The sequence below is a fragment of the Mus musculus genome, chromosome 14 (genome assembly GCF_000001635.26).
Source record: "Mus musculus strain C57BL/6J chromosome 14, GRCm38.p6 C57BL/6J".
NCBI classification, from domain to species: Eukaryota; Metazoa; Chordata; class Mammalia; order Rodentia; family Muridae; genus Mus; species Mus musculus.
The window spans coordinates 79,988,720-80,060,808 of record NC_000080.6 but is presented as its reverse complement, the minus strand read 5'-3'; the positions used below and the strand labels follow the sequence as shown (position 1 = coordinate 80,060,808).

Here is a 72,089-nt window from a genome sequence, read left to right as displayed (position 1 = left end):
TTCAGAGTCATCTCAGGTCCCTCTGTTTCCTGACCCCCCTGTCCATGGACACTATGGGTCATACTCTGATGATGATTCTTTATAACCAAGATATTAATACATTTTCATAATTACTCGTCAAAGATATTTATCACCGAATGCCAGAAGAATGCTTTTCAAGCCTCCTGCCGTTAAGCATGCTAAAGGTTAAGGTCTCCAGTAAACTGTGATTAGGAAAAAAAAATCAACGAAATAACTGTATAATCACGAGCTATATTTAGCAAGCTAGATTTGCACAGTCACCTGGCATTTCTGCCCTGCAGCCTTCTTCAACACCTCAGGAAGTCTCCTGGCCAGGACAGGATACTTTGCCAGCCCAGCACCTGGAGTACAGCTACAAGCCCAAAATATCTCACCATTTCCCACAATAAAAGGGAATCCAATGAGGAGGAAGGGAGAGGGAGAGACAGAGGTGGGAGGGGGAGGGGAGACGTAGAGAGGAAGAGGGAGGGGGAGGGGAGATCAGAGAGGGGGTGGGGAGGCAGAGGGAGGGGAGAGGGGGAGGGAGAGAAGAAAGAAATAAAGAAAAAATGTACTATAAAATGGTTTAGATGACATAGTACGAGTTCATAAAGCAAAACTGTTATTATATAAACTTGAAGCCAGTCTTGTTTGTCCCTTCCAATTGGTGTGAGATACAGACCGGCTCTTTCCATTATGCAGGACCCAGTACCAAGCACTTGAGGATGGCAGAGAAGTTGTGGCCTTTTCTCTCTCTTGTTTGTCTGTCTCCATTAGTTCCCTTTTTTAAACTTCTAATGTCACTCTGTTCTTTGCCCCCACAAATAGGATACTTGTTAGGAAGACTGCCATTCATAACTTAGGGTACTCTGACAAAATAATAGCTAATGCTGATTGCAAAAGATGGAGTAGGAACTGTATACAGTGCACCGTGTGTATTAATTCAAGTCTCAAAAGAAAATCTGAGGTGGAGAGAGGGGAAGAAAGGTCCATGCCTATCACACAGCCAGTAAGAACCCATTACTCTGAACCATTTTCAGGAGTCTGGAGTAGTGTGAATGTTGAGTCCAGCCCTTTAGAAGCATCTATAGATTCTGTCTATACTTCAACTGCCCCTCTGCAACTAGCAGAAGAAAGAAAGAAAAATGGACCAACTGGTCTTCAGAGAGAGGGAAGCTGAGAGAGAAACTCACTAGAATTGTCAACCTCTTTTCTACACTTTTTTCAATTACACCCTGAGAGAGGAGTGAGGGCTGTAGACAGAGCTGATTTCCATTACGTCAGCACTAGCTACCCTCAGTCTCGTGAGTAGAATGTCTTGGTGGGAACGTCACTGAATATAGAGGTTCAGAGCTCAGACAGAACTGGGACAACTGAAAATAGAGCAACAGCCCAGGTATCAGTTTCCCTAATCGCCAAAGCCCTTCTCACATCTAATTTACACAGTGCAGTATTCCCTGGAAAGAAAGGGTGGACAGGGGAAGACTTATAGCACAACCTGAAGTAATCTGGCAGCCTATTACCATCTCTGACTGTCAGCTCTTTTTGCCCAAAGCAGAGAGAGGTCCCCCAAGGGAAGCAGACACGCTATGGAGGACTGGGACTCGTATCTTCAGCTCCGTCAGGCAAGCCTAAAATATGTTTAAGGGTAAATGGAAAAAAGATGAATCTGTGAAAACGTCCTTCCAGCAAGCACAAACCATTTGGATATCCATTTCCTCGCTTGTCTTCAAAATCCCTTAATTTAGTTGTGCATTGTACGCCTTCGGTCTGTGTGCCTATCTAATCGAGTGGAAGGCTTAAGAAGGTCTACAAACTGGGGTACGTGTGTGTGTGTGTGTGTGTGTGTGTGTGTGTGTGTGTGTGTATGAGACAGAGAGAGAGAGAGAGAAAGAGAGAGAGAGAGAGAGAATATGATTCATGCTAGAAGCCAGTTGGAGAGTTCATTCATATATATATACATGTGTGTGTGTCTAAGTAACAGGGTTTCTTTCTCTTTTCTTCCTCCCTCCCCCTTTCCCTCTCTAGCTCCTTTTTCTTCCTTCCTTCCTCCCTCCCTCCCTCCCTTTCTCCTCCCCCTTCCTTCCTGTCCTTGACAGGGTCTCATTCAAACTCACAATGCTCTTCCCTCTGCTGGGATTGCATCACACTCAGCTCTGAACTGTTTTCCATAGAGCAGAGGATCAATGCCCTCCTCACAGTTTGCATCCTGACTCAGCATAATCTTATTTGGGGCAGCCTCAGACTCTTGACAGAGCACAGTGGTCAATAGGAAAATCCTGGAGCTTATCTGTCACACTGGGCTTTCAACCCAGTTCTCTAAGTAACAAGCTGTGGGGTTTCTGGGGGCATCCTAGGCAACCTCTACCTGGTGTAACATCTGTAAAGTGTAACATCTGTAACCTGGTGTAACATCTGTAAAGTGTGAATGATCGTACTTGTGCCTACAGATTGGGGTTCTTCTAAGTGTGAAGTGCCAGCAAAAGTTCCATGACTCAGGTGACAGCAGATGCTGGCGAGGATGTGGAGAAAGAGGAACACTCCTCCATTGCTGGTGGGACTGCAAGCTTGTACAACCACTCTGGTAATCAGTTTGGTGGTTCCTCAGAAAATTGGACATAGTTCTACCAGAAGATCTAGCAATACCTCTACTGGGCAAATACCCAGAAGATGCTCCAACATGTAATTAGGACACATGCTCCACTATGTTCATAGCAGCCTTATTTATAATAGCCAGAAGCTGGAAAGAACCCAGATATCCCTCAACAGAGGAATAGACACAGAAAATGTGGTACATTTACACAATGGAGTACTACTCAGCTATTAAAAACAATGAGTCTATGAAATTCTTGGGCAAATGGATGGATCTGGAGGGTATCATCTTGAGTGAGGTAACCCAATTACAAAAGAACACACATGATATGTACTCACTGATAAGTGGATATTAGCCCAGAATCTCAGAATCCTTCTTAGAAGGGGGAACAAAATACCCATGGAAGGAGTTATAGAAACAAAGTTCAGAGCAGAGTCTGAAAGAATGACCATCCAGAGACTGCCCCACTTGGGGATCCACCCCATAAGCAACCACCAAACCCAGACACTATGGCAGATGCCAACAAGAGCTTGCTGACAGGAGCCTGATATAGCTGTCTTCTGAAGGCCTTTGCCAGTGTGTCGCGCCCGCTCTCGACCAGCAAGAACGACGCGACCACCAGTCCTTCTAACAGCAGTTTATTCAGTCCTGATTCTTCTTGTTTATATCTCCCCCGAACCCTGAGCCTCTCACTCCTTTTATACTCTCTCTCATCCACGCACCGCAGGCCACGCCCCCTCGCCAGTCACGAGGCTTTAGCTAATCAGGGCAGCAGGGGCAAATCTCCACCAAATTGGATTCACCTGTATCCTGGTACACCTGCGCAGCACTCAAGATGTTTGTGTCTTATATGAGGAAGTCAGGTGCAAGTCATATGACTTAGCTGCAGTCCCTGGCGCCTTTGGGACTGCCGCCACACCCGCTCCCCACACCAGTGCCTGGCAAATACAGAAGTGGATGCTCACAATCATCCACTGGACAGAGCACAAGGTTCCCAATGAAGGAGCTAGAGAAAATACCCAAGGAGCTGAAGGGGTCTGAAGCCCCATAGGAGGAACATCAATGAGAACTAACCAGTACTCCCAGAGATCCTTGGAACTAAACCACCAACCAAAGAAAACACATGGTGGAACATGTGGCTCTAGCTGTATATGTAGCTAAGGATGGCCTAGTAGGTCATAAATGGGAGGCGAGGCCCTAGGTCCTGGGAAGGTTCTATGCCCCAGTATAGGGGAAGGCCAGGACTGGGAATGGGAGTAGGTGGGTTGGGGAGCAGGGCAAGGGGGGAGGGTTAGGGGTTTTTCGGAGAGAAAACTAGGAAAGGGGATAACATTTGAAATGTAAATAAAGAAAATATCTAATAAAAAAAAATCAACTAACCAAAGACTGGTGCTATTAGCAGTTGATGGCTAACAATAAAAGAAAAGTTCCATGAATGCTAGCTGTTAGCTTTCTATAGCTACAGAGGGGCCTACCAAGCTGTTCCTACCCCCAGCTCAGTCCTAATTCTGCTTCTTCTTGGGTTCCCACAAGAGGCCCCAAATGCTGGCATTGCAGAATGCAGACACCCAGTTAAAATGGAAGACTTGCAGGCATCCTAGCTGCTGACAGTCAGAAGTTACAAGGTCCCTGGGAGAGACTGGCACTTCGTTAGGCTTTCTTGCTGGTATAACTGAAAATGGAAAAAGTTGCCCGGAGCATCTTGTGATCAGAACACATATTCTTCATTCATTCGCCACACATTCATTAAGCACATTTTAAAAATAATAGCCAACATTGCATAAACATTTCCCGAGTAAATGCTGTGCTAAGTGCTTTCCATTCCCCCTTCATTCACATCAGCGCTGGAAGGCAGGTAATGCCATTCTTTAGGTTTGTGCACAAGAAGGAAGGGGAACACGCCTTGGGTCATACAATAAACAGCACAGCTACAATTCAACCCTGGCGAAACTCAGCTTTTCAATACTCTGCCATTTTCCTGTGTCAAAGAACTTAGCCTCCAGATCCATGCAGACAGAAGAGTCAAGGTAGCCTGTGGCATCGTGCCCTCTCCCTTATCTGTGAAGCTGGAGGATCTCCATCTCATCTGCTTTCTCACTGACTCATGGGAAAATCCCCAGGCTTTAGTCCACACATTGAATCCAGAAGAGAATAACGTTGGTAAAGCATTGCTATTTAAATACACAAACTCTAGCGTGCATCATAGACTCTGCATGCAACCCCCCTGTTTGCTCTCAGCCACCACAGTCAGACAGAAGGTAGAAAGAGAGAGTACCTTGTTTTCAAGCTATTCAGATGTAATTGTGCTAAAGATTGTCTGGGGCGTGCCTGTCTCAGGCATTTGTAACATTTTGGGCTGTTTCAAGGAAAGACTTTTTTTTTTTCTTTTAAGAGATGAATTAAATCATTTGTTTGTTATTATTAGCAGTGAGCATTTTATCAATTGAATAATAAAGCTACACAAGAAGTAAAGATAATGTAATTACAGAATATTCAGGAGGTCTCTAAAATTATTCATATTGACACCACATTAAATATGTAGCTCCTTAGCACCCCTCACCACTAAACACACAAAGACACACACACACACACACACACACACACAGAGAGAGAGAGAGAGAGAGAGAGAGAGAGAGAGAGAGAGAGAGAGAAACACAAGGATACCTTGCTTGGTGATTTATCTATATATTCTCATTCAAACTCAATGAAAGTTATGTTGCTAGTACTCCATGCAGTGCTTTGAAAACTTGTATTAAAGACAAAACAACAAACAAACAAAGAAAAACAAAGAAACAAGCCATAGAGCAAATCTTCTGCTTAAAAGCATTTTTAATGCAGAGGGTCCCCTGAACCCAATGTTGGTCAGTCTCTTAACCTCCTAAGGATAGCATGGAAGGTGCAGTAGGCACTATGACTCACAGTGTCCATGCTGGAGAATGAAACTGCTCCCTGCCCTTCTCAGAGAGCACAAGGCATCTCTGCCCTCTCCCAGGCTGCTGGGATGTGAGTAGGCAGTATCTGCCCAGGCTCTGCCCTCTGGAGCCCACTCCTTACCAGCAGCTCTGTCAAAACCACTCTTCACCAGTGGTTAAACAGCAGTGTTGGCAGTAGCAGCATCCTGGAGAAGAGCAACTGTAGCTCTGTTGGTAAAGTGCTTACTATGAAAAGCATGAAGACCTGAGATCAATTCCAGAAACCATGTAAAAAAAAAAGTTAGGCATGACTACACACTTTAATCACAGTGTTGCTATAGTGGAAATAGATTTAGCCTTGTGGCTCATTGGCCTGCCAGACTAGCCTACTCAATATGCTTCAGGACCAGGAAGGAGGAGGAGGAGGAGGAGGAGGAGGAGGAAGAAGAGAGAGAGAGAGAGAGAGAGAGAGAGAGAGAGAGAGAGAGAGAGAGAGAGAACATGAGTGCAAACTACAAATGGCACCTGAGGAATGACACCTGAACTTCTCCTCTGGCCTCCATACATGGCACATATAAGGGCATACACACTCATACACAAATGTACACACATCCCTTACCCACTACACCACTGACAGGTGGCAAGCTGAGAGCATAAAATATGCCAGTTGCTGTATTAGGGCCACTTTTGAGACTTTGTTTTTTACAATTTTGCATCTACCAGATGGTGGAAAGAGAACTAACATATTAGGACTATTGCGAGATGAAAGGCACAGAGGTCTTTGGTAAATACTCAGTGTAAGACTCAGCTCACATTGACTACATATTCTGTATTTCGTCTTCTTTTCCTAGTGGAGTTAAGCTTTGAAATGACCAGCGGAAGAGCATAGGCAGTAGCAGCTGTCTGGAAAGGGTGGAACTGAAGGAAGAGTGAGATGTGACCCGGAGGATCAGCACGTGGCTCACCCAAAGCTAGCAATAGGAAGGAAAATTTGTGCAAGCTAAGTGGGTGTTGGTCTTCCTTGTGAGACTGTTGTCCCTACTGTTCATAGGGCCTCCTCTCTATCAGGTCCTTGTAACAAAGCAGAGACCTAGCCATGATGTCTCTTGACAATTATACTAATAAGTCAGAAGTCAAAAAATAAATAACATAAGGGCTGAAAAGGTGTCTGAGCATTTAATAGCACTTCCTGCTCTTCCAGAAGACGGAATTTGGTTCCCAGCACCCACACTGGGCAGTTCATAACTGCCTGTAACTCCAGCTCCAGAGAATCTAGAACTTTCTTCTGAAAACATTGCACTCATGTACACAAACTCATGCACAGACAACACACAGACACAATTTTTTTAGTTAAATAAAATAGTGAAAAATCAAGACACCTGATTTACACAATGCATTTTCTCCATCTTCAGAAGGTGGTACCCTAGGAGAGTATTGTCCTCACTTGCTGCCCTTGAGCCTCCAGATGGATATACCATTAAGCCCCTGCCAACTCAGAGAACTCTCCTGAATCTCCATACCAGAGATGGTCAAGCCCGCCAGCTCGCAGCACATATCATCCATCACTGTTCCTCCTCAGTGAGGGGAGACTTAGTTTCCATACAGATATCAACTACTAGTCAATCAAAGTTGAAACAGTGTGGGATTCAAGATCTGGATTCCTCATTTAGTCCTGACAACTCAGGAAACTTTCCTGAATCTACATAATAAAGATGGTCAAGCCTAGTCTATATGCTGCCATACTTCCCTGCTCTATTTACAGCAGACAGCATTAGCCACCCAAACTTCCCCTCCCCAGTGAGGAAAGACCTAGTTTCCTACTCAGATATCAACTACCAATCAGTCAAAGTTGAACCATCGTGTGATTCATGATCTGGATTATTCAGTCATTATCCAAGAAGCTGAAGTGCACAGAAGGGCAGACATTCCTTTGCCTGCCTGCCAAGAACCCAACCTCTGAGCTTTGATTTATCCCCAGAGCCACTTGTGTCAAGAGAGATGGCATGTGCCACAGAGGTGTTTTTCTATACTTATCAACTCAAGATTACACATTTATGTGAAAGCCAATAAGAGATGGACCCTCATCTCCAGGCTCTCCAGGAGTTACCATGGCACAAGTTAAAGATGGGTGTCTTCTTCATGCTGACATAATTCTACTCTGACGTCATCCTCACTAGAAACATAGAAAAAAATGCAAACCACTAGCTGAGTTATTTGTAAGACTGGGATGTCACTAAGTTAGCAGAGTGCTTACCCAGCATGCAAAAAGCCCTGGACTAGATCCTCAACACTACATAAACCAGATGCTAACACATGCCTATAACCCCAGCACTCTAGAGGTAGAAGCAGAGAGATCAGAAGTTCAAGATCATAATTGATTATGGATCAAGTTCAAGACCAGCCTAGGATACCTGAGACCCTATCTTTAACAGAAAACAAAAAAATAAGGCTTATGTTGTGCTTCTTACTTTTTTTCCACAAAGTTCCACAAAGAGAAACATTTTTGTCCCTCAAACTAACCAACTCCTGTCTATGAATATGAAGATTTTTCTGGTTGGGATACAGTCCTATCAAGGTCCAGAAGATAGAGGAAAGAGTTCTTTCTGACTTTGTTCCCCACTTTCCGCTAGAAGGGAAACACTAATTAGTAATAATTCATGTCACTAAGATTGACACCAGCTCTGAGATGTGTGTATCCTTTTACAAATAACAGGACTAGGCTTCAGAGAGATTAAAATCCTTTGCCGAAGTCACACAGTTAGTAATGGACTTGAATCAAAGGGTAGAATGTTATCGCTTTTAATTCCAAACTCTTGTTGTCCATGTGACAAATCCTGCAAAGTCATGTTCAAAGCTAGGCTGGCCTAAACCAAGACTGTATTGTCCCATTCTTGCCCTTAGGACATACAAGTAAATGTTTGATCCCTAAAAGGCAACAATCACATTGCTTATATAATAAAGTTTTGTGGAACAGAAACAACTGAGTGTTGGGTTCTCAATGACCCAGGAAGATGAGCTTGATATAGTATCAATATATATTCATATATATTCTCTCAGACCCCAAATTGATGCTGAAAAACAGACAAATGACAGCAATGGCTTTGGCCCATTTCTCCAAGGTAGTTAAATCTAACTACAACAAATCCATCAGTATGTTTGTGAATACCACCTCTTCCTTTCACTTGCATGTGTCTCAGCCACTGTCAAAAATCTCTAGACGTGCTGCAGTAGCGTAACTTAGGCCCCTCCTTCACTGTGTTCCAGAATCTGCTCCATATAGCCACCCAACTCCCTCTGTGAAAGGTACAATAACTTTTCATCGCTCGTTGGAATAAAGTCTGGCTGCTGCTGCTGCTTATAGAATTCTACCCTGTGGGCTTCTGACTTCTCTCCTCATCTTTAATTTACCCATTTTTAAAATCCATTTTATGTATGTTTATTCATACCGAACATTTACTTGGAGAAGCGCATATTTTTCTTGTGTTATTTTTATAACCTAGCATCTATAGAACTGCCTGGTTTATACTCACTGCTCAAAACTGTCTGTTGACTTTATAAATGAACATTATCTGTAACACGTAAATGAACATAAACTCCCTCCCAACATTGCTTTCTGGATGGCTTGGTTTGAAGAACGTGAGGGGTGTAATAGCCTAGAAACAAGTCTTGGATCAGGCATTCCATTGCTGTTTCCATTAACAGCATGAGCCTAGAAAGATCCTCAGTCTCAGGTTCCTTATGTATGAGTGTTGACTGCATCATGGACAGATAAGTTGATGCCATTCACACATCAAATGGCATTGGATGACTATTGTATACCAGGCACTGTCCTTGGCACTGATTGTGACAACCTCAATGAGATACATTCCCTGCCTAGGGCTTAACTCAGGATGAAAAGAGTATATAAATAAGTCACAACTGTCTACTGTGTGGTCCAAAAGAAAGCCAACGGAAAGACAAGATGACACAATGGAGCAAGAAGTCAGCTCATCTGAGGTATGGAATGGACACTATTCTTGAACTAGTTGTGATGATCAATAGGCTATCCCCGCACAGTAGGGTCATGCTAGTGTGTGGACCATGCAAAAGTGTGGCAGTGAATATGCATGGAATAGGAAGTTGTTCAACATCACTGGTTATAAAGTATGAAGTGGAAATGGGGTTGGACAGGCATCCTTGTCCATGAAGTGTAAAACTTTATGCTAGGCTAAGGAGTCCCGTAAGAAAAGGGCTTTAACCAGTAGCCAACATCAAAGTAAATGGTGAGAAGCTGGAAGCAATCCCACTAAAATCAGGGACTAGACAAGGCTGTCCACTTTCTCCCTACCTATTCAACATTGTACTTGAAGTCCTAGCCAGAGCAATTACACAACAAAAGGAGATCAAGGGGATAAAAATTGGAAAGGAAGAAGTCAAAATATCACTTTTTGCAGATGATATGATAGTATATATATAAGTGACCCTAAAAATTCCACCAGAGAACTCCTAAGCCTGATAAACAGCTTCAGTGAAGTAGCTGGATATAAAATTAACTCACACAAGTCAATAGCCTTTCTGTACACAAAGGATAAACAGGCTGAGAAAGAAATTAGGGAAACAACACCTTTCTCAATAGTCACAAATAATATAAAATATCTTGGCGTGACTCTAACTAAGGAAGTGAAAGATCTGTATAATAAGAACTTCAAGTCTCTGAAGAAAGAAATTAAAGAAGATCTCAGAAGATGGAAAAATCTCCCATGCTCATGGATTGGCAGGATCAACAATGTAAAAATGGCTATCTTGCCAAAAGCAATCTACAGATTCAATGCAATCCCCATCAAAATTCCAACTCAATTCTTCAACAAATTAGAAAGAGCAATCTGCAAATTCATTTGGAATAACAAAAAACCTAGGATAGCAAAAACTCTTCTCAAAGATAAAAGAACCTCTGGTGGAATCACCATGCCTGACCTAAAGCTTTACTACAGAGCAATTGTGATAAAAACTGCATGGTACTGGTATAATGACAGACAAGTAGACCAATGGAATAGAATTGAAGACCCAGAAATGAACCCACACACCTATGGTCACTTGATCTTTGACAAGGGAGCTAAAACCATCCAGTGGAAAAAAGACAGCATTTTCAAAAAATGGTGCTGGCACAACTGGTGGTTATCATGTAGAAAAATGCGAATTGATCCATTCCTATCTCCTTGTACTAAGGTCAAATCTAAGTGTATTAAGGAACTCCACATAAAACCAGAGACACTGGAATTTATAGAGGAGAAAGTGGGGAAAAGCCTCGAAGATATGGGTACAGGGAAAAAATTCCTGAATAGAACAGCAATAGCTTGTGCTGTAAGATCGAGAATCGATAAATGGGACCTCATAACGTTGCAAAGCTTCTGCAAGGCAAAAGACACCGTCAATAGGACAAAAAGACCACCAACAGATTGGGAAAGGATCTTTACCTATCCTAAATCAGGGGACTAATATCTAATATATATAAGGAACTCAAGAAGGTGGACTCCAGAAAATCAAATAACCCCATTAAAAATGGGGCTCAGAGCTGAACAAAGAATTCTCACCTAAGGATTACCGAATGGCAGAGAAGCACCTGAAAAAAATGTTCAACATCCTTAATCATCAGGGAAATGCAAATCAAAACAACCCTGAGATTCTACCTCACACCAGTCAGAATGGCTAAGATGAAAATTTCAGGTGACAGCAAATGCTGGCGAGGATGTGGAGAAAGAGGAACACTCCTCCATTGTTGGTGGGATTGCAAGCTTTTACAACCACTCTGGAAATCAGTCTGGCGGTTCCTCAGAAAATTGGACATAGTACTACCGGAGGATCCAGCAATACCTCTCCTGGGCATATATCCAGAAGATGCCCCAACGGGTAAGAAGGACACATGCTCCACTATGTTCATAGCAGCCTTATTTATAATAGCCAGAAGCTAGAAAGAACCCAGATGCCCCTCAACAGAGGAATGGATACAAAAAAATGTGGTACATTTACACAATGGAGTACTACTCAGCTATTAAAAAGAATGAATTTATGAAATTCCTAGGCAAATGGATGGACCTGGAGGGCATCATCCTGAGTGATGTAACACATTCACAAAGGAACTCACACAATATGTACTCATTGATAAGTGGATATTAGCCCAGAAACTTAGGATACCCAAAATATAAGATACAATTTGCTAAACGCATGAAACTCAGAAGAACGAAGACCAAAGTGTGGACACTTTGCCCCTTCTTAGAATTGGGAACAAAACACCCATGGAAGGAGTTACAGAGACAAAGTTTGGAGCTGTGACAAAAGGATGGACCATCTAGAGACTGCCATATCTGGGGATCCATCCCATAATCAGCTTCCAAACGCTGACACCATTGCATACACTAACAAGATTTTGCTGAAAGGACCCTGATATAGCTGTCTCTTGTGAGACTATGCCGGGGCCTAGCAAACAGAAGTGGATGCTCACAGTCAGCTATTGGATGGATAACATGGCCCCCAATGGAGGAGCTAGAGAAAGTACCCAAGGAGCTAAAGGGATCTGCAACCCTATAGGGGGAACAACATTATGAACTAACCAGTACCCCGGAGCTCTTGACTCTAGCTGCATATGTATCCTAGTCGGCCATCAATGGAAAGAGAGGCCCATTGGACTTGCAAACTTTATATGTCCCAGTACAGGGGAATGCCAGGGCCAAAAAGTGGGAGTAGGTGGTTAGGGTAATGGGGGGGAGGGTATGGGGGACTTTTGGGATAGCATTGGAAATGTAAATGAGGAAAATACCTAAAAAAAATATTAAAAAAAAAAAAAGAAAAGGGCTTTAAATGAAGTCAAACCAAAGAGTGTCCTTCAGGGAAAAAAAAAAATCATTCTAAGAGTTGCCTGGAGGGTGGCATAGGAGAAAACAGCAGAAATAATCAGAGAGTAAACTGTGACAATAATATGGACAAGCAGGCTTCATTTAGTCTCTGAGAGATGGCAACATAGAGCTCGTAGGACCATTGAGGACTGTGGGGTGCCTTCATTTCAAAACAGCTGGACATTCCAGGCATAGGTCACTAAAAAATAACATTTTCTATGTTGTTTATTCACCTTGTCACTGATAAATAACAGCATATTGAAAGAGGTATTTAGGAACAAATATTCAAAATCTGCTTCTAAACCCTAGAGTCTATTCCCTGTGCGAACATCTAAGTGTGATAGATTGTGGTCCCCGTCTTTTTTTGTTTTTGCATGGTCACAGAAGCTGTGACCCCTACAATGGATCTATCATTCCTCTATCTCCTCTCAGGTGTGAGGAAAGCCAGTTATGATGGCTTCCTTCCTCATGGGGGTGTAGTGGGGCTTTCTTAGCTGTTGAAAGAGCTATGTCACATGCAGACAAAAAGGGATCTGTTTGTGAGGAGCATAAGGAGACCAAGCATAAAGAAGCATTTAAAAGGCCGCCTGAAGGGTAGGAGACAGGCTTGCAGGGGGCTCATTCTGGCTTCATAATGAGATTTAAAGATTCAGAGATGAAAAACAGAAGATACAGGCAGCAGAAGATGTGGATGAGTTCTCTCTCCAGATGGATTAACATTTGGATTGTGTTTCCCAGATGTGAGTGCCCAGGATTAAAAACCTACCATATTTCTTCTGCAGGGGGATACTCACACAGAGGCAGTTGAGATCCCCTGGGGGTGGCGTAAAGACACAGCTGTCATCAACTCACTATGGGGACATCACTACAAAGGTGCAGAAGCTGGGGGCCATGCAGTTTCAAGCATGAGTTACAACTTGTCACAGGCCAGGGAGCTACCACCAGTCAAGCTCACAAAGCCCATGGGGAATGGACATCAGACAACTGCGCCCAGAAGCCTGGAAAAGATAGAAAACAGTTTGCTTAGTCCTAAACGCCAGATGGTTTCCTTTCAGTTAAGACTTCCCAAGTGTCCCCAGCAACCTTTCCTCTCAGCTAACCTTTGAGGCAAGCCCCCTTTCCCTTCCCTGAATGCAACTGCCTCCTGCCAGCTGTTCTCCCCCACCCCCAAGGGCTCTGAGAAAATGAGGCTCTGTAAGTTCTGGAGGTGAATAATGTCTCCCCTAAGAAACAAGTCTCCAGAAGCAAGAGTAGCGTCTTCTGCCTGCATGGCATGACTCCTTCACACATGTTCCTCTCTCCCACTCCCATTCCTCCCACCATGACCAGTACAGGGTGCTTGCTTGTGCTTCCTCTTCAACCTGAAAAAAAAATCACATTTCCTCCAAGCTTCCAGCCAAAGCTGGATTCTAGCTCTTCCTTGCTCTCCCAGCTCATTTGTCATGTTTTGTTGTCCACAACCCTAAGTCTATTTGAACTATACTTGCTGTATATCTAAGTTTCTCTCCTATTCTCACTTTTCAGCCTTGGAGGGAGCTATCTCGGACTCACTGTGTTAGCTTCCAGGTCCTGCCACACTGAAGCCATTTAGACAGTGTTTGTGGAACTCATCAGAATAGGTGAGGAGAAGCCACACAAGGTGCACTGCTGCAGCGAGGAAAGGCAGGTGTTCTCAAAATGAGTGTGTTTATATGAGCTGCCTGGATTTCATAACCCAATGTTATTGCAGGGGGATTTAGGGATATCTGGTCTGGCAAGAGCCGTGGTTATAAGCTTGACTAGTCTCTGGCCAGAGCTGCCAGCAGTTCACAGGGACAGAGGCTTCATGGCTCTGCGAAGCATCCTGGCTTAGACATGGATTGGTGGAATGCTGGCATTGGCTCCTTGAAATAGCAAGACAGTGTCTGGTCCTCTGGGTTTCTCAATCCCTTCTTCTGCAAAGCGATGAGTATCATTCCTGTGCTTACCAACTGTTATATGAACAATGGAATCTGTGGTACAGGTGGGCGCTTTTCAGTGTCTCTCCAAACTGGCATGCAACCAATTTGTTTAATAATTCATTCATTGGTGGAGAATATTAACTAAGAAGTACACAGCCTAGAGATAGAGACCCCTCAGACTTTAAACAAGGTTCAAAGATGAGGTGCAGGTTAGCAGAAATGTCTCTATGTTAATACCCTGGGAACCCACAGACTATGCCAACCAGAGAGGCAGGTAGGCTAACTACAGATCTTCATCTCTCCTTCCTCTTGCCCAAATCCAGTCCTCCAGTCTCATCATCGGCTCTGTGGCAGATGACCTGCTGCAGCCTTCCCTTTCTCTATGCGATGATCTCCAATGGATCACACAAATGGGCTCCTTCAATCTGCCTTCTCCCTCTACTGATTCCATTTCTCACTCCAAGCAGGCACCTGAGAACCTACCAGACAAGCCTGTCAGAGAAACAAGTAGGCAAGCTAGGCAGGTACACTAGGTTCAGGTCTTTACTCTTCCTCCTCTTCTCCAAACACAACCCTCATCCCAAGCAATACTGAAGACTCCCTACTACAGCTTCTCCTCATTCTCTGCCCTCTTCCCATAGGACTAAGCATTTGGTGACACACCCAAATCCCTCCCTCATGTAGACCCTCAGCAACTACTCCCAGCCCATCCCCATTCCCAGCTTTTGGTACACATCCAACCTGGAACCCCCAGTGGCCACACATGGATCACTGAAGACTTGCCTTCCAGGAAACACACAGCCACCACAGCCTCCTAAGAACAGGAGTAGGTAACAGAAACCAAGGAACAAGACAACAACCCAACAAAAAGCCGACCAGGTATCAGCACTTAGAATTGCAATCATCCCAAGCCCAGATGTCTAGATTCTAACATAAAAACACAATCAACAATAGGCAGGACAATATGTCTCCACTCAAGCCCAGCAACCTTACTACAGTAGGCCCTGAGATATACAACATAACTGAAGCACAAGACAAGGGTATTATAGTGCTTATAAATATGATAGAGGTACTTAAAGAAGAAATGAGTTAGTCAATCCCTTAAAGATATCAATCCATTAGGTTAAATTCCTTAAACAAATCAATCCCTCTGTGTGTGTGTGTGTGTGTGTGTGTGTGTGTGTGTGTGTGTGTGTGTAAACATGACTACTGAAAGGAAATAAATAAAACAGTTCAAGATCTGAAAGTGGAAATAGAATTAATAAAGAAAACCCAAACTGAGAGAAATAAAGAAACAAAAGATTTAGAAGCTCAAACAGAACCTTAGAGGCAAGCCTTACCAACAGAATACAAGAGATAGAAGGGAGAATCTCAGGCATTGGAAACATAACTGTAAAAATGCATACCTCAGCCAAAAAATAAGTTAAATCTAAAAAAAAAAAAAAAAATCTGGCACAAAACATCCAGGAAATCTGGGACACTGTGAAAAGACCAGATCTAAGAAAAATAGGAATAGATGAAGGAAAAGAAGCCCAAGTCAAAGTCCCAGAAAAAAAAATTCCCTAACTTAAAAAAAGGAGATGCCTATCAAGGTAAAAGAAGCATTCAGAACATCACATAGACTAGACTGGAAAAGAAATTTCCCTCAGCATAATAATCAACATACAAAATGTACAGAAAAAGACAGAATACTAAATGCTACAAGGAAAAATGACCAAGTAACATATAAAGGCAGACCTATTGAAATAATAACTGAAATACCTGACCTCTCATTGGAGACTCTAAAAGTCTAAAGGGCCTGAACAGATGTTCTACAAACTCTAAGAAACCACAGATGCCAGACCAAATTACTATACCCAACAGAACTTTCAATCACCACAGATAGAGAAAATAAGACATTCTGCAATAAAGCCAAATTTAAGCAGTATCTATCTATAAATACAGCCCTAAATAAGACTCTAGAAAGAAAACTTTAACATGAAGAGATTAACCACACAAGGAAAGCACAAGGAATGAATTATTGCAGACCAACAAATCAGAAAACGGAACACACCACCACCACCACCACCACCACCACCACCACCACCACCAACAACAACAACAACAACAACAAAATGGTTGGAGTCAATCATTGATCTCTTTCAACATCAATTGTCTTAATTCCCCAGTAGGAAGACATAGACAAAGAGAACAGGTGTGAAAACAGAATCCATTGTTTAGTTGCATCCAAGAAACACAACATAACATCAAGGATAGACACCACCTAAGTGTATAAGGATAAAAAGGATATTCTAAGTAAATGGAGTTAAGAAGGGAGCTGGTATAGCTATTTCAATATCTGATAAAATAGACTTCAACTAAACTGATCAGAAGAGATAGGGAAGGACACTACATATGCATCAAATGAAAAATCCACCAAGAGAACTTTGCAGTTCTTAACATCTATGTACCAAAAATAAGGCCACCCAAGTTCCTAAAAGAAACACTACTGCAGCTTAAATCACCTAATGACCCTCACACAATCATAGTAGGAGACTTCAAAACCCAGCTCTCACTAGTAGACAGGTGATCTATAATAGACAAAAGTTAAACAGAGAAATACAGGAGCTAACTAAATTTGTAAACCAAGTGAACCCAACATATATTTACAGAGCATTTCACCTAAACACAGAAGAATATGCCTTCTTCTCATAACATTTCTTCTCATGTAACTTTCTCCAAAATTGACCACATCCTCAAACATAAAGCTAGTCTCAACAAATAAAAGAAAATTGAAATAAAGCACTGCCTCCTCTCTGACCACCACAGATTAAAGCTGGGATATCGACAACAACAGAAAAAAATAGAAAAATTTAAGACATGTGGAAAATGGGAAGAGTAGAGGGAGGAGAAACTTTAATTAGGATACAGTATGTGGAAAAAAAACTGTTTTCAATAAAAGAAAATGTCTATATATTAATAAACCTATAAAATGGGTACAGAACCTGAGTTCTAACCTAGCTTCTCTGCCACTCAATAATGCACTGGATGATCTTCTGAATCTTGCCCACAAAGGACCAAAGCCATGGTTCTCGTCACTATCTTCATGGGTTAGTAGGAGAAAAATAAGTCACAGAATGTAGACATCTTACACAACTATGCCTTCAGCCTTCAGGGAGCAAGCCACGAATAAGGGGTTGCTTTTGTTTGTACTGTTATATAGTTTAAATCGGCTAGATTCTAAGTGTCTTGGAGCCAGCAACTGCGTCAGTTTTACTTCAAACTTTGTACTCAAATTCTCAATACAGTATCTGGCAAGTGGGGTGGGGATGAGAGAGAGAGAGAGAGAGAGAGAGAGAGAGAGATTAGTAAACTGTCCAGCCTTTGTAAAACTGAGACTCAGAAAGCCTGTGATAGTCTAATCAGATGATGACCAGTGCAAGGCAGGAAACATTTCAGCTATTGAATCTGTGACTGCATTGTATCGTGAATAAAAATAAATCAACATCTTTCTCAATCTACTGATTATCTCCCGGCAGTAATTATGGATTGGGAGAAACTCTATGTTCCTTCTTTTTCTAAATGTTGACCCACAAGTTTACAATCTTGAATATGTAGTAACAATTAGTATTGATTAACTTAATTTGCAAACGTGGACACATTGCTATGGGATTGGAATTCTGAAGATCTTCTTGACACTGACAGACAACAATCAGCATCCATAACCACCATGAGACACCTCTAGACCAAAGACCCAGACAGACTTCCCATTCTATCCAAAGGCTCTAGGAGTAGAATGGAAAAGGCCATTTTAATGTGCTAGCCCTATGTAGGTACTTTGTATTCATGTGACAGTAATTAAAGATACCTGCCATCCAAACACCCCAAGCTTTTCTTCTAGCCCTAGACTTGATCTGAACTATGAAATGTAAGCAGCATTTTGAAGAGCCAGCATCATAGTTTGCACATCCACAGACTCTCTGCCATGGCAATGAATCATATAGTGATGCCTCCTCCTCCAGCCTGAAGTCCAGAGAGAAGATGATCTGGACCAGAGTCCTCAACTTATTCCACATGAATATGTGTCATTATCAACAAATCAGTTCTCAGGTATAAGGCACTGAGAACTGTCAGCCACTGTTGCTAAAGGGTAGCATTTACTAACCCAACTGATAAAATGTGTTAGAGTCCCCAATGTTCTTTTTCTCCTCCTTTCTTTCTTTCTCTCTCTCTTTCTTTTTCTTTCTTTCTTTCTTTCTTTCTTTCTTCCTTCCTTCCTTCCTTCCTTCCTTTCCTTCTTCCTCCCTCCCTCTCTTTCTTTCTTTCTTTCTTTCTTTCTTTCTTTCCTTCTTTCTTTATTTGTCTATGAGGTGGTATTGAAAGACAATTCTTAAGGGCTCTCATGAATCCCATGGTGTCTTTCGAGCAAGACACTAGCTTTCTTTGTTTCAGAGTATCTTCTCAAGGACATCAATAGAACTAACAGCCTGGAAAAATAGCATAAGTGGCTTCTTGCAGAGGAAATTCTAAGCATACTTACTGTCCATTTTAAATTCAGGTACTCTAAAGCTTGGAATCCCTCTCATTTAGTATAGCTCATTGTGCATGCAGGCATCCCTCTGGCTATTTGCAAGGGAAATATATGTAAATATGTTGTCTTCTATACTCTGCCTTGTCGTAATAAAGTCCTTGTATCTGACCCAAACCTTTTATATCTTCTGCCAGCATCTTTGAGATTGTAACAAGCAAGATTTTAGATATGGTGGTTAGTAAAATCTTAGACTTACCACAATTCTCAACAGTAGCTGTTTGCACTGATGAAACAGAGCCCTGGAGAAAGCAATGCTCAAGGTGACTCCACTAGTAATTTCTTTTTAAAATCCCATTTACCCTATTATTCCACAGTGGTTGCCATGGCTGAAAATCAAAAGCATCACTTATTCAATATTCTACTCCTGAATTCATTCATTCTTTTATTCAGTTGATGTTTATTAACTATTTTTCTTCAGGCACTATGCTAAAGTGATGTTTTCTAGGGTTCATCAAAAATATCACTAAAGTAAGGAAAAACACATTTTTATTTAGACACAAAGGGGGGAATGTAGGAGGATGTTCTGTATTCAAATGCTAAATACTGGCCCCCAAGATCTGGTTGCCTCTGACAAGGAGACCCTCATATATATACCAAGTGATGCTATGTAACCTTACTCCCCAAGTTAATTTGTCAATAAAAGGTTAAACCCTGTGGTTGGATAATAGGTAGGTAGGTGGGTTTTCTGTTACCTGGTTGGGGGTCAGAGAAAAGGAGAAAAGAAAGGACACCAAACTAGAGGAAGAAGCTGCCATGAGACGAGATGGACCATGGGCATGTGGCCAGGAGAAACAGCAAATAACAAGGGACACAGCTGGGGTATAAGCTAGAATAACTCCAAAACCTGCCCAGTCTAGGCTTACAGCTTGGAAATAAATTACCTGGTTTGTGTGTCTTTTATATGGGATAGCTTGAGTTTATATCTCCTACATATCACAATGGAGTCTCCTCCTAATATAACTGGTTTGGATTCCTACTGAGATTGTCTTAATCTTGACAGATATTATACTTACTTTTACTGGCCTTTACCCAGCAAGTAGATGACCTGTGTAGTATAGCAGAGAATCAGATGTCCTACAAATTAATATCCAGGGCACACTTTGGCTACTGGTACAGTAATAGGTCTGGCAGCTTGGAGACTTCAGAAGCAAGCATAGTGTCTGTGCAGAATCAACAGTATTTGGAGTCTTAAAAGCTACTTATTACAAAGAGTACTGAAACTCAAACAGAGTATTCAATTTCTCTGAGTTCTCCTAGGCACTGCCACAATTAAAAGGGAACAAGAGGCTAAGAATAGCTAAACTGCAACTGAGGCATGCATCTCCCCATATTGCAAAAGTCTGGGCATCTGGGACCCCAAGAAAACTACCAGTCTCCTAGCATCCTGACTTGAAGTCCTCATTTGCAGCATGGTCCAGAGGACTTAGGCTGACTGATGAAGACTTAACTCTCAATTCTACTTCTAACGAACTATTTCCATGACTCTGGTATAGGTTGTTTTAATCTTTTCTGGACTCTCATCTTCTCTCCCATAAAAGTTACCATCCTGTTTTATAAAATTCTCATGCAGTCTAACAAATAAGACCCTGTTGGTAAAGTGTAGTACCTAGCACATAGTAGGCTTTCAATATGTGGTCGCAACTTACACTATTACTGTCATCATGTTTCTTTGGCTTGGTAAAATGAACATCCCTTTAAACAGAAAGAAAATTAGAGATTAGGTGCAGAGCCACTGGCTGAAAGCCAAGGGGGGAGATAAAGCTTTTAATTGCCTCTCCTGGGAAAAGCAATAAATCCAGGCAGCTGTGCTCCTCCCACACTTGGGCTGCCAGAGGAGAGCTGTGTCTGTGGACTTAGACACTGTCTTGGAACGCGTGAACATCATCTTGGAACATGTGAACAGCTTTATACTGTGCATAAAGCACTCTGTGCCTGGTATGATAGACACATGTGGGCAAGCCTCAGTCCTGCCCTGTGGAAACATGTTATCTGTACAGACTAGACAAAAGGAGTGATACACCACCAAAGAAGTCGTTTTAGTCTGAGGCAAGCATTCTTAAAGAGAAGAACATGCATGAGGTAGTCATCAAGGGTGAGATTTCAGTGTGGCCAGCAGGGGCAGGGCGGCATTATTACAGGCCTTAATAGGAATATAAGGGATATTAGGGATAAGAATTGATATGTAAGCTTCAGTAGAGAGACCCAGAGAAGCAACAAATGAATGAGTATGGCAAGGAGTAGGTTCACTGGGCTAACAGCAAGTAAGTCTGTTTGACTGCAAGTCGGATGTTATAACCAGTGTCAATACTGTGGATGGTCATTAGGGCTGCCTGGTGTGCTTGTCAGTGGGAGTGGCAGCCTTTGGACACTAAGAAGGAAGGGTGTGTTGGGCGCTACATGGTCAATAGGCTAGAGGAAGAAGTCAGAACCAGAAAGGTCAACTAGGGGAATGGGCTATACATGGTGCATTCAGAATGGAAGCCAATGGGTGGAGGAGATGCCCTCCAGGCCCTATGCTTTAAGTCAGAGCTTCTGTCTATAGGCAGCTGCTGGGTGAGAGAGAATCATTCTTTTTGAGGATATTCTCACTGATATGTGTGTATGCTTCATGCCCATGTATATGTAGACTAAACTAATTGGTTTTAGTGGGTTGCCTCTGTGTGTGTGTGTGTGTGTGTGTGTGTGTGTGTGTGTTGGGGAGATATAGAGGCAGTTGGAAGAGGAGCATGGGGGCTGTGTGTTATCATGTGTCATTGAATGTACATGTACAGAATTCTCAAGATCAAGAAAACTTATAATTAAAAAATCTTACATCTAGGAATCCATCATAAAAGATGATTAAAGGCTTAGACAGGATTCATATACCAACAAGTTTAAAAAGGCACAAAAGTTTTTTTTTTTTTTTAAGCATAGTAAAGGAAGGAAAGAAAAACAAATTAAATCCCAGCACTAGGGAAGAGGTTAGATTATTTTATGTGTATGGGATACTTTCATATATTAAAAATCCCATTTCTTCAGATATTTCATCAATTTGAAGATATGAGAACAACATATTCTTTAGCTCTAGGTACCATAAGGTTATACAACACTCCCCCCAAGACACATTTTTGAAAAGTGGGGGGAACTTGTTTACAAAAGAGTGCTGAATTAAACAACAAATAGCTTACTGAACTGCATATACTTTAGGACAGTGTATTGTCTGGTTTTGTGACTTGACACAAGCTGGAGTCATCAGAGAGGAAGGAGCCTAATTGAGAAAGTGACTCCATAAGATCCAACTATAAGACATTTTTCAGCTAGTGATTGTGATGGTTGTATATGCTTGGCCGAGGGAGTGGCACTGTTAGGAGGTGTGGCCTTGTTGGAGTAGGTGTGACCTTGTAGGTGTGGGCTTTAATACCCTTGCCCTAGCTGCCTGGAAGCCTGTAGCAGCCTTCAGATAAAGATGTAGAACTTTCAGCTCCTTCTGCACTGTGTCTGCCTGGATGCTGCCATGCTCCCACCTTGATGATAATGGACTGAACCTCTGATCCTGTAAGCCACCCCCAGTTAAATGTTGTCCTTTATAAGACTTGCCATGGTCATGGTGTCTGTTCACACCAGTAAAGCCCTAACTAGGACAGTCATCAATGAGGGAGGGCCCACATTGGACACGCAAACTTTATATGCCCCAGTACAGGGGAACGCCAGGGCCAAAAAGGGGGAGTGGGTGGGTAGGGGAGTGGGGGTGGGTGGGTATGGGGGACTTTTGGTATAGCATTGGAAATGTAAATGAGCTAAATACCTAATAAAAAATGGAAAAAAAAATGAGGGAGGGCCCAGCCCATTGGTGGATAGTACCATCCCTGTCCTGGCAGTCCTGAATTCTGTATGAAAGCAAGCTGAGCAAGCCAGAGAAAGCAATTCAGTAAGCAACACCCCTTCATGGCTTCTGTATCATCTCCTGTCTCCAGGATCCTGCCCTGTTTGAGTTCCTGCCCTGACTTCCTTCAGTGATGAATAGCAATGTAGAAGTGTAAGCCAAATAACCCTTTTCCCCTCAATTTTCATTTTTGGTCATAGTGTTTATTCACAGCAATAGAAAACCTAACTAATATAAGTTGGTACAAGAAATCAGGTATTGCTGTAACAGACCTGACCATGTTTTGGGAAGGGTTGTGGAAGAGCTTTGGAATTTTAGAAGAGCCATTAAGTGTTGAGAGCTCTGAGGGATGTTCTGTGGGAGTTTGGAAGATAAGAATGTTGAGAACAGTGCAGACAATGGAGACTTGGCTTGTGAAATTCAGAGGGAAATTTAGAGACACTATCAGGGTCATTTGTTATTTTAAATTAAGGTTCTGTGGTTCTTGTCAGCTGTGGTTCTGGTCAGCTTTGACTAACAAGATACTAGAACAACTAAAGTGAATCTTTGTTTTGCTAGTATGCTTGATGCTGATCAGCTGGAGCTAAGAAGTTAGTAGTGATTAAGGAGAGAACAGCACTGGCCTAACTAGATGTTGGTATGTAGAAGCATGCAAATCGATCCATATCTATCTCCCTGAACAAAACTCAAGTTCAAGTGTATCAAAAACCTCAACATAAAACCAGATACACTAAACCTGATAGAAAAGAATGTAGGGAATAGCCTTGAATGCATGGGCACTGAAGACAGTTTTCTGAACAGAACACCAATAGCTCAGACACTAAGATCAACAATTAATAAATGAGACTACATGAAATAGAAAAGTTTTTGCAAAGCAAAGAACACTATCAGTAGGACAAAACAGCACCTCACAGAATGAGAAAATATTTCATCAACTCCACATCTGACAGAGGGCTAATATCCAAAATATATAAAAAGCTCAAGAAACTAGATATCAACAGATCAAGCAATCCAATTTTAAAAATGGGGTGCAGATCTAAACAGATAACTCTTAACAGAGGAATCTTAAAAGGTCAGAGAACCTTTAAGAAATCTTCAACATCCTTAGCCTTCAGGGAAAGGCAAATCAGAACAACTTTGAGATTCCATCTTGCACTGGTCAGAATGACTAAGATCAAAAACACAAGTGACAGTTCATGGCAAGGATGTGGAACACTCCCCCACTGCTGGTGGGAGTGTAAACTTGTACAGCCACATTAGAGAACAATATGGTGGTTTCTCAGAAGATTGAGAATCCATCTACCTCAATACCCAGCTATACCACTCCTGGGCATACTCTACCCTACCACAACAGTAATTGTTTAACTATGTTCATAGCAGATTTATTCATAATAGCCAGAAACTGGAAGCAACCTAGATTTCCTGCAACCAAATAACAGATAAAGAAAATGTTATATAGTTATACAATGGAGTACTCCTCAGCTGTTAAAAACAATGAGATTATGAAATTTGCAGGCAAATGGGAAAAAAATCCTGACTGAGGGAACTCAGACACAGAAATACAAGCATGGTATGTACTCACTTATAAACAGATACTAACTGTAGCATAAAGGATAGTTACGCTACAGTCCACAGACTCAGAGAGGCTAAGTAGCAAGGAAAGCTTAAAGGAAGACACAAGGATCCCCCTAGGAAAAGGAAACAGAATAGATTTTGAAGGTGGACTAGGGGTAGATTGGGGTTGGGAAAAGGAAGGGTCAGATGGCAGAGTGTGGGGAGGGAGGGAGAAAATCCTGGAAGAAATGACTGGAATTGGGAATGGCACTTCGGGGGCAAGGTAGAAACAGTGCAATAAAAACTCCTTGAAATCTATAAGAATAACCCTAGCAAAAACTCCTAGTAATCGGGGACGTGGGGCCTAAACATGCCATCAGAGATGGAGGGAGCTGTCTCTGACTCTTTGCCTTCTTGTGGGACCCTTCTCCACCTACTGGGTTAGCTGATCCAGCCTCAGTGTGATGTTATGTGCCTGGTCTTATTGTAGCTTGTTATGCTGTGTCTGGTTAATGTCCCTGGGAACCCTGCTTTTTTTTTTCCTGAGGGGGAGATGGAGGAAGGAGTGGATGTGGGGGAAAGAAGGTAGGGTGATGGGAAGACTGAGAGGGAGGGGAGGGAAAGAAAACTGCAGCCTGAATGCAATATATGAGAATATAAATAATTCAGCACTAAAACAATCACGGAGAGGTAGGGGATGGAGGTAAAGAAGGAGAAAGAGGAAGAGGAAGAAGAGAAGGAGGAGAAGGAGCCGGAGCAAGAGCAGGAGAAGCAGCACTGAGGGGTTCTCTAAAAATTGTTTCCTAGGATCACAGAGCAGCATTGTTCCAGAAGAGACCAACGTTGTACCTCAGGCCGGCAGTCAGACTTGAGAATGTGTAAGAGAAATTCAGGTGGTCTTGAAACCATGAAGGAATCATGGAGAGGAGCTGAGGCTTTGAACTGTGAGAGGCCAGGAGAGGCCATTGGTGAAGGTGCAGCCTCAGTGGCAGCTGAAAGCCCAGGACTGAAGGGGTCAAGCAAAGAAGCTTATGAGAGGCAATTGGTGAAAATGCAGCCCAGTTGCAGCAGATGACCATAGCATTTCAGAGATGCCAGTATCATGGGGTGACCACCAAGAAGAACAGCAGCAGTAGTGTGGATCCAGCCAGAGCCTAGAAGACAAGCCTGTGTGTGTGCTGCAGAGGGCAGAGCCCGAGAAGTAACCCGAGCCCTTTGGAGGAGACCAGAAGGTCATGAGGGAATCCCTGATAGTGGACAGTGGAAATTTAGTTTCACCTTGATTTGATTGTGACTATGCCCTAATATCCCCCACCCCTTGAAGTAAGAAAGTGTTTTACTGGAGCCCGCAATTAAAAGACTTTGAATTTTAAAAGAGATTGGCTATTTAAAGAGACTGAGATTTGAATGTGTTTGAATTTGTAAAGACTATTGGATTTTTAAAGTTATTTATGTTTTTATTGTGAGAACTTGGGGATGAATAAGAAAGGACGGGTTGTGGCTGAAATTTACTTAATTAGCTAATTGCTCACAATGGCAAGTGATGTGTTTGTGTGTCAAGTTGGTGAGGAGTCAGTTGTACTAGCTGGTTTTGTGTGTCAATTTGACACAAGCTACAGTCATCAGAGAGAAAGGAGTCTAGTTGAGTAAGTGCCTCTATAAAATCCAGCTATATGGCATTTTCTCAACTAGTGATTAATGGGGGAAGCTAGCACACGATGGGTGGTGCCATCCTTGGGTTGGTAGTCCTAGATTCCATAAGAAAGCTGGCAGAGCAAGCCATGAGGAGCAAGCCACAAAGCAGCACCTTGGCCTTTGCATCAAATTTTGCCTCCAGATTCCTGCCCTGCTTGATTATGTTCCTTTCCTGACTTCTGTCAATGATGAATGATGAACAGCGATGTGGAAGTGTAAGCCAATAAACCCTTTGCTCCCCAACTTGCTTTTTGGGCGTGGTGTATTGTTGCAGCAATAGAAACCCTAACGAAGACAGATAGCATGCTAGCACAGTAAATGGTTTTACCCTCAGTCTGAGGATTGAAACAGATTTCATTTTCTTTCTCAGAAACCTCTAAACTTTCTAATTTACATCCATAAGTTTGCCTTACAGCAATAATAGACATGCATGGAGGACTATCCAGTTCCAGGTAAGTACTATGTGCTTTCCATGTGTGTCATCCCATCCAGTCCTCGTAGTAACTACAGAACAACTGTCGAGCCAGTTTTACAGCTGAGGAAAGAGAGGCTTTAAGGAGGTTAATTGATCAATATCACGTGGGAGGGAAAGGGCAGTGCTCAAAGTCAAAGTCAAATCCAGTGGCCACAGTCTCTCTCCCCCCATCTTCACTCACAGTGTCCTTCTTTCCCCCAGCATTTACTCTTAGGAAAGCACAGGGCATTTGACAGAGGAGAATATGACCTTCAGAGCTAGACTCTCATTTGCTGCCCTGTAATTTACCTTTGGATGGCAAGGTCACTTCAAGACCAACGATAACTCCTTTGCAGTTGAAGGGATATGCTTTTCGGGCAAAGAAAACTACTTTCCATTGTGAGCTATTAGCTAATTAAGTAAATTATGTTAGATAGTCAACACTTAAAGCCAGGCATTAGAGTTTATGAGTAGATTAAGAACAAGTGAGAATGTGGCTTTGTTTTTACTGTTTTCTTTGTTTGCTTGTTTGTTTAGTTTGGAACATAATGAAATTAGAAAGATCAACCCATCCCATCCCCCAGGGAACCCCCCACCCTGACTATGTTCCAATAGGCAGAGCCATGGAGAGGCCCAAAGAAGCTCACTGGGGCTTTTGACACAGCTCAGCCACTTGAAGATGTTATAAGGGCTTTGGGAAACTATCCACCCTGTGTGTCTGTTTCATCATCTATAAAACAAAGGAATCTATATGTTTCTAGCTCTGGTGATATCTTCCCTATGACAGGCAGTATAGAAGACAAACCTCTGTATTAATATCTCGCAAGGCCAGGTGGAGAAACCCAAATTTTTATATTGCTACTTCTCCCTGAGAAAGAAGGATCTGGAAGCCACAACTATGCTCACCAAGGGCAAGGATTTCTGCAGCAAAGCAGCTAAAATGAGGATTACTAAGGAAGTCAAGTAGGACAGTACAGGAGGGAGAATATGACTCTTTTGGGGTGGCCAGATCAAATTTACCCATGATGCCCTTTGCGAACTACCACTCAGAACACTATGTACTGACTCTCTCCCTTTCCAAGGGATTCATAATCCCGAGATGAGGATAGGAAGTTACTTCCTGGGCATGTGGCATGATCTTCCCCTGACAGAGTCCTCACTGGGCTGGCAGTACCTGGCTTGATTTTCATCCTCACCAGTTGATATTCTGCTTATGACACAGAGCACAGGAAAATCAAGGCCAAACACAGATGCGGTACAACAGAAAGGGGCTGTTTAATGGGGAGAGGTCCTAGTCCCATCTTACCATTTAGGGGTAACAGGACAAAGAAAGTGAAACAGACCTCCACGGTGTCTTTGAAAGTCAAAGATCCACACTAAATATCTCCAGGACTGACTTGTAGGAACTTCAAAAATTACAACAGTCCTGAATTCCTGTGCTTTATTCTTCCAGCCATCCACAGACTGATGCGTACTAGACTCTGTGCAGATTTGAGGTCTCAGAATTAGTTGGGTCAGACCTGGATGTCACTCATAAAGAACATGAAAATGGAGATAAACTCAAAGATGGCTTCCTCACCAGAAGAGAGAACATTTCTCTCTGCACACACCTCCCTCTGCTCTGGGTTCCGAAACTTGACAACTGGGAGACAAAATAAATAACACATGGTGACTAACCAGATGGGTCACCCATGCTACCAAAATTTGGAACAGATTTTATCATATAGTCTTCACAACCACCAAACTTCATAGCGAGGGAAACTGAGACTTACAGTCTCAGTTTAGAAACCTGGTAAGATCAACACAGCTGGTAAGCTGTGGGGAAGAGGGAATTTAAATTCAGGTTCTAGTGCTCTGATGCTCCCCAGACCTAAGATACTTCTGTGAAGCTTCTCATGGTATTATATCAATGGTTTAGTGTCTATGTTATGGGGTGTGTCTCTGCATATGGATATCTTCAGAACTGAGCAAAAGTTTTGTTATCCAAGATGTCATCCAAGCATGGCAAGAGGAATCCAAGATGCAGTATCAGCCTTCAATGCCTTCTGGAGTTAAGAGCAAATGTGACTAAGTATCTCTGCCATCAGATGCCCCATCACTTACCAGCTCGGTCAACATAATGCTTTCAAGAAAAAATTCCACTCAAGCTCCTGGGCCATTTTCAAAGGCTCCACCTTGCTCCTCTGGCACAGTAGCCTCAGAGCAGTGGTCTCTGTCAGATGGCACTGGATGGCACCGGGGGCACTGGATGTCCTATTGCAGTCAACATTTTTTTGATATACCCTGGTTTCCTTGAGACCAGTCTTATTTTTTTCCAGTAGAATTGTGATTCTGCTCATCACTAAATAGCTATGTGAAAGTAGAGGCCACATGTCTCCTTGCAGCTTGCCCAAAGCAATAACAAAAAGAGTGAAGAGATAAACAAACACTAGACTTTTTCCTATGAGGTAGCTACCGTTAGGGTGAGTTTGTGAGCTATTGTTCATACTAGACCATCTCTGAGAGTGAATGTGCACAATCAATATTTACTCCAAAAGCCAGCTGTGGAGATGCATGCCTGTAAACTCAGTCAGTACTCAGGAGACTGAGGCAAACGGATTATGAGTTAGAAGCCAGCTTGGACAACATATTGAGATCGTGTCTCAAACACAAGCAAACAACCGACTTGACATTACATAAATCAAATTGTCCATTGGAGTCAAGATGTCAAACCCCTGAATAGGATGTAACTTGAGCAAGCCACTTCTATATCCCTGCTCTTGACTGTGTAGCCTGTAGCATCCTAGGACAAAGTCATGGTTGTTGTTATAGTTTTTTTTTTTTTATATCTGTACAATACAAAAAACAAGAGATTTTTATTTCCCCCAGGAAAGGAGCTGAAAGAAGGGAAAATAGTATGGAATGTGTGTGGATTTGTTGTAGTAGTAGTAGTTGTTGTTGTTGTTTTCCTTTTGTTTTGGTTTTGATTTTGGTTTTTTGTTTGTTTTTTGGTTTTTGCTCATACCACTCCCTTCCTACCCCTTGAGCCACCCCAATGTCCCTCGTCTGTATTCAGGTCCTCTTCACTCAACATATTTATCTATCCCATGACTTAAACTTTTCAGGCAAGGTTTTCAAAACCAAATCGTTATAAATACATTATCTCTCCCTAAGTTGTTTGCACTTTGACTGTGAACAGATCTCTAAATCCAAGGAGTAGTTCTTGGCACCTGATTCTATACCAGGTATGAAAGCAACCTATTCCTCCTCTCACAAGTCCCCTTCATAATGAAAAGCACCAGCCCCTTCTTAAGTTTGCCAAAAGGCATGAAGGGAATAACCTGGCCTTCATGCATATTGAGCCCCAGGATTAACCGACTCTGGGCTTTGTCAGTACAAGGTTAATGAGAGGCTCATGCTGTGGATGCATGACATGCCAGTCGTACACCTCAACATATACCACACAGATACAGGAGCCTACTCTACAGTCTCTGCCTCCTATTGACAAAAAAATGAAGTTTCTTTCCCTGCAGGCAGTGACAGTCCCGCAGACCTGAGGTCTGCTGCTGGCCAGGTCTACAGCCAAATAACAGCAGACACCACCAGGAAAGAGCTTCCAGGATACTTCTTAATTGGGTACACAGAACCCAGAGCCTACTAATGGCCATTTAAATACCAGTGCCATTAGCCATTTCACTGTTGAACAACTTACCAGATCAGATGTATAACTACCATGTTTACTGGTTTGTTTGCAGCTGGTTATACCTTCTCTGGCCTCATGCCCCATTCATTCAAATAGCTGTTTCTCCATCTGCTTAAATGAAGAAATGTGATGCAGCCAGGGATACATAGTCTCATGCATGCACAGAGTGCCTCGTACAGGATTGGCAAGGAAGACAATGTCAAGCTCAGGTGCCAGCAACAGGCTGATTTTTGTTGTTGTTGTTGTTGTTGTTGTTGTTGTTGTTACAAAACAACATTTAAGAAGAACAAATGTGTTCTTGCTACCAGAATGCTGTAGTTGCTTTTGCTGTTGGGAGAGGAAAAGCCCCTTGGATGTTTTATTCAACAAGACTAGACCACTGCTTACTAGAAATTTTCTTCCCGAATTAACTTCTCTGAGCATAGACTGCTGGAATTTCTCCTTCTCCTAGGCAGTTCTGCCTTCCTTTGCTGACCTCTCAGCTCTGGGTAGGGAACCTATCTCCTGAGTTTCAGTAAGGTTCTTTGTGAAAAGAAAGACTGAAAGGTACAGAGCTTCCACGACCCGCCTGGACTCTTCTTGTGGAGGTAGAGCTTGCTGAAAGCCTGGGTGCTCTCCAAATGTGATGCTACCTCAGGATTCTGGGAAAACCTCCCAAGAGCAGCAGCTTGTCAACCAATGATCCCATTGACCAGACAAGGGAAGAACCAAGACAATGGATTGGGATACTCCAAATTCTGGAAGATTCTGGATGATTTTAAATATAGAAAATATTGTTACCCAAAGGTAGAGGAGACTTGAAGTCTGGATACCTCCTAAGACAGGGTGGGTGACATAAGAATGACTCACTACCCAGAGAAGTTCATCTCTAGTGAAGTCTAACAGAGGGGCTGTAAAGTTGTAAAAGCTAGCTCCTCTTCCAAAGGTCACTGGGAGTCATCACTATTGAAAGAGACTCTCCTCGCTATGTTGGTATCAGACAAAGCTATCACTGGAGTGTGACGATTAAATATACAAAAACATATATTTATGTAATATATATTTAAGTCTATATTTATACACACATACACAGATGGCTTTGAGTTAAAATGTTTCAACTTCATGATGGTGCAAAAGCAATACAAATTCCTCAGAAATCATACTTCACATTTTGAATTTGGATCATTTCCCAGGCTAGCTATATTCAGCACAATACTCTCGAGGTGCTGGGCAATAACAGCCACATACAGCTAGCTCCAAGCCAGTCAGACAAACATGGGGGGGGGGGGCAGAGGACAGTATTCCATAGTGTACTATGTTGCTAAGCTCTAAGGTTGGGGAGGTTGGAGGTGTTCAATGCATTTTTTTTAACTTGATGTTTTAAAACCAACTGTAAGCCTATCTAAAACAAGCCCCAACACAAATTGAGAAGCATTTGTAGTCAGGCATGTCCAGAAGATAAATTACGGGTGCTGAGAAAAACATTCCCCTAAGACAAAATGGGAGCATCAGTAACAGCCAAAGTAGTGGCATTAACATCAATTCCCCGCCTCTCCTGTCATCTTCTCTTTATCACAAGGAAAGGGATCATTTCAAGAACACATAGGGGAAAAGGTGCAGCCACCAAAACTAAGTATGTATGACACAGCCACAGGATGCCTGTTAGCGTGTGTGCTATTTAAAAAGAAAGAAGGAAACTATTTCTGTGTGTTCTCTGGAGATCTTTTTCTGTGGATACTTTAGACTCAGTCAACAAAATCCACTTCCGTTAGATTTGGAAGGCAAAGATTTCTTCGGGAACAGGGTACGCAGTGAGCATCGCAGAGCTGACTGTCTGCAGCAGACGGACTCTCGGCTCCATTGTCTCTTACAAGTTTGGAGGGGTTCAGGGATGCCACCTAGTAGCAGATGCAGGTTCTTGGTTTCTGGATTGTAGGCACAATATGACCTTGAAGCCAAATGTTAAATGATAGTATGTGGTTGCTACGCCTCTAACCTTCCCTAGAACTTCTGGAGCAAGTCTTTGAATTATCTCCTTTCTTTGTAATACCTTCAGTGGTAAAGCAGACTGACTGGCTACTCCAAAGCCATTTTTCTTTCTGCTGTGTCCCCAGTACATTGTACATTTCCCACCCTGCTTTGCAGCTAGCTGTGGCCCCGTGCTAATGGATACAGATAGGAATGATATACATTGCTTTCAGATCAGAGCTGAGCCCACCTTTCACATAAGATGCTTCATATCACTTTCCTATCTAGCTGCTTTGTATAAATAGCCACAGTGACCTTAGAAGTTACATGGAATAAGCTTGAGTCCTAAAGTCACTGCTTAGAAGAGAATCATTTTGAATGAGAGAAAATAAGTCCTGGTGGCACCTGAAAACACACACACACACACACACACACACACACACAAGTGGGACATGAAGTAGAGAAGAAAAGGTTTGGGTCATGAGGAAGAAGTTAAAAGAAATACTAATAAGAATAAAATAGTGAAATTGGCACCACTGAACTGAGGGAGAAAAAGCATGCAGCTGTGCCAAGCCATTCGTTATGGTTTGAATGTAAAATGTTCCCTACAGGCTCGTGTGTTTGAATACTTGGTCCCCAGATACTGGCATTGTATCAGAAGGTTATGAAACCTTTGGCAAGTGGGGCATAGCGGAGAAAGTGGGTCACTATGGGGCAGGCCTTAGAGGTTCTCCTAGTTAGCTTCAGCTTTCAAATTGACACAGTCTAGAGTTATCTGAGGGAATACTAACTGGGGTATTACTTACATCAGATTGGCCTGTGGCATATCTGTGGGAGCATTTTCTTGATTGTTTATTGATGTAGGAAGGATCTGCCCACCATGGGCAACACCATCCCTAGTTAGTGAGCCCTGGCATATGTAAGAAGGCTGGGTGAGCATTAAAGTGAGAATGAGCCAGTAAGCAATGTTTCTTCATGAATTCTACCTCAAGCACCTGTCTTGCATGTCTGCTTAGGTTACCCTCAATGACTGTCTATCATCATAAGCTGAAATAAACTGAGTAAACTCAAGTTGGTTTTGGTCATAGTATGTTATCAAACAACAGAAACAGTAGTAGGGGAGGCTGGAACCCATTTTCTAAAGATTTCTCTCTGCTTCTTGGCCTAGTGAGATGCAAGATAATTATGGTCAGACACTAAGGCTATCACAGAGCCACCCCACCATGCCTTTCCTGTCATATTGGACTATATCATCTCAAACTGTGAACAAAATAACTTTTTCTCCCTTAAGCTGTCTTACCAGGTATTCAGACATAGCACCATTGAATTAATCAGGCTTGGTTAACAGAATCAGCAGAACTCCACTTAAAGAAGTTGTTTCTATCCTTAAAATAAAATGATAGCTGATAATAGTCACTCTAGTGAAAGTTAGAGTAAGTACCAATAATAGCTATATAAAAACATTATCGAAGGTTGGTGGCACATCACAATTGTAGAGGTTTTGCTGCCTAGCATGCTTAAGGCCACGAGTTTAATCTCCAGTCCTAAAAATGCATCAAGAGAATTATTGCCTACATTTCAAAAGCAATGCAGTTGGTTGACAGAAGCCAAGTAAAAGGAAATAAATTTAGTCTTTATACGGGACAATGGGCATGTTAATAAGCTTAAAAGCATTGAGCATTTCACAGTGCACCATGGACATGCAGTCAAAGTCATATGCCTAATGTTTGCTTATTATTTCCAAGAAAGTTAAAGTGGGAATTTTAAAAAGAAGGAAGGAAAGGAGAGGAGAGGAGAGGAGAGGAGAGGAGAGGAGAGGAGAGGAGAGGAGAGGAGAGGAGAGGAGAGGAGAGGAGAGGAGAGGAGAGGAGAGGAAAGGAAAGGAAAGGAAAGGAAAGGAAAGGAAAGGAAAGGAAAGGAAAGGAAAGGAAAGGAAAGGAAAGGAAAGGAAAGGAAAAAAGAAAGGAAAAGAAAGGAAAAGAGAGAGGGAGGGAGGGAGGGAGGGAGGGAGGGAGGGAGGGAGGGAGGGAGGGAGGGAGGGAGAAAACAAAGATATTTGGAGTCACCATACGTTTCCTGGGTGGACACAGGAATCTAATTCCTTTTGCCATATCCTCTGCCACCTTCACATTCGCTGAGATCCAAGCCATCTGAAACTTCTCGATCACACAGGTCTTACTTTAGTAATTCTAATGTGAGTCAAGGTCTGGGAAATCATCCTTGTAGTGGAACTCCTGACTCTAAGAAACCCTGGGGTGACAACCTATGAAAAAAAAAAAAAAAAAAAACTCTTCTGATGCACCGAAGATCATCTTTCTCCACCATGGACCTTGACTCCAAGGGTGGTTTCCCTTGAATGAGCTCCAAGAACAGATGCAAATTTCAGAGACAAACGGGTACATCCCATGCTACCAATGTGGGGCCTGGCAACGAGCTGACAACTTAAATAGCATGCCTTACCCATGAGCCAAGCCAGCTGGTCTGTTTTACTCGTTGGGACTATGCCTTAGAAATGTGCTTGCGTTTTATTTTCTGGTATGTTGCAATTCACCCCTTTGTTGCTATGGGATATTCAGGAACACAGGAGGCTAATGATGCTTCATGATATGACATCTGTTTGAGATGAGGAACGGCTCAGACTCAGACCCTAACTATGTCATCCTGGAGGGAGCTGCACACTGTCCCCTGTCTCTCTCTTGTAGAGCTTTCCCTCTGCAGAGCTCACAACTTAAAAAGACAAAGCATTCCACCATGCTTAGTAACTTAACACATTCAAACATAACTAAAAGTGACATGCAAAATAAAACCCATCCCTGTTCTGAAGACCAATGTCCCTGTTGAGTACAGAGAAGCCAGTGGAAAACAGACACATCTATTTTAAACTTATCCACAGAGCGTGATGAAGCCGGCTTCCAGCTAAGTTAAAAAGAAAATGGCAATGGGCTCAATTTCTACTTTCCTTGTTGGCTTTATTCATCCACCGAAGCACAGGAAGTATCAAGTCTAAAGACCCAATCTCGGATGCAAGGACAGAGAGAGAATGTTCTTGCAACTCTTTCAGGCCAAAATGTTCCTGCTCAAAGAGAAACTGCTTGCACCAGCTAACATCGAGAGAAATGTAACTTCCAGGGCCAGTTATCCTTTTACCTTATCAACACAATGACTACCCTCAACCTAAATCGAAAGAAACAGAGGTAACTGTTTGTGAAGGGCAGAGCGCATACCGGAGTTTATATTCTTAGCATCATTTAATTCACCCAAAAAGACTCCTATCTGGGTGGTCATGCAGAATTATCATACAGAAAATGACATTGAGTCTCAGGAGTGAAAGGCACCTGCCTACAGCCATACCGTTAGAATCATCAGAAGAGTCAAATCAGCTTTGCACGACTCTGAATCCTGTACTCAGAGGCACTCCATGTGTCATGAGTTAGCATCAAGTCTCACTTGAGTGAGAGATGCTCAAGGCACAAAGTACGGAGTTGAAGAAAAGCCTTTGCATAGCTAGGTGCCAGGAAACTTTCACACTTTGGAGGTACCTTCCCTTGATGGCAGCTCCAAGCCACAGGCCCCTTATGCAGCCCCAAGGATAGTAATAGAAAATGAAGGACACCTCCAGAGCTCTGATAAAGCCCTGGTATAATTTTAACCCACTGTCTATCCTTAAAAGGAAAATGAAGAACCCAGACTCGAAAGGCTATACTTCATGTTCTTCCATGTCAATGACTTTCTGGAAAGAATAAACGTAAGATGACAGTATAACACACCCATTGGTGGTATGGAGACTGGAAGGTGAAAGAGTAGGTGACTATAAAAGGGTTTGAGATGTATTTTCTTAAAGGTATAATGGAAATGTTTTCTTTCCTAATTATGGTAGGCATCACATTACTATCCATTTGTCAAAATTCACTGAATTATACACCAAAACTCAGCACGCTTTACGCATATAAATTATACATCAGTAACCCTTAAGTTTGTGTGCACACGGGAAGCTGAAGTGACAGCTTAATCAATAAGTGCTTACCATGCAAGTATGAGGATCCCAGCACCCATGTTAAAAGCTAAGTGTGGTGATTCACACCATCATAATCCCGGAGATCCCTAGGGCTCCCTGACCAGCCAGCCTCGCCTAGCGTGCAAACCCTCGTCCCAGTGGGAGACCCTGTCTCAAATAATAAAGTGAACAGCTCCTGCTTAACAAACCCCAAAGATCTCCAACCTCCTCATGTAAGCACATACATGTCTACACGTGTGCAAGCGCCCATGCACACAAGGACATGTAGAAAAAAAATCTACGGTTCTGCTTAGATGTACACGTATGTGTCTCAAACAGACAATAGTTGATAAATCTTGGGCTAAAATGTCTTTGTATAACTGCAGTGCATAAACCCATGAGTCCAAACACCTCCATCATTCAGCCTTCCTGGTGGGGAGATTTTTCTACAGGCAGCCACTGTAAGCTGACACACCATGGCCAGGGAGGGTCTGAAGGGACTTTTCAGGCAAATGCTTCTGTAACAGTTGGAGTGAGAAGCTGATTGTTCGGGTTCTCTTGGCTTCCTGCCTCCTTTCCAGAATTTTCAGAGGTCATTCTGTGTACTTAATAGAAACACTCATCTGGAAAATTGCCTTAAGCTAGATTACATATAATGTCACTGTTTTTTAACCTGTGTTTCGTATAGCATGTGTGTCTTTATCTTCATATCTTGTTGCAATTTGAAGGACATACCTGTCTCTAGGCTGAGCCCTGAACAGATTTGGGGGGGGGGGGGGATTTTGCTTAAAATACCAAACAGTATAGCTTCCGGTTGTCTAAAATAGCTTGGCATGGTTTTGTTTTTGTTGTTTTTGTTGTTGTTGTTTTTTTTTTTTTAGTTTTTTGAGACAGGGTTTTTCTGTGTAGCCCTGGCTGTCCTGGAACTCACTCTGTAGACCAGGCTGGCCTTGAACTCAGAAATCCGCCTGCCTCTGCCTCCCAAGTGCTGGGATTAAAGGTGTGTGTGCCAACATCACCCGCTTGGCATGTATTTTAACTGAGAATTTGGTGAAAATAAACACATTAACCCAGGTTCTCTCTTCCTCCATTTGAGTTATATGTTTCCATATACATCTTCCTTGGGGAAGGTGTTTCTCTTTTTAATTTGGCCTCCTGGTCCCTTTGTTTTCTATCCAACACATGTTATTTGAGAAGGATCTGAAGTTTTTCAGACCCATTGTTGTTAGCTTAGTTGTGAAAGGAACATAAGCCACACACATATGGACTTGCATTGAAAATAATCAGGTCAGTCATGCAAATTAATAAGCCCATGAGGTCATACCCCCAAAGAGAAAAGAGTAGACTCATACGATAAAAGCTGCCAGAAAGAGTAGGTTTCAAAGGGAAATGAACACTAAAAATCCATCCAACTTTGGGCTCTTCTAAAAGTTATTGATATTTTCTGCTAGTGTGTACACTCCTGACCTCAAATGTTTAGGTGATAGGCCTTGTTCATACCCCATAGCAGGGATATGATCACTCTATTAAGTCGGGTGTTTCTCTGTCTGTCTCCTTTTAAAATTAAAAATGGTAAATAAAATGAAAATCTTTAGTTCAGTTCACTCTTTAGTAGTTTATTTTTAAAAAATAGAAAGACAGAATTTAAAGATTAGGATTTGAACATCAATGGAAAATAACCAAGACCATGTGATAGAGCCATTCAAAGCCACCAGAGGATCTGCACCTAGCATGCTCTCAAGCGGTGCCCTGATTAAGCTGATACTACAAGGTGATTTCCTACATTATTTTTATATATAAAGTTTTACATATAAAAAATTTTCACTTTCTTGCAAATTCCAGGATTAAAGAGAGAAACTATATGAAACAACTGGTACAATTTATTTCACGATCTTTATTATATAGCTAGAAATGCAACCAGCAACATCACTAACAACTGGTATTTTTTTACAGTCTTGTAATTACATAAACCAAAATTGCAGGAAAATACAAGAGAAAGTTCATTGATTTTATATCTGACCCATAAAAAAAAAAACTAGTTAATGTCTAAGAAAAACACATAAGCAGTAAAGAAATGTGACTGGTTGTTAAGTCTGTTTCTAATCTTATGGTTGCCCTGGGACCTGAATTATGAGGTAAAGGGGTCTACTGAATTGTGTAGGTGAAGAATGAGAGAAAAGAAAACCCAAGTATATCATCTGAAAACCCTTCCAGGACATATTTGCACTGTGCAACTTAACATAAAGTAGGTCCATTCTGCAGAAAACTCAAAATGTCTGAGAGATATCATTTAAGATGCCAAATTTACCTATCTGCTATACACAGGTTTCAGGAGCCAGGAGGAAAACAAAGCTAAATATTTGCTCTCATGTCCACCTCCTGATGTTGATCTACCTAATTAAGCCCCAGCGTCCTTTCTGTCATGCACAACTCAATGGTTCTATGTGGTGGGTCACCATGCAAATTTTCTAAGAGAAAGAATTCCCAGAATTCATACTAAGTACCCCTTAAGTTCTTTATCTTCTAGACTTTACCTCACTAGAAACTTTATTAGGCTCATAGCACCCCTAGCCGCTGAGAACTTTACTTGCAAAGACCTTATTTCATTTGTTAAATCTATCCAAAGAGGATGATAATTCCCAAGAGAAATCAAACTGAGACAAATAGCCTAGGTCTCTATTGTGATAAAACTATCTCTACTAACATCATGACTAAAGAAACACACTCCTAGACTTCCCTGAAGCTGTCTAAATATGTAGAGAAGAAAATTGCCATCAAACATTTCATTCCTCCTTCACCCTAACACTTAGACAGGTTGCCTGGGCGTCTGTAAGAAGACAAGATCATAGTTCAGAAGATAACCATCATTATAGACATAAAGTTTTTGGTCAAAGGGATGGTAATTGATGCTCTGAATTCTTTCCTGCATCTTTCTCATTGTGATGCCTAGGTTGCCTTCCCTCTCTGTGTTTGTGTCATAATAGTAAAAGATCTCTTCTGTTTTGGTGTTCAAAGTGCGAGTAGCATAAAGAACTCCACATACCATGAAGGCATTCGAAACAGATGGCTTGTACTGCTTGGTAACCCAAGTGCTTATCACCTCAAGAGTGGTGTCATTGAGTTTACTAATCACTATGTTACCAGTGCTGGCCTCAGTTGCATAAATTGCCCACAGTGCTTGCTCATCCACAGCAAGGTCAATGTCTTGCCAATTCACATTAGCATATGAGAAGCGATTATTGTAGGCAGCCAGAGGGAGGGGCCGATTCACATCAACTACATTGGTAGTTAGATTAATTTTGGCAATGTTCCCCCCATTGTACCAATTCACATACAGGTTGTTGTTGAATGCTACTGTACCACCTCCTTGGCCATAGCGAATCCGATAGTCTCGGAAGTGGGAATAGATTAACAAATTGTCCAATGAGTCGTAAAGTCTGTAATACTCTAGAGCCCTTGCATCTGTATTCAAAGGTGCCACCCAGTACAGGGTTCTCTCTGGATGCTGAGGAGAGTAATCTCGGCCCCAGGCACCATATTTATAACTAAACCCCAGCCAGTTGAGCTGAATCACAGAAGGAGCGCTGATGTTCACCACGCCACCATGACTACAGCTTCCTATAAAAGAAAAAAAGAAAAGACATTCTTAGAGAAAATGGGTGATTAAACAATTTAATATCCTAAGAACCAAAATCAATCCTCAAAACTTTTCCCGCCATAGTTCAATAACAGTCATTTTCTAGAGGAGAAGAGCCACCCTTTGTTTCTGTCTCAGTGTGAGCCTACTGCCAGAGGTAGAGATCTGTGCATGTAGTATGAAAACTGCCTCATGTTTTCATCAGTAGGTTTTCAAATTGGAAAATGGATGTAATAGAATTCCATAAAGCCACATTTTAAAGTTTGATATCTCAGAAATAAGGGGGGAAAGTTGATATTGTGTACATTTTCTTCTCCCAGATCGCATTTTTCAAGTATCTTAATTTTCTGTAGCAAAATTGAGAAAGTAATATCATTCTAGGAACACATTCTTTCCTCATAAAGCCCTACTTATCAGGGTCAGCCCTAGGAAAAACTATGATTAATGAAAGATAATCCTAGGGGGAGTCTTCCTGCCTTTCCTGGGACACCGAGGAGGAGGAGGAGGAGAAGAAGGGAAGAAAGAAAGAAAGAAAGAAAGAAAGAAAGAAAGAAAGAAAAGAAAAGAAAAGAAAAGAAAAGAAGTTGTTTTTTTAAATACAGCATCTGATACGTCCAAACAGATAGTCCTATGAGAATGGGATTTCAGCCTTGAGAAGCTACAGAGTCATTTAGCAATGGACATCCCATCACCTAAGTCATTTGCTGACCATCTTTCCTCAGAGCTTTAGATGAGCCCTGCTCTTCATAACCCATGTGCTACTGCCCCCATAGAATGGCAGGCAAGTATTTCATCCTTCCCATTCTGACACAGCCATTGTACAAACATGTGTACAAACACATGGCACCAGATGCACTGATCTATTGAATCTTCATTCCATGTAACCCTTGGATAAGTTAACCCAGTGGGCAACTGGTCATTTATTTGTATACTCTCCAAAATGCCTGCCAACCAAAAGGGTTTGTGATATATATATATATGATTTCTCCAGCATCTTCATAACATCTATCCAAAGAACTGGACACACATTAACTGGTGTTATAACAAATATTGGTCTTTAAAACATAGTAAGATACTTTATTGGATAACAATGAAAATATCTAATGTTTGGTACATTTGAGGTCATTTTCCTTGTTTGCTGCTCCAATTATGGAGGGAAAAGGAAGGAAGGAAAGAAGGAAGGAAGGAAGGAAGGAAGGAAGGAAGGAAGGAAGGAAGGAAGGAGAAAGAGAGAGCAGAACATGAACGCTCTTTCTGGCTCTAAGTGCCCAGGAGGAAACACAGAGCCATGGAGGGCACAGGCATGAACTAGAGCCAAAAGCAAAGTTGCTCTGAACTGCCTGATACTAGCACCAGGAATTAAGGGGAACCAAGTGACAGCCTGGGTCCAAGAGGGAAAGACCCATTCCTCTCCTTGCTAAATGCTTTGCTCTCTCCCCCTCCCTTACTCAAGGACTGCTGGGAGGTGAAACCATTACTAGAAATCCTGCTTTTATTTTTCCAATCTGCTGGGACTTTTCAGTCTCAGAATTAAATACGTGCTCCTTAAATGCTCTCATAAATCCACAGTTGGTGGGAAAGCCAGCCAACCATACAACAGGTAGAGAAATAAAACCACACTGTACCCAACCTCAAATAATTTTGCATATCATTAAGCAGAACACAGTCACAGGTTTATTTTAATAATGCATGCACCATTTCATAAATAAAAAAGCAACGTGTGTTCAGCCAAGAGACTGTTCTCTGCTAAAGAAATAATAAATAAAATTATAAATTATTATTTCTTCCCCTAAAAGTGATCCCTCAGATGAATGCTTGTTTGCCTTTGTTTATGAAACAACGCATAAATTATTAAAATAAAGTTAGCAGTGTGTTCAGCTTAACGATAACAAAAACTGTTCCCATTTCCATAGGCTAAGGCTGGATTTTCTGCATAAAATACCTAGAAGAGAGCTTATTTATGCAACTACATTTCACAGCGAGGAAATCAAAGTCACTTCTCTTCTTTCAGGTTGGAAGACTTAAGGGTTGCTTGCTTCATTGAACCTGACTTTCCTGGAAAGAAAATATCCCAAACCAACAGTAACACAATATTTCAGAAAAGTTGATGATGCATATAACTTATCCTCATATTATTAGGGGTTTAAAGATAGACCAGCCTGTCTCCGATGTAAAATCTTTAGATATAAAGGAACCAAAATCCACTATTAATTCTGCTAAAATTACAGCAATAGTTCCATCGCTAAAACAATAATTCTACTTCAAATATAGTACTAATAGTGTTCCTACTGATAATAGGTCTATCATTTCTTAAGTTGACCAGAAATTTAAATTGTGCATGTTACAAAGATTAAACTTAAATGATGCTTCCATTTTTCCCCCTCATCTCCCAATCATTCCCAAATACTCATCTAATCTGTTTCATTACTTCCCTTCTGTCTCCTCCCCCCTTGAGATATTTTTAGTGCCCTGGATCTTGACAAAAGGAAGTAGAAATAGGAACTGAAGGGGGGCAACTGTTACTGACACAACTGCAACTGTGGCTTCAGCAGTGACAAGTCAGGGGGACAAAGGGTGGAGGGCTTCCCCAATGGCCAGAAATAAACCTTAAGGAAACTATCCAAACTGATGACCATCTTGGAGCCAACTCTCAGCAGAGTGCCACCCTCCTGTATCCTTTTTATTTGGATCTTCCACCCAAGGCTATATCCTAAGCCTATTTGCTTGGCTCAGCTTTATTTCACACCCTTCTCTACTCTTGCCTTCATGTCAAGATGCTAGATATATTCTACTCCCTTTATTGCTCATTTCCCTTCCCAACTTCATCAGGACCCTTTGGCAACAATCAAGTGTCCAGCCCATGATCCAAGAACTACCAAGGGCCAATGAAACATTTTGCGTGTGCTGGTGGAAAAGAGAAAAGCACCAAAAGTTCAGGATCCAGAGGATACTTCCAGCTGCTCTGTGAGCAAGGAAGCAAAGCTAACTAAGAGCTGATCAGGTGGATGCCTTGTTGGAACTGCCTTGTTGTTCCAGACACCACAGTGACACCCCCTTGTTAGAGCAGCTATGGACACACACCAGCCTAGCACAGAGTAGCTATTAGCAGACAGGCTCCAGTCTAAATCCTGACTCCACTCTTCAGTTGCTTAACGGTCTTAGACTCAGTTTCCTTAAGTCAAATAAGCAATGCCTACCCTGCAGGACTGTTAGGAAGAACAGGGATAAGGCTTGTAAATGCGACTCCATCCAGTATAGCCACCTTCATTATAATCACATCAGGGCATAGACTCTCGTTTACATGGCTCTTTCCTAGATAGTGGCTTCTAGGTGTTTCTTCACCCCTTCTGATAGTCCTAGCAAACATAAGAGGGCCTACCACATAAAGGAATAATCAAATCATTAAACCCAACCTCTCATTGATAAAACACTAGACATCCAGGCTGCTACACATCTGATGTATTTACAGAATGTGGAGCAATGAATTCTCTATGCAAAGGTATTCTCTTCATCATGCAATCCATTAGCGCCTGCTCTGGTCCTGAGCCTTGAAATGTGGCTAGGCAAACTTTTTAAACTAATAGAGTGGATTTTCCAAGCCAAACATGGTATGCCTACAGTGAATGCTTAATTGCAGGTCTGTCAGTGCAGAGTCTCACCCGATCAACTATGCTGTCTTATGTACTAAGACTAGAGAAAATATGGTTAGCTTGTAACAATCAGGTGATTAAGCCAGGTATAGTGGCTCACACTTTTAAGCCCCATACTTAGAAGCCTTAGAATATAGGCTTGACATGAATGTCAGGCAAACCTAGGCTACAGAGTGAAACCCTGTCTCAAAACATTTCAAAACAACCAAGGAATTAGGTGAGCAAAATGGTTATAATTGTAAGGAAAATGATAATAAACTGATTCTGAGTCACTGGATGTACTTCCAACACAACCCAGCATCTCTAAGCTTAGAAACTTAGCCTGCCTCTTTCTAGAGTCTTCTATGTCTCATCCACTCACCCACCATTTACTTATGTACCTTCTGTGGACCTACAAAGCCCAAGGTCCTCACATAACAATGTGACCCCTGAGAATTCTCACTATATATATATATATATATATATATATATATATATATATATATATGTATATATATATATTTCAAGAATATATTTCAATACGGTGCTGTCATTTAGATTCAGAGGGAAAAAAATAGAATGGAGTCAGTTGTTGGGGAAGGGGCCCATAAATATAAGAACAGTTATTTTAAGTTAGAAAGTTCTGTCAAATGATGTAGGAAAAGATGTTTTTGCAGCAACACACACATACCCACACACATGCAAATGCACACACATACCTCTCTCTCTCTCTCTCTCTCTCTCTCTCTCTCTCTCACACACACACACACATACACACACACACACGAACACATATACACAAACACACACACACTGCATACATTGCATTTTATTACAACTGACATATACCGGGTTCAAGCTGATCACTAGTTTAGCCCACTACAGCTGCAAGGGAGCCAAGAGAGTGTAAAGTTATTTTAGAGCTGAGATGCCTGCATACAGCCTTTTTTGTTGTTGTTCTATGCAACTCTGCAGGAAAAAAAAAAAAAGCAGACAGGCCAGATTTTTAAAGTCCCATAATAGTGAGGAACTTTAATTAAAGTCTCCACAGGCTCACAACTTTGTGGTGCCTGGGGATTTTCCAATTCTGCATTATCAACCAATCCAAACATGAGGAGAGCAAGTGAAAGAAATTGATTTAAAAACATGACAAAATTCAGCTTAATATAAACATCATAAATATAATATGAACAAAGCTGTAGAAGGGCCAAGTGACTTGGCAGGGGTCCAGGTGCAGCCAAGGTTGTGCAAAAGTGAGTGGAAGGCTGGGTTCACTTTGCTTAAACAACACAGCTGGGCTGAAATAGTTCACAGAAGTCTAAATGTAAAGGCCCAAGGGAAAGTTCTGGAAATATTTCTAAGGAAACTCACTCAAAAGGCCCATTTGCTTTCTTCCCTAAATGCTAAGCAATGGATTTTTCTTCGTCAATGCCACCCCTACATGATTGACACCTGACCAGGGACAGAATACGTGTTGCAGCATGGACTCTGTCACTTACTGCAGGTGTGCCTTCAAGAAAAGCTGCATCCTTCAGACTCAAGCCCCTCCACTGGGACATCAGAAAACTAAGTTAGAGGGCCCCAGTTACTCATTCTTTCTTTAAAATCGCCTCAGTTCCAGAAACCAGTGCCAGGAAAATCTATTACAAGAGAGATATTTGCTGGGGCCTGCCTGCTCATCTTTATCAGAGGTCATGACACTGCTTTGACTCCCGCCTTAAAGAGCTGTCTGGCCCAACAGAACCAGCTCCCACTTCTGACATGTTTATAACACTGATCTCAGACCTATTCAGCTTTAGTTTGTCTCTGAAGACAGAACACGGTCCTCACCTAAATGCCCTCTGTAAGTCAGATTAGAACAGACCTCTAACAACAATTGGAGAGACATGTCCACTGAACAAGACCAAAAGGCTTTTATAACTATAGTCCTAGCTGATTGAAGCCTTAAAGAAATGAGTTGCATTGGCGAGATCCAGAAATATACAGTGCGAAGGAAAGGGCTTATGAGAATTAGAATCCAAAAACACAACAAGGGCTTCACAATTTGATGACAAGCAATAGTTACCATTCAGGCTCAAATGCTTAAGACCCTGAGAGAAGTTCCTTTGGCGTGGTCTCTCTAAGGGAATGGGCTGAAGGATGTGAGTGATAGCCTGGCAGAAGCTCCTTCAGTGTACCAGGATTTAGCCCTTTCTCTGTTCAAAGCCAGGTTTTCACTTCAATTATCATGATTACTAATAATATCCATTGCCGGTGTGTGGATGCTGATTACAGAGCCCCGAGCTTCCCGAGCACTGTCTCATTAATCCCCATAGCAACCCTATAAGGTGAGCACAATTATTCTCCCATTTCACAAGTAAGATAAAGGATCTTTTCTCTGCAGCCACAGAGCTGGTAAAGTCGAGGATTCCAAAGCTATTCTCTCTGAGCTGCCACTCCACTGTTTCCATTCACCGATGAATTTAAGTACCTGCCTGCTCTGCCCCCACCCCTCCCTCCCACACACACTTATTGTTCCAGAGTTAACCTGGGGAACCTGGGAGAGAACGAGATCCTTTCCTGTTTGATGGGCAGCAAGGCATGCCCATAGCACGTGAGACCACACTCCCTTTAATTCTCAGTGACTTCCAGGACTCAGAATGTAGCAGGCACCCCCAGCATGCACATCAGAGGTGTGTGAAGTGCAGGGGAGTGTGAAAGGGAGGGCAAAAAGAGAGGAATAGCAGAAAAACAAAGGCACACACCCAACCTGTGCCTAACTGAGCCAATCGGCCCTTATCATCTACCAAAAGGCAATACCACTTAAAGATTCTGGATGCTCAACCATCCCCAGTTCCATAGCTCTTACCCTAACAGCTTTCCTGCTAGGCCAGTGCAAAAGGAATTATGTGTAGCTAGTGGGCTTTGTTTACAAAACACTTACCATGCTCTTCCTCTGGGAAACCCAGAATACTGTTAATAAAACCAGTTGAAAGTGGGAGAATTTAAAGTGTGGAAGAATAAACTCAGAACTGCAAAAATGCCCTGCTACCTCCATTACTATAATTCCCACCCCACTCCACCCCAAATCAAGGCTCATTATGGGGTCTCCCTTGGTTAAAAACAGATACAGAGCAGGCTTACCAGGAGCAGGAGGAGGGGGTGTGGCAGGCACAAGGTCACTTTTGGAGGCCTCACATTCTTTCAGCTTGGTCTTCAGAGCCAAGATCTGGCGGCGAATGCTAAGGACATTGTTTTGGTCTAGAGACTCCAGCTTCTCTACCAAGAGGGTCATATTCCTTATCTAAAGAAATAAAAATTCAGAGTGACTTTATATTATTGTGCAATTTCTTTCATAAACATTCTGGGGCTGAATTTGTCATTTAGTGAAACATTGCTACAGAATACACCAGAGATTCTTCTGAATGGTTTCATTTGGAAGAATACATTTTATGGTTTAGACTGAACGCCTGTCACATCTCAGGCAATGTGTGTGACAAGAAGAAAATGGCAAAGATTTTAACAGCTTTAATAATAGAGCACAGGCTCACTCCAGGCATTCACAAATGTCCATTAAAGTTCATTTCTAATAACCTTCCCCTATAAACTCGTGTTTACTCATGTTGTATTATAATTAAGTTTCTAATGAATGGTGAGGGCTAGGGAAAAAATGTAAATTCTAAAACATGTAACTAGAATTCTCAATTATAGGCCGTGTCATGACTGTGCTGGTAAATGCTGGTTGATGTAAATTACCCAACCATAACATTAATATGATAATCTTATCCATAGATCTTAAAAGACTTTGCTAAAACATATTCACAAGAAATACTTTTTGGCTTAATTCCCAAATGCTTTATTTTTCAGTATGTTCATTGAGAATTTTACACAATATATTTTATCCTATTCTTCCCCTCCCCCAAATCCTCCCTGATCCTCCCCCTGCACACTGGTTCAACTTCACGCTCTTTCCTTCTCCTAAAGAATGAAAATAAAGGGAGAAAGGCAACTAAAAACATGGAGCCCGATTTATGCTGTCAATCTACTCCTGAGCACAGGGTTACTCTGCAGTGTGGTTGATGTACCCAGCATCATTCAATTAAAGAAGACTAATTTAGGAGCTATCATTTACCAATAGCTTCTGGGCTAGGGGTGGGACTTTGTGCCCAACGCCCCTCCCTCATGCTCAGGTTTTCATCTTCCTTGAGCTTGCACACACTGTATGCATGCCGTCAGCCTTTGTGAGTTTGTTGGGTGTCTGCTCTGTTGTACCTGGAGAATGTTGTTTTCTTAAAATAGTCCACCACCTCTGGCTCTTATCATCTTTGTGCCCCCTCTTTCTGGGTAGGTCCCTGAGCATTGAGGTTGGTGTGGTAACCACATCCTATTCAGAACTGAATACTCCAGAGTCTTTCAATTTCTGCACATTGTACGGCTGTCAGTCTCTATGTTAATTACCATCTATTTCAAGAAGAAGCTTCGTTGCTGAGTGTTGAGTGATGCACTGATCTATGGGTATAGCAATATGCCATCCAGAGCTGTTTTAATGCTGTGTTGGACAAATCACCATCCCACATTTCAAGCTGTACTACAGAGCCATAGTAATAAAAAAAAAAATCAGTATGGCACTGGCATTAAAAACAGACACATGGATCAATGTAATAGAATTGAGGGTGAGATATAACTCCACACACATCAGTGGACACCTGACTTTCGACAAAAAGGCAGAAAATGCACACTGAAGAAAAGACAGCACCTTCAACAAATTACACAATTCCAGCTGGACTGCTGCATGCAGAAGACTAGGAATTGATTCATATCTATTACCTTGTACAAAACAACTCCAAACAGATCTACATAAGGCCTGATGCACAAGAAATTTCAGTATGTGGAGAATAACTCTAAGAGAAATAGGTGGTCATTCAAAAAGGGAAGATACCCACAATCAGGGAAACTGTGTTTCTAGCCTCATGAAGATAAATCCAGGACAGAGAAGATGCCTGACTTCAAGTGGCCAAAGACAAGTCATTAAGATTTATGGTACCACTTTCCATAAACCAGAAAGGTCATTTAGTTCTGAGGCAGAATTCTTGGTGTCCGATATCCTCTTCTCAGTCAATATGTTCCCAATACACTTAACTTATTTTGTAAGAATAGGCAGCCATCAAAAACAGAACATGGATAGACCTCATGGTCCTGAGACAGTAGCAGAATTAGGGTTGAGGAAAGAGATAGCCCATCCAGGTCAAGGCACTTGTTAAGTTACTGAATGAAAATTTTTTATTTTTGTTTGTTTGTTTGTTTGTTTGTTTGTTTTAAGACAGAGTTTCTCTGTGTAACAACTTTGGCTGTCCTGGAAAACTCTCTGTAGGCCAGGCTAGCCTTGAACACACAAAGATCTGCCTTCCTCGGCCCCACAAGTGCTGGGGTTAAAGGAATGTGCCACCACTCCCAGCCCCAAAATACGTTCTTGATATACTAAGAGATCAATCATTCCTTACCTCCACTTCGAGCATGTCAATAATATGTGTACTTCCAACAAAATTCTTCTTCAGCTGTAAGACCAGTTTTTGCATCTCCTTCACTTCCAGCTTGATCAACTCAAAGTCCAGTTCTGTGTAAGAGATGCTGTCCTTCTCCATGACCTCTACTCGGACCGTCAGGTTCAGGAGCCTCTTCTCATACACACTTATTAGCTGGACATACTCCTTCACCTAGAGGAGAAACAAAAAGCTTATGTCAACTCACAGAGTGATATCAGGTAGACTTCCTCTACTACGAAAGATGTGAAGGTTATTTGATCCTTGTCAGTCGCTGCAGAAGAATGCATTTTTTTTTTATCCAAATGCAAACTAAAAATACCACATTACAGAGGCGTTTGGTCTCACGTATACTGAAAATAATCCGTATGTATATTTTAATCTCCATTTCAAAGCCTGAGGATGTTAGCTCACTAGACTGAACCAGTTGGGATCATCTCTCTTCTCAGCTCATTTGCTCAAAATCAGAGTTTCTCAGCTTTGGTGCTATTGACATTTCGAGCAAGTCTTTTTCTTGTGGGGTTCTATACAGTACCTTGTAGGATATTCAGTTGCTCCCAGTTATGACAATCAAAAAGTGTCTCAAGACATTACTAAATGTACTTTGGGGACAATCACTACCTCTACCAGCCTTTAGTTTAGAGCCATTGCTCTCTCTAAGTCTCAGTATTTTCTAGAAGAGAAGAAATGCACTGAGTAGAATCATTCCTTTGTGAATCATGTGCCAAGAATTTTGAGCCCCTCTGCCTTTTACAAAGAAGGATAAGGACCCAATTTTCTATACAGTTTGTGAGTGTAGGCACAACTGCAGAATGCACATTTCATTAAGTGAGCTCACATTTATTCTAAGAACTGATTATTGCAATCAGACCTTTAAATTACACATTTGTTGCATACATTTGAATGTCTGATCATTAAGTTAAGGTTCCAAAAATTCCCTTGGTGGTTGAGTGTATAATTGGAATCTCCAAAAGGATATTTCAATAAACAGTCAGGGACACTTTTCTTGGTATGTGATCTCTAAAAGAAATGTCATGGCTTTTTCAAAGACCTGCTCATTAAAAAGTTGCTGCTTTCAGTTTCTTTTTTAAAATGTGAGCATAAGTAATACTTCTCCCCAAACTGCACTGATGTCAAGTGCCTGGATGAATTCAGACAGATGTTGACCCGTGGTCTCTCTAATGACAAAGGCAGCCCTAACTCCTGTCATTGTAACCCTTCCACTTAACCTCACCATGAAAATTAGAATAGACTCATAGGCCATGGACCTTCAGAGCTAGGGCCTCAGGAAAAGAGGTGTCTAATGAACTTTGGAACTGCAGCCCTTGGCACAACTACTGTATCTCCTCAGGCAAGCGATGTTCGCTGCCATCAGACACTCCATTACTCAGTGGCTGATAGGAATCATGATATGGTTGTGTATGTAGGTAGTTTTTTAAAGCATGGGAGGTGCATATAACAAACAAGCTCCCCTCCCAGGACCCCCCAAAAATAAGCACTGACATAAGGTCTTCAGGTTTCAACTTCTTTTAAAAAAAATGGTCACAGAACCTTGCCTGTGGTAAAAATGTAATAATGTAGCGATCCAGTGCGGAAATGGAAGTTTGAGAAATGAATGAGCTTGGTGGCATTTGGCCTCGCCAGCTCTTGGAACAAATGAAACAGCCTCAGCTTTCCTGGAACACTTTGGTGGCACATTACAGCTCCTGCTCTGAGCAAATGAGCGATGCAACAGTCATCTCTGCTAAATAGAATGCGGTCCCTCAGCCACCCCACCCCACCCAACCCCCATTCTCACAGAAACCCAAGGCATGGCCTAGAGTTTGTGGCCTCTGAGAATTTGTGCTGGGCTTTCCTTAAATTCAAATGTAAAACAAAAGGTCTCTCTTAGTCTGCCAGAAAGTGTTGAAGGGCAATCCTTTCTGCTGACATTTGGAGAAGAGCTGAGTGGTATTCAGGAAAAACTGGAATTATCCACAATTATGGTGGGCAGGAGAAAATCTGAAGATGGGCCAGAAAGATTTCACACATGAAATGTGCAGTTTGTATAGACTTTGTGCATGGAGATGGCTCAGGCAGCTCTGAGAACCTGAGGATTTGTCCTGAATAGTCTCGGCTCAGTAACAGCAGGCCAGCTACCCAGTGATGAGTCCAGCCCCAAACCACTGGCATGTAGCATCTTTAGCACATTTCTCCCTCCTGGATTTAGAATCCTTGTTCTGAGCAGAGAGAGGAGGCCCAAGTGGGGAGTTTGTCTCAAGAGGATACTTGTCATGTCTAAAGACATTTTGGTTGTCACATTGAGGACTGGTCAAGTGCTACTACTGGCATTTACAGGCCAGGGCTGCTGTAAAATGTGCTAACAGAGATATGGGTCTAATATGGAGAAGACACATAGCTGGAGCAACATCTTTGCCCCAATTTCATCACTACAGCCAAGTGTAAGCCTGAGAACATTCACCACACTTGCCTTCAAATCACCAGACTAAGATTCATCATTTTATTTTATTGGTATCCACTTAACTATGTCATGGATACATACATACACATATATGTATATATGGTTTATTTGGAGTCTATTTTGAGATGCTGCTGTTGTTTCTTACAATTAATGTGGCCTTGTCATAAATAAAGAGATAATATGGCTGATTATCTGGCTAAATAATTAGCCTGGTTCATAGGTCTATTGGCTCCCCAAAACCCATGTTGATAACTGTAGCCAGATCACTTGATATAAGTAAATGGACTTTGAAACATACTGTTATTTCCAACATATTCTTAAAAGCGAATGTAATTAGGTTAATTGACCTTGAAAATATCATCAAAATGTGCAGTATTTTGGTACAAGAATACTGCCTGAGCTCAAATCTAACTTCAGTACCCACTGGGCAAATCACTTAAATTCTCTTAAGTTTTACTATACTTTCCAAAACAAGGATAACGACATCAAGCTTGCAGGATTATTAGAGACCAGAGATTGTGTACACTAGGGGCCTCACTAATAGATGCTCTATAAATTCTAGAAATGAATAGAGAAATGGCAATTTCAGTGTTTTTTTCAATCTGACCTTTTAATTTACTTTTACTCCACTGCACAAAGCATTGCTCAATCAATGTTGTTTGTTTATAAGTTGTTCAAATATCTCCCAGGCTGCCTCAACCTTCTCATGCATGAGCATCTATTAGCAAATGTGTCATATTAAACGACTTACCCCAAAGACTAGGAGCCTTGAGAGAAAGAAAACAAAACAAACAAACAAACAAAACCTGAGCTGCCTTTTATGTCATCTCCTTCCTAGGTGTGGCCACACAGGGTGTGTCATAAGGAATGGAAAAATCTAAAAGGCTTTCGGTATTTTCTGCAGAGGCAGCTCCTGACTTCGCTGTGTACTGACAGATAATGAATTAATGGAAGGCAGTCTCAAGCCTTTCACCTCTCAGAATGGGCATTCCCCCAGGTTCCTAGATAAATGGTGATTTCCAAGACAGCCTGGAGACAGCTATAATAATTCACCCAGAAATCCAGAAGCCCTCAGCTAAAGAGATAGCTCGGGATTTGAAGGCATAACTGGCCTAGTACATATCTTGGGTCTTCTCAGAAGAGTAATAACAGCCTAGACAGGTGGGAAAGATCTGGCTTGATTCTGAAGGCTCAAAACCCTGACCTGAATATAGTAGCCAAGAGAGGAATGACCTCGGGGGAAGTCCCCTTTCCCATGTGAATGTTGGGTTTTCTGTCATTAAAGTGGAAGGGAGGAGTCCTGCCTATCTCCATTAAAAGCTTGCTTGAAAGAGTAGGGATACCTAGAAGCACTTGGACAGATGCCAATGAAGGTCACCACTGTTATAACTGGTGCCATCTACCATAGTAAATCAGCCCTGCAAACCTCAGCTGATAGTAAACTCCTCTGTTAGGCTTCCATTTGATTTGTGGTGGGGTCGGGGTAGACAGACGAACTGCTGACACCTTCAGAACTGAAAATTGTCTCACCTATGCTGTCCCCATTCTCCTCCAATTATTAGCAAAGCAGGTGCCACCTGGTCATGCCCACTTAGGCACTGGAACTAAATGCCCCACATTCACAAACCTGCCAGGCCACATACTCTCCCTGAAGTGGCTTGAGGTTTCAAACTGTCCTTCACACTCCTGCCAGCAAAGATGCCATACAAATCAGGGGCTTCCACGATTTCAAAGTAAATGACTCCAACTGAAAAAGGTCTTTACCTAGGATTTTCCTCTACTTGTTATGTTTTTATGCATAACTTCTTATCTCCACTTGATTATGCTGGAATAAGGCTATGAATATTAATGGCTGGAATTTATAATTTAGTGCTGTGCCTTTTCTGCTGATTAATTCAAGGACATTTTATTTCTTGGGAAGCTAGGTTCCTGGAGTAGTCAAACACATTTTCCTGGACACTCATTTTAACTTAGAATATTTATCTACCAATTCAAGTTGAAAGCAGGGTCTCAGGATTGCCGTAATTTTTTGTCTTAAAGGATAACTACATTGGATGTTGAGGTAGTGGCTATACTTAAATTGCTAAGGAAAACTTATTTGGCTGCAGTAAAGCCAGAACTCCTTGTAAATTGATGGGGTTGTATTAAATAATGCATAATGTGATTATATTCTAGCCTGTACTTCACCTGGGCGTAAAACAGGAGCCTTCCCAGTTGATTTGTAGCGTGGCAAAAAGCTGAAATGGGGTCGAAACTGGAATGGCAAGTCGCATTGCTCCAACAGGCTAAGAGAAAGGCAAACCCTTTAGAACAAATTCCTGCAGCTGCGCAGAGCAGAAACCAGAAGGTTCTAACCAGGGTTTTCCCCAAGGCCAAGAGACCTATTAATCTCCACTCAAATTCCTAAAGAAGCCTATAATTTTTGGTTTCATGGGAGACATGTGGAATGAAATGTTACTCTTGTGACAATCAAAAATAACTCCCAAGAAAGAGGGGAAAGAAGAAAGGGGGGATTTACACAGATTTAAATGTATGCATCATTAAAGGAGGAAGGAATGTCAAAGAGGTAAAGAAGAAAAGCAGGAAGGTAAATTGAGAATGGGAAAGAGAAGATTTGAAGGAGAAAGGAAAGGAGGAAGAAAACCCAGAGGAGGAGGAAGAGGAGGAAGAGGAGGAGGAGGAGGAAGGAAGGAAGAAGGGAAAGAACCATCTAAAGGTGAGAGAATACCAACAAGAGCACAACAATAAAAAGAATCAAAAAGGGAAAATAAGAAAGCTATGGAAGAATGAACAAGAGGAAGAATTAAGGCAAAGTGAATAGGAAACCACTGGGAACAAAAAATGGAATAGGAATTGAAGAAAAATATGGCAGAGAAGTAAGACAGACTAGAACCAAAGAGGACAGAGAAGAGGGGAGAGAAAACAAATCAAAACTGGAAAGGTGGGAAAAGGCCAAAGAGGAGAAACCACCAAGCAATCAAAGCTGCAGGCTGGACCAGAGGGGTTTCCCATTTTTTCCCCACAGTGTGAAGAACAGCATTTTTTTTTTCATGAAGTAAGTTTTTCGACTAAACCTTGATCCTGCTCTCTTCCTGAGTTCTACTAGTTCCTGAGCTCAGAGATTTACTATAAATCAACTCATTGTTTGAAAAGAAAATGCTTACCTTAGAAAACTCTCTCTCGAATTTCTGAGAAAGGATGTGAGCTGTGTACTCTAAGCGCTCCACTCTGTCAGCGGGAAAGGCGGTATCCGGCAGGGAAACAGAACACTGGCAGGTCCCATGGCTGTCCACAGACCCAGTGAAATTGGAAAGTGGCTGTAAGTAACAAAAGATGAGCATCAGTAATAAGCTGGGAAATGAACCTTTTAGGCATCAGAAATGACAGAAATTTGCTTGTCAAAAGAGTGATTGGAGGCAAACTAGTAGAATCCAACATATCAATGAACAACATCACAGAAACAAGCCAAACCTCATCTCCACCCATTGGTTCAGCCACTGTGTCAGTAGCTTGTACCAAAAGGAAGATTCCCCATGCTTGAGGAGTCTTAAAGAAATCACTGCTGTCTCTGTGCAAAGAAAGGGAATAAAGAGGGGACACAAGAGACATTTAAGGGACTAATAAATTTGCACATCTGTTCTACTGTTTGCAGGATGTGACATCTCTAGTTCATATCCTCTTCTATGAAATTGAGACCCTCTGACTGATGGACCATCCTCTGGAGTAAGCAAGCTATGTGAGCTGACTGTCTGCACACACACACACACACACACACACACACACACACACACACACACACTTTTACTCCAATCCCAGCCCAGTTTCTCTCAATTATAATAAAAAAAAAAATGAAGGTTTGTGGACCATGGTAAAGATATCCAGTGAGAATTCAACTCTCCTCTTCAGCTGGGAAATTATAAAATTTGCATTTTTTTCCAAATGGAAACAAGCTATCTATTTACTCAAAAACTGAGCAGTGTATGAGTTTGTATCTCACTCACAAATTTCTCTAAGCTTACCACTTGCAAAGAAAAAAAATTAAAGTATCTGAAGTTTCTTTAAGATATTCAGGCTCACACTTCGATGCCACTGCATATTTTAAAGTGACAGGTTTGAAAGATTCTGTTTTCCTTCTGTCCCCTTTGAACTACCCCAAGGGGATCCTAGCACAATTAACATTTTTCATTACTACTATTGCCTTGCAGAGTGAGCTTTGTCAGCCAACTGGCTGAGCCTTTTAATGATCTCATCGGAAGGCCAGCCCAAAGCTCACCTATGGAGCATCAGCCTGAAGGGACTCTTTATGAAACTGAAGAGGAGAGAGCAGTTGTCAGTCTGGAGAGATTCTAGCCATGCCTCAAAAGTTCACATCAGCTGGTGACAGCTGAGTGTATCTGCTCCACACACAAGCTACCCTACTGATCTTCATGAACAAACTTGTTCTCAGTATTAGATGTTCCTGTAATCGAGATTTGACCCGTCAGTGACTCGTAAGGGTAGTGACTGTGCTAGTTTTTAAATGAACTGAGGCTTCTCTAAAATGATTAGAATGAAGTGTGTGTGTGTGTGTGTGTGTGTGTGTGTGTGTGTGTGTGTGTGTGTGTTATATCTGTCTGTCTGTCTGTCTGCATGTGGAAGCCAGAGGACAACCCTGTGCATTTAGTAGTCAACATTTCCCTTTTTTCTTGAGACAATCTCTCATTGGCCTGGGACTCACCAAGTAGGCCCAGCTGCTGGCCAGTGAGCCTCAGCAACCCTCCTCACGCTCCCTCCCCAGCACTGTGACAACAACCTCACACTACCTCATCTGGCTTTTAAATTTCGGGTTCGGGAGATCAAGCTCAAGTCTCTTTGTTTGTCATCACTTTACCTTTTACTGTGTTCCCTTACCAGCCCTCCATTCCAGGAAAAGTCTTGGCATTGACCTTTCTTGTGGAATCAGATCCCTCCAGCATAAGGATCAGGGAAAAAAGCATAGGACAAGCCTATGCTGCACATGGAGCAAGGGGTTAGAGTGGGGAGGGGGAGGGTCTTTGCAAAGAATGAATAAGGACTGGAGAATACATGCCAGGAGTCCATCAGAGAGGCTGGATCCTCTTGGACTAAGATCTATCACTCCATCTAAAGACAGAAAGACTCTTGCATAGGTATGCCAAGTCTTTTACAAGCTTTTGAAGAGATGCCTTATTATAATAACTATCTAGCAAAGAAGAGATCTTGCATTGCACTGACAAGAGGAGGTTAATTAGCTTCACAAGGCAGGGTAGACCATTCCTAGAGTTCTCCGAGAAGCCCTGTCAGCTCAGGAAACGGGAGACATCATCAAACAGTCCCTAGACAATCAACTAGAAGCCACTAGCCAGCAACTTTCAGTCCTGAAGTTCACCTGAAAGACACGCAAATAATTATGAGCCTTGCTGACAGCCATTCCTCTGGCTTCTATTGAACATCTCTGTCCCACCGCTGTGGACTCCATCCTGCTTATCATCAGCCCAGCGTGCTCGGCTGACATCAAAACGGTCCATAAGTTTGATCAGTGTCTCCCATTAGAGATATTTCTGCTCCTGGAATTCAAAGACAATGAAGCTAATGGTGATGAGTCTCTCTTCAGTGAATGCTTAAACTACATGAGTGAAGCGTGGGAATGGGATGCAAAGACAAGTGCTTGTCCTCTTGGCCTTTGAAAGGATGCATGATCCTCTTGTGGAGGGCAAGTAGAACCCTTTGGGCCCCACAAGAGTGACTGTACTACAAAGTTCGAACTCGGAATGTATTCAGTTAACAGTTACTAAGGTCTATAATACCCCATGCTCTGGAATTAAAAGTTGATTAAGACCAATTCTGGCTCAGTCAGGCTCACTTTCATTCTGAATGCCCTAGGGACTTTTCCAACAGCTTCATACCCTGATGGCAAAGGCACCCAGACCATTGTGGTTCCAAAACTGCCAGTGACTCTGAGGAGCCTTCCCGACATCTGTGAGAAGAAGCGGCCACTTCTTTGGAGGCACGCATGGCATTGTGAGCCCTCCAGCAGACGGTGTGACTCACATTGGTGATTTAAGGTCGCAATTGGCTCTAATTAGCAGCCAAGTCTAAGTGCCCACAAAGATTCACGACGTAAAATAATAGTACTCCACTTTCAGAAGTACAGAAAATGATACGTTTGGAACTTGCTCAATGACAGTTATAAAAGGGTTTTCCACTACTTTCCAACAAGCTCATCAAGCTGACAGCCAGCCCTAGAAAATTAGGTTTATAGTGGAATTGACACCTGGTCCACTATAAAAGGAGGTTGATGCCTGACTCACTCACCCCAAGCAGATAAGCAAACAAGGAAGGAAATTGGAGCCTCTAAGTACAATTTAACTACTAGTTCTTACCTACTTTTAAATATTTGCCTTCTTACTAGACAGTGGGCACTTCGAATTCCTCTGTTCCTCACTGATATTTTATTTTCTATTATTGCAGTTGATGATGTTACACGGAAATGCTGGCTTTTGATTGGTTGTGAACCTTTTTGACAAATTCTTAACCACATCTAACAGAAATAAAATAGCCCGTTCTGATTGTCCCCAGAAATTGTTTAGTACCCCAAGATAAGATTTTTGGCTACTGAGAAGCCGGTATGACTGTGATTCTCTAAACTTGATCCCCTTTTAAAGACAATTTTCATCTGTGCCCTGGAAACACAGAACGCTGCATGCAGTGGGATGGTTTTCACAACAGGCTCCTTTGAAATGAGTTAAAACCTGAATGAAACAACTAAAGTGTATGAATGGATTGATCTGGGAGGTAAAATGTCCCAGGGGACTCTAAGTCAATGACCCCTCACCATAGTAAGCCTCATATTTAACTCTAAAATGGGACCCTTACTCTTACCTAACTCTTGCGGGTTAAATAAGATGCTTTGTGTATTAACCTAGTCTTGGCATTCATTGGGCATTCACTGGGCATTACTGATGCCCTTTTCCTCTGGGTCCCATCCAAACCATTTGTTGATCACACTTTCATTGTCCTAGATTTTAAAGAAACTAATGTAAATACCCCCCTCCCCCTCTCTCCTCTTTTCCTATTTACCCTTCCAATCAGACAAGTTCATGAAAGTGGCTGGCTAGAGGATCTCTGAATGAAATGCCTAGTTACTTCTAAAGAAGGCACTTTGAGGAGTTAGGAGCACTCAAGCACAAGTCACCCTCAGCAAGACCAACCTGGGAAGTTTTGCAGAGTAGGACTTCTGCAGAAAGCCTGACCAATACAGATGCAGATGCATGCAGCCAACCATTGGGCTGAGCATGGGGAATCCAATGGAGGAGTTAGGGGAAGAATTGAAGGAGATGAAGGGGTTTGCAACCCCATAGGAAGAACAACAATATCAACCAACCAGACCCCCCCCCCCCGCCAGAGCTCCCAAGGACTAAATCACCAACCAAAAGTACACATAGAGGGACCCATGGCTCCAGCTGCGTGTGTAGCAGAGGATAGCCTTATCTGCGATCAATGGGAGGGGAAGCCCTTGGTCCTGTGAAAGCTTGATGCCCCAGCATAGGGAAATGTAAGGGTGGGGAGGCAGGAGTGGGCAGGTGGATGAGGGAGCACCCTCATAGAAGCAGGGGAAGGGGGATGGGATAGGGGGTTTGTGAAGGGGAAACCGAGAAGGGAGATAACATTTGAAATGTAAATAAATAAAATAACCAATTAAAAAATAGTGTATATATATATATACATATACATATATGTGTGTGTGTGTGTGTGTGTCCAGAGGTAAAGTGGACAACTGTTTCCTGTCCCGCATCCTGTAGCTCTTTCATGCCTCTCTTTATTTTTTTAAAGGAAATTCAATGAGTTCTCACCCCCAAAGAATTAGGCAAACCAAGTGTTGTACATCGGGAGCCTCTCTAGGCTGATCCCTATGAAACATGGACCCTTCATTCGTTCATTTTACTGCTGTAGTTGTTTGGCACTGGAAACAGTCCCAGAAATTCCATATTAAAAAAAAATTGAAAAGAATTCTCTTGGGAAATGAACACATACAGTGTTGTTTTCCCAAGATTAATAATTCCTCTTCTTATAACTGACATATGTATTATGAATGAATGTACGTATGTATGCATGTATGTGTACATATGTGCTTGTGTGTGTATGCATATGTGTGCATGCATATGTGTATGTATGTGTGTGTAGAGATAGTATATGTCTTTCTCTACTACTTGTCACTTAATTTTTCTTGAGATAAGATCTATCACTGAATACAGAGATCACCAATTTGCTAGAATGGTTGGCAAGTAAGCCCTAGGGATCCTCCTGTGTCTGCCTCCTCCAACCAGTGCTGGGGTTGCAGATGAGTGCCTCCTCGCCTGGCTTCCTAAGTGGGTGCTAGAAACACAGACATTGGTCCTCGTGCTGGTGTGGAAGGTGCTTTACTGACCATTCCATGACCTCGGTCCCATCACCCATCTTCCTTATAAACTAGGTGCAGAGGAACTGTCAAGGCTCCAGATGTTGCCTGGAGAGTCTCACTCCCTCAGAGTGTGCTACCTCTGAGCAGCAAATCCATTGGAGTGACTGGAGTGGCAACTCTGGGCATCCCTCTCCTGACTCTCTCATCCCAGACAGCGTATTAAAGTCAACTGGACACTTTTTAAATGCCCGAGTTATAAACTCATATGCTGGGTAGAAACAAGGATTCTGATTTTAAGATTCTCCTCACCACTGATCCTGCAAGTCACCCTGGGTCGAGAACCTCTTTAGAACATACCTTTCCCCAAACACATTAGCTAGAAAACTGGGCTGTTGTCTCTCCTGCTAACAATTTAATTACTTCACTCGGGTTTTAATTCATTTTCCCCGGCATCTCCAGTGAACAGAAAGAGTCATAAATCCTTTAAAGTGCCCAGGTCTAGTCAACCATGAAATTGTATTCAGGTCCCCCAAAAAGTGAGCAGAAGGAAATTGAACAGAGCTCACCCAGTCTCAGCAACTCCCTCACCTGAGACACAGTCCCACCTTCTGCCCAAGAAGTGCCTCCCGGAGGCAACCAGGCAGCTGTAGCCTGGGGTGATGTTGGAGGTGTGGTCAATTCCCGGGAATGTGCAGAGGTCAGAGTTGTCCGGGAGGCAGAGCCAAGGCAGAACTGAAGGGCCAGGAGAAAGAGAAGGCTGTAACTCATCGTGCCTTCTAAGTTAAGATGCTGGCTTCTTCCCAGAGTCTCAGGGCTTCTTATAGCTCCCAGTGGGGATTTCCCCATGGCCAGCGTGTGAAGAAAGAGGAAGTAGCCACGGGAACATGTGACCCACCCTAGGAGGGTCGGGACATCCGCAACCTGAGTCCTGTCCACACCTTGCACCAAGCCCCACTCTGTGGCCTGCCCTTAGATACAGGCCCCCCTCCCCACCCCCAACAAATATTAACTTACATAAATTTCTTCAAGCCAATATCTGATTTCTAACTTGATACTTCCTTGAAGGAGACAGAATCAAAGTAGCCTTTGTAGATGAGATAGAGTTTAGAGGCTCCTAGGGGGAAAAAAATAGTAACCTTTGTCCTTCTCCTAGAAATGACTTCTGGGTATTTGCTCCCATTTTGAGGAATTCTGTTTCCCAGAGAGAGTGGTATGGGCTCACTTTATTTTTTTTTCTGAATATTTTTTTAATTAGGTATTTTCCTCATTTACATTTCCAATGCTATCCCAAAAGTCCCCTATGCACTCCCACCCCACCCCCCTACCCACCCGCTCCCACTTTTTGGCCCTGACGTTCCCCTGTACTGGGGCATATAAAGTTTGCAAGTCCAATGGGCCTCTCTTTCCACTACAACTTTCGTCTAAGATATCTGAAGACTTTCTCTTCAGAACCTGCTGCCCAGGTCAGCTCTGGCCTGCTCCTTGCCTTATATCCTTCTATACCAAGTTCTCTCAACACCCCTACCAAGATTTTGTTCTCTAGAAATCCAACAAGACTCTGCACTTTGTGATTCTAAAGGAAAAGAAGTAGCCCAACCGAATAAGAGACCCAGATGGCCCATGGATTATTCCTCCAGGTCAGGGTAGTGCTCCCAACCCAACCAAAGTAGTCCAACAGAAGGATTTCTCTGACCTCCTTGCTACCCACTCTGTGTGGACTAGCCAGGTATTTAGGACTCACATATCACTTTTCACACTAGTGAAAGTTGCTAGAATGCCTTCTGTGTTACCCAGTTGACCTAGCCCTGTGCTAGGTCATTGTGTATACCTTTATAACCTCGGCTTTCTTCTCTGCAGAGGGAAAAATGTATTGGCCTTAATGTTAAAACCTAGCTCTGTCACTCAGGAGTCAGTGACTTGGGCATATCATTTTGCCTCTCTATAGTTCTAACAATCCCTAAATTAATAGGATTTGGTGAAATGGTTTCTTAAAAGTTGCTTGGATGCTTTAAAGTACTATACAAATGTCAAAATTCTTCTAGTCTTGTGTTTCATTTCCAAGAGCCCGGATTATTATGTAAGGTTATAGATTTTGAAACAAGAAAGGCAGACTGAGATGATCCTAAGCCCATGCCAGGAGCATTTGGAAGAGCCTGGTTTGTGGGGTTCTTTCACAGCTTAACCTCATAAGCTCCGGGAACTCTCCAAATCAACATGGTGCTGGTGTGAGGAGCCCAGTGTGTGATTCATATCCTCAGGGCAAGAGGTAGACAGAAAAAAATGCAAGCAGGAGATTGGGAAGAAGAAAGAAGAGATTGGGGGTAGGGGGAAGCAAAATAAAAGCAAGTCTATATTTTTAAGTACCCCCCCAAAGCCCCCTTGGACTGTTTCCCCTGACTTACAGGGACTGAATGGACATACCACTAAGAGGAGTATCCACAATTTCAGAATTCACTTGATCTCAACACTTATGGTGTTGCCTTTACCTCTACCCACACTGAAGCATCTTTGTCAAGTCATCTGAGAGTATCTACGCAGGCCAATGTTATACCTGGTCCATGGAACATGGGATTGGAAGCAGCTAAAGGAGACCTTGGAAGAACAAGGATGCAATGCTAGAAGCAACATCATCCACCTAACATGATTCAAAAGGAAATCTGTGGTGAAGGACAAGACCAGAGACAGTAGACTCAAGACTAGCTGTTCAAAGAGTAAGAAACTATTTTTAAGCTCATATGTCTCTTATTGTTCCCTAAACACAGTTTCATGTTAAAACATCAATAAGCAACAAATTAGTTTTAGCATCAGTAGGCCCTATACATATTTGGGATATATTAATAATAAAATAAATGCTGTCAGTTTAATATTCAAACTGAACTAGATGTCCCTTTTTTTTTTCCTTCTGGGAACTCGCTATTGAAACAGGATATGGACTGTGAAATTCATTATTCCCTGTCGGAAGTCATCCAGCCTTGGCTCCTTTAACAAGATGCTCTAGTCTCACCAATGCTTAGCTCAAGACAGATAAAGTATAGGACATTTGTGAGAAAGAAAACTGATGTGCTGACTCCATTATACTAAGATTGAATGCTATGGATGTGGGATGTACACAAGAGATCATGCCTTTGCCTCCCATCTCTGGTCCTTTCTTCCTCCAGATTCCTACCAAAACAAAGGGTAAAATCCATTCTCATTTGCTGGTAGCCCCTGCCTGTAACTATAATTAGCTTTCCTTATCCCTGTTTTCAAAAAGGATGTTGGATTCCTTGTCAGAAAAAAAAAAAATCTCATTAACGATGGCTGCCTGTTGTCATGGCTACCTTTGAAGGCTTCTGTGGTGAGTCCTCTAGAAGACCCCTTACCAGAGGGGTTGCAGCTCACAGAACCCTGGCAGCAGTTCTGCCCAGCACAGGGATGACTTAGCCAAGAGAAGCAGCATCCCATTGTGCTTAGAAGATGCTTTGTTCCTGGATGCCTCCATGTTTTCCAACGTATTTGGTAGCCTCGAATACACAAAAGCGTCAGTGATGCCTCCACAATGAGATTGTTAATAATAATCATTTGATGAGCTCCTCTGCAAACACCTTTGTTATAAGAAACAACAAGCTTCTTGTTATTTGACAGTCTCAAAAATATAAGAGAATTAGCAGGGCTGCAAAGCAAGCATTGTTTTATTTATAAAAATGTAGCCCAACCTGGCTTCCCCTTAGCATAAGGGGTCACTGAAATTCACACACAGCATTCCTCACTGACAGCTTGAATGTTATTATTTATGAACTTATTGGGATACTCCCCAAAGCTGTATTTCCTGAGCAGGTGCAACATATGAGGAAGAGATTCGAATAGATATCACTTTAATTTAATCCTCCTATCATTAAAAAATAAAATGCCAAACTCACTTTCACATGCTATCCAAAAGAGGCACCTATAGAGTATGCAGTGCATACAAAGACAACAGAGATAAGGTTTAGTCTACAGATTGACAATAGAGGCTGTGTTTAGGTGACCATTTCCATGTGGGTTGTTTACATCCCTGGAAATAACCAAATCTTATTAGAAATATCAACAACCAAGTATAAAAGACAGCCTTCACTCTTTCTGAAAAGCACCTTTCGTTAATAAGTGTACAAGAGCCCAGTCCATGGAGCTGCATAACCTATTGTAAGTGCTAAAGAAAAAAAAAAAAAGAACTTGACCCCAGCGCTGGGCAGGTGCAGACAGATGAAATCTGGAGCTCAGTGGCCATCCCTCCTAGCCTACTTGGAGAATTTCAGGCCAGTGAGAGACCCTGACTCAAAACAAGACATGTACAGCACCTAAGAAGTGATACCATAGATTGACCTCTAGTTTGCACATACATGAACACACCACACACACACACACACACACACACACACACACACACACACACACATACACAGAAAAGAGAGAAAGAGAAGATGGACGAGGGAAATAAAGAGAAAGAAAAGAGAAAAAGAAAGAAAAAAGAAAGAAAGGAGGGAGAGAAGGAATAAAGAGGGGGAAAAACAAAGAAAGAAAGGGAAAACATATATTTGCTAAAGAAAGTGTCTAGTGATTTTCAACAGCAGACCCTCTAAGGGACTAAACAAACTGAACACAATGCCAATTGTTTAAATTCTGAAATTACTAAACAGACCATGGGAGACCTGTGTAGGTGGGCTAACCAAGAACTATCCACATGTCAAATGTCTAAAGAAAGAAAATCCTTGTGTGAATCTCCAGCACCTAGACCAATCACTATTACCTGATACTCAATAAGTGCACACTAAGAAAAATACTGAATGAATGAATGAGTTGATTGAATAAGGGTTATGAGGGAGAGAACACACATTGTATATCAGTGTTGAAGAAAGGGGAGTAAAATTGAAGCCAGAACCTTTAGTAACACGAGTAAAGACTGGGCACCTGAATTCTCTCCAAGGTCAGGATTTGCCCATGCCCTGGCTGTCTTGTGTAGTCAGGCCTTAGAACTCATGCTTGGGTCAACCTTATTCTTGGGTCACTGTTCCTCAGTCTAATGCAGACCTCCTCAAACCAACATTTCCTATACAGACCTTCCTATACCAGAATCTACCTAGATTTAGCTATCCTATCATAAAGTAGAACATGCAAACACCAGATTACAGATTTCAAAGAAATCCTTACATTTTTCAATTGTAGAAAAAAAATCACAAAATATTAACAAAACACCAATTTTTAAAAGCGATAATGGAAAGCAATGCAAACTTGTGCTCAATTGGCAAAGGAGAACAGGGATATTGAGGTTAAAAAATGTTACTATGTAAGGAAAAAACATAATTTTACATTCTCCACTGTGGTATTTTACACAAAAGAAGTACAGTGGTATTCAGGAGAATTTATGTCAGGAAAAAGCCAGTATCACCTTGAAGGATTCACTAAGGAGACATCAGCTTTCTATAGCCAAAGATGGACTCTGCCCAGAGATCTAGAGCCAAGGCTCTGAAATTCCTCTTGCCATCTTCAGACTGCATTGAGACACTCCTTTACTTCAGCTCTTCTATATTCCAGAGCTTCACATACTTTCTGGATAGTGTGAACTGGGTTTTCCTCAAAGCCCAGGTAAGTTGGCTTCTCAAACCAGAAGTAAACTCTTTTCTGGTCTTACTCATTGTCCCCATTGCTAAAGCTCTGCTTGCCTCACATCCAAACCACCTGAGTAATGTCATCTGCATTCTTAGCAAGACCTGTTTTCTTCATAGCTGATTGCACATGCCTAACCATACACTCTCCTCACTGTGAGAAAGATACAAATTCTTCCTGGATCCATGAGATGTTGCGACCAAGAGATTTAGTCTCTTTAGACTCTTCATATTTAGTCAAATATCCATTGCTATAAAAAAAAATACTTGAGATACTCATATTGAAAAGAGGAAAGGCTCCTTTGGCTCATGGCTTCAAAAGTGTCAGTCACTGTTGCTTTGGGACTTGTTGAAAGACACATTGTGGCAGGGAGTCTACAGTAGAGAGACTTGCTTGCCTCCATTGCCTCTAGCAAACATTAGAGGAAACTATTGTCCCACACTACCTTTGAGGATACGCCCCCAATAATGTAAAGTTCCCACTGGACTTCCTCTTTTAAGGTTTCAAGCACCTTCCAGTAAATCCAAGCTGAGGAAATGAACATTGAACATGTGGTTTTTAAGAGAACATTCCAGACCCAAACTACTAAACATCCCCTTTGCTTTTCTGTCTCCACCATTTCCTTGACAAGGTCTTCTACAGATCTGTGTTATGGACAGAATATATATATATATATATTCCCCAAAATTTTTATGTTAAAATTCAAATCCCAATTATAATGATATTAGAAGGCAGGTATTGGAAAGGTAATAATTCAGTCATATAAGGGCAGAGCCTTCAAGGTGGGAGAATAATACCATTATTTACAAACAAAATAAAAGGTCCAGAGAGGTCTTTGGCCCTCTTCCTACCTCTTTCTTTGATGTAAGAAGGCATCAAACCCTTGAAGACAGAGGCAGCCTCCACCTAAATCTGAACTGATATCAACCAAGTATGAGAAACTTCAAGATATGGGGCCTTGTGTGATTTGGAGACCTCCTGCCTATGAAGGTGATCCGAGTGCACTGAGGTGAATATAATTGATTCTGGGAGTGTTAAGGAAATTCCTGAAGGAGGAAAACTCCCCAAATGTAACTTGAAACATTTTCCAATCCCAACCACTAGAATTATGGGTAAATTTCCAAAGTTAATAAGCCACTAACTCTGTGGCACTTTGATTTATCAGGTTAAAAACCCAGACGGTCTACAAATACTAAATCTAACCAAGATGGCAAAATTCTTCATTGAATGTATTTAGGAACAAGTAAATGTGGTGAAAAGGGAAAATATTCGAAATTTCAAAATAATACCTCAGGCCTGGGCTTCTGAAAATGGTAACCACTAGACATATATGGTGTTTGATGACCTGAAATATGCTAGTCTAAAGTGATATGTGTGTGTATAATATTATCAATATCAATATTAATATATGTTAAAAATAATTTTATCTATCATCACTTTCATTCAGTTGTTAAAAACTTTTTTTAGCACATTTGTGGCTCACACTGCAATCCCATGGAAGTGCTATACCAGAGCAAACTTCCTGATGCTCTGTAATGGAGAGCATACTGAAGATTTCTAGAATGCTAAGTGACACCAGTGCCTCCCTCAGAGAAGAGTTAGCTAACCAGCTGGCTTGCTGTCACTGGCTTTCAAACTAAAATTCCGTCACAAGTGTTTAATTCTATGGAACTTTTCTCTAAAGAGGATCAAGATGAAATGAGACTTTTCCCTTTGTCTCAAAAAGCTTATCGTAAAAGCACATCGATGATATTTGAGACCAAGTGAATGTGTCGTGTTAAGAATTATATCTCCAAAAGCAATCACATGCAATTTATTTGATGTCCACACCTTAAAGATAAAGAGATTTCACACAATGTCTCTGTTTGGGGTTCCTTTGTGGAGGAAAGAAGATCCCATGACCACAAACATGATATCCCTCATGGTCATGGTGAGCTGAGGCTATGTGGCATCAGTCCCTCTAGCTGACACACACCCAGATGGCAACAGTTCCTGCTCTCCACCCTTGACGAGCTGGGTGCAGTGATAGGACTAGCCTTGGATACTCAATGGTTGTATTAAGATTTCAAATCGGAACTAGACATTTTTCTTAAAAAAACACACAATAATTTATATATCGAATTTTCCCTTCTCTCCTCAGGAGAATAGCAAAATGTGAGAAATGTACTTCAGGTATAACAGGGTCTGTAACAAACCCTCAGGTTTGTAAGTTCTGGGAAACAGCCGCAACCACCAGGAAACCAATTTTAAACCTGTTATTTAAATGGAACAAAAGTTAATGAATCATTAAATGAAGCAGTATCCAAACATGTGCAGGAAAGTTTTACAAATAAATTTTACAAAACTATCAAATAACTCAGCCTTGTCTTCGATTATGTTGGGAAGCCATTGGCTCGTCTACCCTGGTCCTCACTGAGCACCCTTTAGCTTGCCCAGCCAACATTTACTGGAATGACTTGGCTCTTGTGGAGCACAGAGCAAATTAGAAAAGTATGTAGCCCCTGTTCAAAAGGATTAGGAAATTTAGATCACTGACAGCAAAGCCTTAGACAAAGAGTGAGAGTCCTTTAGACATGGAGCCTTGTGTGACTTGGAGATGTCCTGCCCATGAAGGTGATCTGAATGTACTGAGGTGAATCAAATTCATTCTGGGAGGATTAAGAAGGTTTCTACAGGAGGAAAAAAATCCCCAAATTTGACTTGAAACATGTCCATCATACATTCTTATCAGTATCATCAAAACCCAGTCTTAGTAGCGTCAAGTAGAAAGAGTGCATATTGCTGGCACCTGTGCCCATCAAGCAACAATTGATAGCTCACTGTTAGGATCTCAGGGATCCAGAAATACTGTGATATCAGCGCCAGAGGCTCCTCTAATTTAATCACACTATGAACATTTTTGCCTTTCTGATGTTATATAATGATATTACATACTTTCATATTTTCTTGGTGTATGCAAATCTTCCTACTGTACTTAGAATAGCTATGGCTTTGATGTCATCATGAAATTTTTATAAGATTATTTTTAAATAAGTACAGCTGTACAACACTAACCTGAATTTTTTAAGGCTTATTGCTTTGTTCCAAGCCTCTGGTGATTAGACCGACTATTACCAAATACAAATAGCCTACACCCCATCTTGACCCCACACCTCCCCTCCTCTCCCTAGGACAAACACTTCTATTTTACTATGCCTACACTTGATTATGGTTCAGTTTGGATGTATATGCGTTTTGGATTGTATTGAGTACCCAGGCCCTTCATTCATAGAGTGGAAGAAAAAATATGCAAATTTGATTTTTAAAAAATCTAACTGTTCATTTGGTGCAACGTTTGCAAACATTTGCTATGTGTTCTGTATACCAGAGATTCTTCTAAGGGCTGGGGGACCTAGCAACAGTACCACAGAGTCTGCGCTTGTGGGGCTGATAGGCATAAGAGAGTGAAGTAAATGCCGTGCAAAGTGAATAAAATAGGGAAAGGAGGGATGGGGTATAGCAAGCAGGGCTGCATGCCAAAATGAGCTGGTCAGAGAACATCTCTGCAAGGAGACACTGGAGTGCAGAGAAGGAGGGAGGGAGGAGGGAGGGCAAAAACACCAGACTCTCTGAAGAGAAAGTACATCCCCACCCCCACCCCCCAAAAAAGCAAATGCATATCTCTGGACTGAACGACATAGCAAGGCAGACATGAAATGAGGTGGAGGAGAGTGGTCTGAAGTCAGCAGTCACCTTCAATACCCTTATGAGGATTTTGGTTCTTGCTCTGGGTGGGTGGAAACTGTAGAGAAGCAAGTTGGATTAACATGGGTTGGGAGCAGACACTACTGAGTAGAAATCAAAGCAGGAAACTGGGGTAGTGGCTACTGAACTAATCATAGCAGGGAGTGACTGGGTTTCAGTCAAGGGGGATATGTGGCCCACTGTGGAGGTAACCCTGAGACATGGACACATTCTGGATGGCACAAATTATAGTCGAAGAAAGAAAGAAAGAAAGAAAGAAAGAAAGAAAGAAAGAAAGGAAGGGAGGAAGGGAGGAAGGGAGGAAGGGAGGAAGGGAGGAAGGGAGGAAGGGAGGAAGGGAGGAAGGGAGGAAGGGAGGAAGGGAGGAAGGGAGGAAGGGAGGAAGGGAGGAAGGGAGGAAGGGAGGAAGGGAGGAAGGGAGGAAGGGAGGAAGGGAGGAAGGGAGGAAGGGAGGAAGAGAGGAAGAGAGGAAGGGAGGGGAGGAAAGGATAACTGGATAACTGGATTCAGGGAAACGTTGATGTACTTGCACTTAGCAAACAGAAGAAGGAAGTTGGCAATTGACACAAAAGGAGCCTGCTCAGACGGGGAAGTCCAAAGGCTCTTCTTTGAGAATGTAAAGTTGGAGATGGCTTTTAGATATCCAAGCACAGATAATATGTAAGTATTAAATATGATTCTGGAAATAAGAGAGACCTGTGCAAGTAATAAAGACTGAAGAATTTTTACTCTATTAGTGATGTTTAAAATCATGAGATGCAAGGAAAGTAGTAATGGGTATCAATAGGAGAGAAAAACCATCTGAGGTCTGCGATTTGGAAAGGCCTAAGAGTAAAAATTCAAGCAGTGCAGCACTCTCTGCCCAGGACATGGAGAGAAGTTGCCCATGAGGTCAGAGGAAAACCAGGCAGGTGTGATGTCCTTGGAGTCAAATGAGGCAATGGCAAGGAGGAGAGAGAGAGCAATCCAATCAGCTGTGTCAAATGACTCAGCTGGATCGAGTGACTAAGAATTGACCCCTGAAGGGGTTACATGTCGGTCATAGTGACCCTTAGTTGCCCAGTGCCAACAGAATCGGATGAACCTAAGAATATAATGAGGGGATTCATAGAGAGGGAGAGATCCTGTGGGCCTCCAGCTCAGGCAATTCCGAGAAGATTTTTTTAAAAAAAAAAAAAAAGGACACCAGATATAAGGACCAAGTGAGACACTGTTTTAAAAAAAAAATTGAATTTATGAACAGTACATAAATACTGGGTGTGATTTTAAGAACTAAAACCCACCATGTACGAAAAACATGGCTTTAAAATGTCAGCTAGACTAAAGAATCATTGTATTCGATTAGAGCTTTATTACCTTCCAAATACCATGTCCTTACTCCACCCATGCCTACTTGAAACACGAAATTCTCAAGAAATCAGAATTCAGAATTCTGGTGACGATTAGGCAGGGTCTGTTAAGTTTTCCCATCCCATTTAGTTATACAATCAGCCCCACAAAGGGCAGGAGGAGGGAAAGGTGAGACTTGTACACACAAAGGAAAGCTACAGTTTAATCTCCCTGCAGGAAAGAGAAAAGGACGGGCGGTTCTTTGTTCTTGCAGTTTGTAAAAGATTCTTGAGGAAATTCTGAAGCTAATCAGTACATCTTGTTTGATTTCATATTCAAACACACGGAGGGATTTCCAGCACAGAAACGTCCTTCTGTGCTGCTCAGAAGAGCAAACACCCCTGTGGCATCAGAGGAGGTTGTAATTGTTGGAAATAGAGTTTGCTCAGTTCTGCTCCAGAGGCTGTGTTAAACTTTGGTGAAAATGTGAGCACAGGTGAATGGTCTGCCAGCAAGGAGGAGTCCTGAGGCTTAAAACAGGGGTTCAAGCCATGGTTCCTCCATCCTTTGGGGTCCACAGACCCACACACACAACAGCCAGGCTGCCCAACTGAGAGAGCTGAGCCTGAGAGAGCTGTGGGGTTGTACTGGAACAAAGGAGGCTGAGCTGGGAGGACAGACATGGTGGATCCATTCACTCATCTGTTCATTCAAGCAGGTGTGGCTGACAGTATGTTCCAGACCAGCAGAGCTCACGAGAACTATAGTCTACAAACACAAGCTATATATGTCTTATTTGAAACCATGTAACCTAAGATGTATTTCAGCACGTTGTCAATATTAAAAGGCAGAAATAAGAACATTCAACTACCTTTTTTTTTTTTTTTAGTCCACAGTCTTTGCAAACCAGGGTAGGTTTTATACTTCCCATATGTCTTGATTCAGAGACACCATAGCAAGTGTTCAGTAGCCACCTTTGACCAGCAACGGCCAGAGCAGACAGTGCAGCTCTGGACACAGAGATTCCACAAAACCAAATTGCATGCCCTACCTACAGAGCAAGAAGCTTGTAGACTGTTAGGAATAAAGAGGTCTCAATGGCCACTGGGCTCCACAACTCTGCATTTCAATTGGTTGTGGTCATCTCTGATGGTCCCTGTCCATAGAAAAGAGAAGTTTCCTTGATAAGGAGTGAGGACTATACTTAGCTCTGGGTATAAGTGTCCATATACATAAACAACATAACTGCACCGAAGGCTCAGAGATCATGGCAGAAGAGGGAATCAGAAGGGTTAGAAGACCAATGGGATCAGGGAGTTTATTATGAGACTGGGTCTCCTAGAATGTCAGCTGCTACATCCATAATGTCCCACGAATATGACTGTCTAAAAAGGACCTAAAAACATGAGCTGAACAGGAACAACAGTAGACATGCTAACATGGGTAGGGGAAGATAACCAGGACTCAACCCTACACAAAGAATTACAGGCAACTAAGGAATTCTAAAAGCAGGAAAGATGGTTTTCCCCAGGGAAGAGCATACCAACTCATTATCTAATACTAAATGTGCAATCCTGAAAACATAATACAAGTAACATTATACAGATTGAATGTGATATGGTTCTATATTTAAAATATGTATATATACATATATGTAAGTAAACATATATATGTATGT

The 72,089-nt window shown here is 42.0% G+C and overlaps 1 protein-coding gene across 1 annotated transcript; it reads right to left on the bottom strand.

The window, feature by feature from the left end:
* Positions 1 to 37,667: 37,667 nt before the first annotated feature.
* Olfm4 (olfactomedin 4) lies at positions 37,668 to 60,507 on the bottom strand. The gene is made up of 5 exons (NM_001351947.1): positions 60,305 to 60,507; positions 54,483 to 54,635; positions 48,819 to 49,031; positions 46,462 to 46,621; positions 37,668 to 39,690 (listed from the first exon to the last, which is right to left on the bottom strand). The coding sequence occupies exons 1-5, from the start codon at positions 60,482 to 60,484 to the stop codon at positions 38,879 to 38,881; spliced, it is 1,518 nt and encodes a 505-aa protein (NP_001338876.1). The 5' UTR covers positions 60,485 to 60,507; the 3' UTR covers positions 37,668 to 38,878.
* Positions 60,508 to 72,089: the final 11,582 nt, after the last annotated feature.

Excerpts from the sequence above, each read along its gene's own strand:
- Olfm4 (NM_001351947.1), bottom strand. The coding sequence starts at position 60,484 with ATGAGTTACAGCCTTCTCTTTCTCCTGGCCCTTCAGTTCTGCCTTGGC. Across the intron at positions 54,636-60,304 it reads AAGGTGGGACTGTGTCTCAG|CCACTTTCCAATTTCACTGG; the intron begins GTGAGGGAGTTG and ends TGTTACTTACAG. Across the intron at positions 46,622-48,818 it reads TTGACATGCTCGAAGTGGAG|ATAAGGAATATGACCCTCTT; the intron begins GTAAGGAATGAT and ends TTATTTCTTTAG.